The sequence below is a fragment of the Canis lupus genome, chromosome 4, assembly GCF_003254725.2.
Source record: "Canis lupus dingo isolate Sandy chromosome 4, ASM325472v2, whole genome shotgun sequence".
NCBI classification, from domain to species: domain Eukaryota; kingdom Metazoa; phylum Chordata; class Mammalia; order Carnivora; family Canidae; genus Canis; species Canis lupus.
In genome coordinates, this window is record NC_064246.1 from 53,530,049 (window position 1) to 53,602,137 (window position 72,089).

The 72,089-nt window shown below is 40.4% G+C and overlaps 1 protein-coding gene, 1 long non-coding RNA gene and 1 pseudogene across 3 annotated transcripts; 2 read left to right on the plus strand and 1 right to left on the minus strand.

Annotated features, from left to right (window-relative positions):
- The first annotated feature begins 2,276 nt into the window (after positions 1–2,276).
- TIMD4 (T cell immunoglobulin and mucin domain containing 4) lies at positions 2,277–35,619 on the plus strand. 2 transcript variants are annotated; one of them, XM_025434635.3, is made up of 9 exons: positions 2,277–2,427; positions 8,832–9,170; positions 11,492–11,743; positions 12,768–12,851; positions 14,190–14,273; positions 30,551–30,597; positions 31,859–31,952; positions 33,174–33,213; positions 34,330–35,619. In XM_025434635.3, the coding sequence occupies exons 1-9, from the start codon at positions 2,283–2,285 to the stop codon at positions 34,412–34,414; spliced, it is 1,170 nt and encodes a 389-aa protein (XP_025290420.2). In that variant the 5' UTR covers positions 2,277–2,282; the 3' UTR covers positions 34,415–35,619. The 2 variants fall into 2 exon arrangements, with proteins under 2 accessions (XP_025290420.2, XP_025290422.1); XM_025434637.3 differs by lacking the exon at positions 8,832–9,170 and having other exon boundaries at positions 2,341–2,427.
- LOC112652065 (U4 spliceosomal RNA) lies at positions 22,227–22,309 on the minus strand (annotated as a pseudogene).
- A 10,241-nt stretch (positions 35,620–45,860) lies between the features above and the next one.
- LOC125754985 (uncharacterized) lies at positions 45,861–60,006 on the plus strand. The gene is made up of 3 exons (XR_007410286.1): positions 45,861–51,917; positions 52,952–53,034; positions 58,558–60,006. It is a non-coding gene; the product is annotated as an uncharacterized LOC125754985 (long non-coding RNA).
- The last annotated feature ends 12,083 nt before the right edge of the window (positions 60,007–72,089 follow it).

Sequence of the window (72,089 nt, forward strand, 5' to 3'; positions counted from 1 at the left end):
CAGGCTACCCACTCTCTCCTTCTTTCAAATAAATAAATAAATAAAATCTTTTAAAAAATCACCTCAAATGATTCAACCCCTTTCTGTTAAAGATCTGTTGAACCTATTTTCAAAATATCTAAATGCATGAGACAATCTACCAGTTACACTCATCACCACCACTCCAAACCTTATTCCTCTGCCCTTCTGTTCCAGCCTGTTCTGCTGGTTTTTGTAACTAGTCTGCAAGGATGCTTTCCCTTTACCTCCAATGAACTTCCTGGAATTTACACCCTTGTATTGTTTCCTCTACTTGAATAACTTACTTTTTGACCAACAGAATGCAGTGGAAATGATACTGAATCACATGTAGGTTTAGGTCATAACCTTTGCAGAATCTTCCTGAGCCTGTTGAAATGCTCATTTTTGAAAAAGCCAGATATTATGTAAGAAATTCACTTACTTTCAGACTACCATACTGTAAGGAAGCTCAAGATGCCTTGTGGAAAGCCCATGTGGAAAGTCAGGGCTGCTTGTCCAGCTCTTAGGTCTTCTAGTCATCCTGTCAATTTGCTAAACATATGAGGGAAAAAGTCATCTTGGATGTTATCTTTTTCATATTGAAGACTTTCCATACATGTCTTGGATCCTTGGTTGTCTATTCATTTTTAAAGTGACACACTTAAAACTAATTAGGAGTGTTGCATGCATGACTGAGGCTGATGCACTGGTTACTTTATTGAAGGTGAATTGTTCATATTGTTGGGGGACACCTAAATATCAATGTTTGTGTTTTATTGGGGTCATTCAGTTTATCCAGAGATTAAATTCCCCAGTTTCCAAGGAAGGGGATTCCATAGTTCAATGGGAAGGTTTTCTCTAAGTCTCTCTATTTTCATTCCTTCCTTTTGCTTTTCTAGCTTCTCTGAATCCAGAGCCTCATCCAATATTTGTATTTTCACCAAAACTTTTACTCTGTACAATGTTGAATGTCTGAGACTCATTTGACTGGTTACAATCAAATGAGAACTATTTTTTAAATCTAGAGCGTTTGTGCATTCTTAAATTTCCTCTATGGGGCTGGGTGGCACTTGGCCGGTCACGGGTATGGGTAGTCTCATGGCTGTATTACCCTAAGGATCACAGGTCAAAAGAGGGTGTAGTGATTAGGGGCATGGGTTTTGGGATCAGAGAAACTTGGGCTTGAGTCTTTTTTTTTTTTCACACCTTCTTAACTTTCAATGTAATTTATGTAGCTCCCTCAGTTTTCTAATGTGTTAAATGGGAAAAATATTATCTATTTCTTAGGGTTGTGAGAATTAAATAATACATCTGTATCATGTAGCAGAGTGTGTGGTATATAGCTAAGCATTCAGTAACCAATGATGATGATCTAAGTCTATTTAATTAATCAATCAATTAATTAATTTTTAAGTAGGCTCCATGTTCAGCATGGAGTCCAACATGAGGCTTGAACTTAAAACCCTGAGATTAAGACCTGAGCTGAGATCAAGAATTGGATGCCCAATTGACTGAGCCACTCGGGTGCCCCTAAGTCTATTTTAGAAAACACACCTAGTTGATTTGATTCATCCTCTAACTGGTTCTTGGATAGATTATTGAATCTATAGAGTCCAGCCTTGTAACCTGGTTCATGAATTATCTTTTATGCTCTTCCCCATCAGGTGGCCTCACTTAAAAAGTGGTAGAATTGGTTCCTGATCATGGGTTTCCTTGTTACCTGAGCCCATCCTGTCATGGCCACAGTATGCCTCTTCTATTGAGTTCTTCTTTCCTTGTCTAGTAAACTCTAATGATGATTTTGGCCTATGTGATGGTTGATTGCAGTTCTGCTTTTCTTTCTCCATTATCAGGGTAAAGGGAACAAAGGTCTGAGTGATGGAGAACCAAGTGAATCAGGTAAAGGTTGCAGAGCCCAATTGTAGTCTAGCTTTCCTTTGGCCCAATGAGGAGCCTATGTTTGAATAGCTGCCAATGAGGAGAGTTAATTGCATTTTACTATAAGCTGCACAGTAGCCAGGAGGACTGTAGCTCATGCACAGCTCACACATGCTCACATACAGAAGCACATGCATGGATGCTAACACGTAGGTGGGAAACCCCTCAATACACATGGACAAAAGAATATAGGTGCAACCTGACTATCCATGCACACATTTACACATATGCTAGTGGCTAGGAGAAAAGTGCTCAGCACATTTTATCATACATCCCAGATTGAGGGAGACCATTCAGGAGGGGGGAAAAGGAAGATTATGAGGCAAAAAGAGAAATGAAACTAAATGATCCTGCCCCGTCAGCATTCACTGGAGTATAAGAAATGGACTTGGGACAGACAGACAGACTCCTGGGCCCTGCCAACAGTCAAAATGTCCAAAGGGCCTCTTATTCTCTGGCTGCTGATTGAGCTCGGGCGGCTTTTTCTGAGTAAGTGTTCTGAATCCTTCCATGCAGGAGTCTCTGGAGAGCTTGGCATCCCCTGATGGGTTTCCATGGCTGATTGGGCCTTGGTAGAGCAGTTGCCTGCTTCCCTCATGCTTCCCTCCAGGCTTCCTTCTTTGGAGGGTCTCTCCCCTTCCCTGTTACACAGGGTTTTATCCTGACACCAGTTTTGGAGTTTTAGGATGGGATAATCTGTGTTCAAATCAGAAATGACCATTTAAGAAGAAACACAAAATAAGGGGTCAGATGAGATGGGGAAAAGAAATTTCCTCTGCAGATGTTATTAGCACAGTCAGAGCCGGGGGAATTTGTTCTGTAGGAGCTCTTTATGATAATTCTTATTTTTCTCTTTATTTTCAGGAGTTGTAGTTTGTTTTCCGTTTGTTTTACTTTGTTGGGGACGAGGCTTCAAGGTGATGTTTCTTTTCTGCACATTTTTTTTTTCCAGTTTTGAATGATGCAGAGGTCTGCACCCATTTTGGGCCACCTTAGACTTCTATGTCCTGGCAGCATAGGGCAAAATGCTCTGCAATGAGCTGCGGTTGTGTCTCAGTCACTAATCGTTAATGCTGGGAACATGTGGAAATTGCTCTGGCTCTTCTGTGTATGAAATGAGGGACTCAGATAAGACAAGTTTGAACAATCCATGACCCTAGAACTAAACAGTATCTAATGTCCCTAGCACTTTTTTTTTTAGCACTTTTAAAAGTTCATAGTTATTTGCACGTGATCTTTCAAATGTGCTGCGTGAGAAAACACCAACATTCCAAGGAAAACAAATGTGTTCTTTCTACCCTTCAAACCTTTGCCATACTGTTATTTTCTGCCTTTCTTTCCTCTGTAACTGTATGCATTCTCAGGTTTCCACCCAAGTAAGGCTTTTCCTGAGCACCCAGAGCCTCTGGAAGGTTTAGAGTTTAGGTGTTTCTGCTCTGAGTTCCTATCTCCCATGGAGTCACCCATCAGAGATCTTGTCGCCCTGTAGTAACAAACTTGTCACCCTGTAGTAACTGATCATTTAACTGCCTCTCTCTCCCCAGATACTCTGTAGGAGTTAACAGAATGAAGGCAGCCCCTGTCACTTTCTTTATTAGTGTCTTCACTGGTCTTTATCTTGTCCCGAGTAAGTTGAGGTGTGGAGGTTTTATTTTTATTTTTATTTTTTTTAATTTATTTTTTATTGGTGTACAATTTACTAACATACAGAATAACCCCCAGTGCCCGTCACCCATTCACTCCCACCCCCCACCCTTCCTCCCCTTCTACCACCCCTAGTTCGTTTCCCAGAGTTAGCAGTCTTTACGTTCTGTCTCCCTTTCTGATATTTCCCACACATTTCTTCTCCCTCCCCTTATATTCCCTTTCACTATTATTTATATTCCCCAAATGAATGAGAACATATAATGTTTGTCCTTCTCCGACTGGCTTACTTCACTCAGCATAATACCCTCCAGTTCCATCCACGTTGAAGCAAATGGTGGATATTTGTCATTCCTAATAGCTGAGTAATATCCCATTGTATACATAAACCACATCTTCTTTATCCATTCATCTTTCGTTGGACACCGAGGCTCCTTCCACAGTTTGGCTATCGTGGCCATTGCTGCTATAAACATTGGGGTGCAGGTGTCCTGGCGTTTCATTGCATTTGTCTCTTTGGGGTAAATCCCCAACAGTGCAATTGCTGGGTCGTAGGGCAGGTATATTTTTAACTGTTTGAGGAACCTCCACACAGTTTTCCAGAGTGGCTGCACCAGTTCACATTCCCACCAACAGTGCAAGAGGGTTCCCTTTTCTCCACATCCTCTCCAACATTTGTTGTTTCCTGCCTTGTTAATTTTCCCCATTCTCACTGGTGTGAGGTGGTATCTCATTGTGGTTTTGATTTGTATTTCCCTGATGGCAAGTGATGCAGAGCATTTTCTCATGTGCATGTTGGCCATGTCTATGTCTTCCTCTGTGAGATTTCTGTTCATGTCTTTTGCCCATTTCATGATTGGATTGTTTGTTTCTTTGGTGTTGAGTTTAATAAGTTCTTTATAGATCTTGGAAACTAGCCCTTTATCTGATATGTCATTTGCAAATATCTTCTCCCATTCTGTAGGTTGTCTTTGAGTTTTGTTGACTGTATCCTTTGCTGTGCAAAAGCTTCTTATCTTGATGAAGTCCCAATAGTTCATTTTTGCTTTTGTTTCTTTTGCCTTCGTGGATGTATCTTGCAAGAAGTTACTATGGCCGAGTTCAAAAAGGGTGTTGCCTGTGTTCTCCTCTAGGATTTTGATGGAATCTTGTCTCACATTTAGATCTTTCATCCATTTTGAGTTTATCTTTGTGTATGGTGAAAGAGTGGTCTAGTTTCATTCTTTTGGATGTGGATGTCCAATTTTCCCAGCGCCATTTATTGAAGAGACTGTCTTTCTTCCAATGGATAGTCTTTCCTCCTTTATCGAATATTAGTTGACCATAAAGTTCAGGGTCCACTTTTGGATTCTCTATTCTGTTCCATTGATCTATGTGTCTGTTTTTGTGCCAGTACCACACTGTCTTGATGACCACAGCTTTGTAGTACAACCTGAAATCTGGCATTGTGATGCCCTCAGATATGGTTTTCTTTTTTAAAATTCCCCTGGCTATTCGGGGTCTTTTCTGATTGAGGTGTGGAGGTTTTATTATGCTACAGTTTGTTGGAGACTGTGTCCACGTTCCCTGCTACTTGTCAGACACTGATTGTGTGGGCTTCTCCAATCCTGCCTGAAGGAAGCAGCACCTTCAGAGAGAATGGTGTGTTGTTCATTTTTCATTTGTGCCTTTGCTAAAATGACCAATGTAGAAGAGACTGCTCAGAATCACCAAGGAGCAATCAGGGCTGGATGTGCTCTTAAAAGATGTAGAAGGAGGGGCGTCTGGGTAGCTCAGTTGATATAAATGTCTGCCTTCACCTCAGGTCGTGATCCCAGAGTCCTGGGATCAAGCCCGATGTCAGGGTCTCTGCTCAGTGGGAATCTGCTTCTCCCTCTTCCTTTGCCACTCTTCCCCTTGCTTGTGCTCTCTCTCTCTCTCTCTCTCAAATAAATAATAAATAAAAATCTTTTTTAAAAAAAGATGTGGAATGAAACACTTTATAAATAGTGAAACTGAGACCCAGGTTGGTAAAGGGTCTTTCTAGAGGTCACCAGCTGGAGAAGGAAAACAGCTGACACCAGAATCTTGGTTGTACCTACCATCCTGGGCAATTTCTTTTTTTTAATTTAAGATTTTATTTATTTATTCATGAGAGACACACAGAGAGAGGCAGAGACACAGGCAGAGGGAGAAGCAGTTTCCTGCCCAATGTGGGATTTTATCCCAGAACCCCAGGATCATGCCCTGAGCCAAAGGCAGATGCTTAACCACTGAGTCACCCTGATGCCCCTCCTGGGTAATTTCCAAAGATGGGCGTTGATTTGATGCCACTGATCCCTCTGCTCCAAAATGCTTTTGTAATGGCAAGCAACAGCTTCTTGTCCTATTTCTAAATTCTGAAATGCCTGGTTACTTGTACTAATACTTTATTAATTTCATGTGGCATTTGATACTTCATTGCATGTGAACCTCCAAACTATTTCTGAAGCAAGTATTATATATCTCCTTTGTCTTTCGATGATAATGAGGTCAGGATTATTGTGGCTTTCCTCCAAGAACACAAAAGCAGTATCTGGCAGAATGAGGTTTACAATGTAAGCTCAATGAGTGTTTTTCTGCCACACCAAATTGCCCACTTCCTTTTTTTAATATTAATTTTTAATCAGATCAGTAATATAGAAATACCCTTAATGAAAAATATAATAGCCATTATAAAGCTAAAATTCCTTTGACTACTACCTCCAGCCCCACTTCCTTTCCTCTGACCACAGAGGTGACTGGTACAATGAGTTGAGTGTATATCCCACCAGACACTCTTCTTTTCTTTATTTTTTAAAGATTTTATTTATTTTATTCATGACACACATACACACACACACACACACACACACACACACAGGTAGAGGGAGAAGCAGGCTCCATGCAGGGAGCCCTATGTAGGACTCGATCCCAGGTCTCCAGGATCACACCCCGGCTGAAGGTGGGGCTAAACCGATGAGCCACTGGGGCTGCCCTCTTCTTTTCTTTAAATTCAATTTGCCACATATAGTATAACACCCAGTGCTCATCACATCATGTGTCACCAGACACTTTTCTATGCATTTACCTTCATACGTCTGTGCCCACAAAAAAATGCAAATTGTTTTATTTATGTAATCAGATGTTTTTTATATTTTATGTGTTGTTTTGAATTTGCCCTTTTCATGCATTAAAAAGGTTTGGAGTTTTCATGTCAACCGATATAGATCTCTTTACTTCCACTAACCTTGGAATGATTACAGGGAATGAATGATTCATTCACAATTCCTTGGAATGCGTATGCCAGTTTTGCCATTCCCCATGCATACGTTGTTCATTTCCTCCACATATATGTGAAAGCTGTAGCAAACATTTGCAAACAGGTTTCCTTGTGCAGGCGTGTTTTTCCAGGGTGGATAACAAAACACAAAATCGTTAAGGCTTACCTCGGATACGTGCATGTTCAGTATTAACGGAACTGCCAGGCTGCCCCACAGTGTGGCTATACCAATTAACCTACCAATTCATTCCAGTATACTCTAGTAGCCTATGTCATTTCCTAGATCCCTGTCTGGCCAACCTTGATATTATTGGCATTCTAAATTTTTGCTAGTCTTAGAGGGGAAATTTCCTGGCTGCACACATTTTCTCATCTATGCCTATTCTGTCTGCTGTCAATTTTTCTAACTGGTCTTTTCTTACTGAGTAGTAGGATGCCTCCTTCCGTACAGTTATACTGGAAAAATAAACTGTCCAATTTCTAGCAGAAACAATTCCTGAATGTATTTGCTATTAATTTTCCAAATATTCATTGGAACAAGCTCATATTATGGGAGTTGTTAGTGTTGGGAGCATATGTTCTGTGTTGCTAATATAGCTGAAGGTGATGACAATGAATTTCTCATTTATTTTTTTCCTTGTTTCATGGTGAGCAAAAGGCACTTCCAGAGCATTTATGACCATTGAAACATTTCTACTTTAATGAAGTGAAGAAACTGTGGTTTCAGGGAATTCTCCAGGCTGGTCTGAGTTTGGTGACTCTTAGGGTTTGTGCTCATCTTCTTCTAGAGAGGGATATATGAGCATCCCTGACACCTGGGTCAGGGGAAGAACCTGGTACTGCTCGCCATGTCTTATACAACTTAGCCAAATGGATCCACAAAATTAGTGAATGGAGAGTCTCACAGGAAGATTCCTCGGGGAAAACAATAAGCAGGACCTAGGTGCTTCAGAGGGAGCAGGATGGAGTCCTGATGAGCTTCAGCCTGCCTTCCATAGCATTTTTGGGGGGTGAGGGGATTAGAACAATTGCTGATGCTCAGGTAAACCAGTGGACTTAATATTTGCCACAGCGAAAATGTTTCACAGATTCTCAGACATGGAAGCCACGTTAGAAGAGCTTGTCTAGTGGCCCTCAAGCACTGGGCGAGTAGCAAGCTACATCAGAATGACTTGGAGAATTTGGTTATTTATATTTATTTCCATAGGTGTTGGCCTCAGATATTCTGATTCAGGATTGGGCAATAAAATTTGCATTTTTTAGCAAGCTCCCTGGGTCATGCTGGGTCATGCTGATGAGCAGCCAAAGCTGGGAAAGATAACTACTTCATTTTAGAAATAGTGATACCTTTCATCTCACACAGCTAATTTGGTAAGACTAAGCTTCCAGCATTTCTGTATGTCACAGCTGCCATTCTATCTAATTCCTGTGGTCCCTTCCAGTTTTAACATTAAAAAGTTTTCATGCTTCACCTAACTTTATATTCTTTAACAACAAATAAATAGTCCAGAGCAATTAATTTCTGTATCCAGTACCGAAAGAAGAGATGGACAGCAGAATGTAGTTCAACAGCTTATCTTACTGCCACAGCATTCTCCAGGTAGAGGAGGAGGGAGTCCCATTTGTTCAGTAGCACATACTCACTGCTTATTGAGATACAGTGGGTAGAATGCTGGTTTTGGATCTGCTCATATGAGTTAGTGGAATTGGATGAGCTTTTTCATTGTAGAATTTTTTGGTTTATTGAATAGTACTCAAGATCAAAATTTTTAAATCAGGAAAAAGATCTTGTTGTAGAGAGAGTTCAGAGACTCAGCAGCAGCTAAGGGCACATCGGAATTTAGGCTAAAAAATATATACACTACGACTCTTTTCATCTTTCTGGAAGCATCTATCTATACAAACAGCATGTAGCATATTTGAAGGATTTTAGTACCACACAACCTACTTTTCTCATCTTTCCTCACAGCTCCAGCTGCATCAGAGACTGTGAGAGCATTTTTGGGTCAGTCAGTGATTTTGCCCTGTACCTACTCATCCTGGTCTCAAAATAGCAACAGCATGTGCTGGGGCAAGGGTGAGTGTCCCAAATCCAAATGCAATGATGAGCTTCTCCACACCAATGGGAGGAAGGTGCTGTCCAGGAAGTCATCAAAATATGAACTTCGGGGCAGTATCCGGAGAGGTGATGTGTCCTTGACCATCTTCAACACCAATGAAGGTGACAGCGGTGTGTACTGTTGCCGCGTAGAGGTGCCTGGCTGGTTCAACGATGTGAAGAAGAACATTCACCTGCAGCTGAGTAGAGGTGTGTGCACAAAGTGGGTTGTGTTTGTGGGAGGACAGATCCAACAGTTAACGAGGAATGGATTCAGTGGGTGGTGCGGCTGTAGGTGCTTACATGTGAGTGGGCAGATTAAATCTAAGACACGTCACTATGGCTGGAGCAGCCAAGTATGGAGCAAATGCCTATGGCAGCTAAGAAGACCACAGAAATTAATGAGTGGAGAGTCCAGGGGAAGACAGTCAGTGAATTGCAGGGTCAATATGCAGAGGGCATCTGCTTCTTGTCTAGGAGATTGTCACTTCACAGAAATCTGTGTACATGTTCTCAGATCTCCCGGTTTTTATGTGCACAGCATAAAAATATGCATGTTGGCAAAGGTTAAAAAATAACTACCATGTAAACTAAATAAAATGGGTCCATGGGTCAACTTCAGCCCATCAGCCAATAATTTGTGACTTCCAGCAGTGGGAAAAGGGCGTGAGATTTGGAGACAGTCACAACAGTTTTCAGGTGGCCCTTCCTTCTGTTCCTATTATTTGCTTTTGATGAATTTGGAATATGTTGGAACTCTTAAAGATTGGAGCTGCATGGAAGGCAGTCTATGGTTGAATTGTGCTAACGGTAATCACCTTTCCTGCTTGCCTGCAATGGAGCCTCTCAGGGTAAGCTCTGTGTTCAACCTGCATCAAAGATAGAAGGTTCTTGTGCTCTGTTCCTAACTGGGTAGGCATCTTGGAAGGCAGAGTCATACCGTTATAGCCATATACTTAACAAGATTCTCAGGTGACTCCAATGCACTCTAAATTTTGTGAACAACTTATACGGTTGCTTCTCATTAGACGACTTTCATACACATTAGTATATTTTTTTCTAAAGGCGACTTTGTGATACAGAAGTTATTTTTCTGATTTATGAAGTTTTTTTGAAGTTAAATGATGCTAATCCAAGCCTTCTCTTTTCCAGCCTGGTATAACCAGCTATTATTTTATAAAATACTTGTCGAACTCAATATCTATGGGTCATTTCTAAGGTGACTGGAATCTGTTAGAGTTAATTGAAATCTTGCATATTCAAGAGAGGGAAGCATATATAGAATAACTATGGCTGATGAACCGAAATTCAAATGTTAGGGGTGAGTGGTGTTGGCATAAACTTTTCTTTAATATCTGAAAGAGATTACATTCTTACCCCATGCTGCATATTTTGGGCTCACTTTTTTTAGATTTTAATTTTATTTTATTGTGGAAAGAACATCTAAGATAAGTTCTACTAACTTAACCATTTTTCAAGTGTACATTATTGTTAACTGCAAGTACGATGCTGTACAGCAGAACTCTGGTGTTTCTTCATCTTGCTTGACTGAAATTTTATGTTTGGGTTTTTAAAAAAGATTTATTTATTTATTCATGAGACACACACACACACACACACACACAGACATAGGCAGAGGGAGAAGCAGGCTCCCTGCAGGGAGCCTGATGTGGGACTTGATCCCAGATCCCACCACAATCATGCCCTGAGCTGAAGGCAGACACTCAACCGCTGAGCCACCCAGGCATCCCTTGGATTCACTTTTGATGCAATTGTTCATTTGCTCATTGATGCAATGTTTTTGGAACACCTACTATGTACCCAACCCCGTGGTTGGTATTAGATTTGTTGCAGAAAACAAAATAAACCCCAGATTTCCCCTCATGGAGCTTACAAATCCAGTGGGAGAAGCAGGTGTTAAACCACAATCATTAGATAAAATCTGCAGTTATGTAATTCAGCAAATGCTGTGAAGGTAAAGTATGAGAGCACAAAACCCAGAAACCTAATTATGATGGCAGAAAATGGGTGACCTCCCATAGCAGTGTCCTTTTAGCTGTAACAAGAGGGTTCAGTAGGAGCCAGCCTAATGAAGGGAGAGGCTAGGAAGCCATCAGCACAAAGTCCCTCCTGTGTGAGGTCATTGTTCAGAGAGATGAAGAAGGGAGAGTGGGCTGGGGAAAAGCAAGAAGAGTAGAGCAGAGACCTGAGATTGGAAAGAAAGAGCCAGATCACGTGGAGTTTTATGGGCCGCGTTTGGGTTGGGTCCGTTATCTGAAGAGCACAGAGGACCCAGTAAAAAGTTCTAAGCAAGGGATTAACATAATTATTTGTCATTTAAAAAGATTATTTCAACCAATGTGTGAAGAACTGATTAGAAAGTCAAAAGTGGAGGCAAGAAACCCAACTTTCATGGGCATATGGACCAGGGACCAGTGGACCAGATAAGGGCAGCAGGAATGGAGAGAAGTGGACAGATCCCACATGTATTTGTATGGTTTCCCTTTTCTTCCATCTTCTATTGGTTACAGCCCCGACAACCACACACTCAACAACACATCTCCCAAAAGCCACCTCTGCTGTGAGGACAGCTACAACTGCGCTTCCAACAATGGCTATGAATATACCTGAGCTCACAACCAGAACACCACTCCAGACAAGAACCACCACTGCTCTCACAACAGTGGCAACTACATGCCCTCCAACGAGAACCTTACTTCCTGAAGCAACCACAGTTCTTCCAACAGCTGAGTTTTCCACAGAAGGGCCTATCCTCACTGCAGGTACATGGTACATTTGGCCATTGTCTCCCTTCTGCCAGTAAGCTGTATCTTGGGTCCCTTAAAACAGGGTTCTTTTTACTGAATGGGGCAGTTCAGAGACTTGCTCTTGGGTCTGTGTGTGTATATGTGTGTGTATATTGGTTTGCTAGGGCTATCATAACAAACCACAGACTACAGGACTTAATTTATTTTATTTTCTCAGATTTATTTTCTCATAGTACTGGAGACTAGAAGTCTGAGATAACAGAGTCAGTAGGGTTGATTTCTTCTGGGGCCTCTTTCCTTGGCTTCAGATGGCAGCCTTCTCCCTGTGTTTTCACATGGTCTTCCCTCTGTCAGACTCCAGTTTCATTCTTCCAGGGGTTAAGTCTCCGCCTGGGTGTTAGAGAATGGTTGAAGAAAGGCCTCCACATGCCTTAAAATAAACCTTGATGATTAACTAGTTCTACCTTTGTTTCTTCCTTCCATTTTTCTTCCATCCCTCCCTTCCATTTTGATCCTTTTCCCCCTTCTCCCTCCCCTCAGTCCTTTTGGATCCTGCATCTTGGACCCTCATTGATTTACTAGGTCCATTACTTATAGGGCTTATCAAAGTTCCCACCATGTTTCAACCTCTAATTCTGATGTAAGAATATTGGAAAACCATTAAGAGATAGCATGAAGGTTTCTTAGGTATCTCAGCTGCCTCAGCAAGGCCTGGATAATTTAAAAAGCTTTATAATATTGAACTGGCTAATTCTGTTATACTGTGAGTAGTCCCCTAAAGTCCATGAATCATAAACCAGTCAATTTTTGTACATATTTTTTATTCTTTCGGACTTTACAATAATCAAGTTGAAATATAACATTTGTAGTTTTCTCCCCTTGATCCTAAAAATTACTTGCAGTCCTTGAAGGAAACCTGAAATGTATTAAAAAAAAAACACACAAAAACAGCTATAAAAATAGCCCTGAATCCCACCACTCAGCACAAACACTTTTTTTTGTTGTTGTTCTGTTTAATTGAACTTTTTTTCTCTTCCAGCGTCAGAAACTTTCTTTCTCTCTAGTGACTCTGAGAGAAGCACTGAGGTACCTTCTGGAAACATTGCCTTATTTACATCCCAAGGTAGGTGAACACTTGCTTGCTTTTTCTTTTCCTTATTTTTTGCACCGAGGAGAGTCAAATGTTGAATCAGATGATTAGAGATGATTTTTGGGTCCTGAATGCCATGAACCCCACCAAAGGCAAATTAGACAGCATTTGTGGTTCATTCATTCTTGTGGCTTTGAGAGAGAAGGGGGGGGGGCGAGAGAGAGAGAGAGAGAGAGAGAGAGAGAGAGAGATTGGGACAGATCTTGATTTGTTTCAGTAATTCTTCTTGGTAGCATATCTCTGAGGTATTTGCCATTCCATTCTAGGTAAGGTAGCACTTAGCTTTCTCATCCTAATTCCAAGCACCATGATCTTTGTAGATCTCCTTGAGGGATGTTCTCACTTGACTCACTGGCTTTCTGTAGTAGAGGAGGAATTCTTTCATTCCTGACCTTTCATCCATCCATCAAGGTTCTTTATGTATTTACTAGGGCCCAAGGGCAGAGAACACCTTAAAAGTAAGGTATGATTCACATCTCTGGGGGTATAGAACTTCCCAACCTTGGCTCCCTATTCTACCACTTTTTGCCAGGAGTCTCTGGCCTTGATTTATTCCCAGGTTAGTTGGAGAGTTATGTAACTTTATGCATATAATGGCCATAGGCAAGTGGCTGGCGCGTTAGTAAGTGCTCAAGTGGTAGGTATTACTTAATGGGGCTTATAACCAAGTAGAAGAAAGCAGGCATCTATAGAGTAAATAAATAAATCCAATCTTGTGTTAGTACAATATAAAGAGGTAGTATGGTAGGTAGGGTGGTTCTTGTGTGTGCTCTGGCATCAGACTACCTGGGTACTACTTCTGCTTCCCATCTGCTAGGTGACTCTGGGAAAGTTGTTTTATCTCTCTGGGCCTTGGCTTCCTCATTGGTAAAATGAGAATAATAATAATACCTATCCTGTGTCTCTTATTGAGGATTAAATGAGAAGATGCATGGAGATCACTTAGAACAGTGTTGGCGTGTACTAAATTCTTAGTAAACATTAGCTCTTCTTCTTCTTATTATTTTTTTTTTTTAAGATTTTACTTATTTATTCATGAGAGACACACACACACACAGAGGCAGAGATACAGGCAGAGGGAGAAGCAAGCTCTGCACAGGGAGCCTGCCTGACATGGGACTCAATCCTGTGTCTCCAGGATCACACCCTGGGCTGAAGGTGGCGCTAAACCACTGAGCCACCCAAGCTGCCCTCTTTTTTTTTTTTTTTTTAATAACAGAAGTTACTTTAGGGGACAGTGAGGCACTGAAAATAAAAAAGACAGGTGTTTACCTAAGTTTGTTTTCTCTTTTCCTTTTTTATTTTTTCCAGAATCTGAAGATTGGGTTCTCCAGTCAACATCCCAGGTGTCCAAGTGGGAAATGAGTGACTCAGTGACTTTTCCTCAAACAGGAGGTAAGGGGCTGTGCTCCTGAGAGTGGTTTTGTCTGGGGCCATGGGAACAATCTGATCTGTCATTTGCCTGCTTGTCTTGGGATTCGGCTATTTTGGTTCCATTGTGGTTACACCCTACATCATCCCACAAGCTAGGATGAAAGTGAAACCTGCTAACAGCATCCATCCTGGCTTCTTCCCTCCTCTGCCTCATTTCTGAAACTTCTTGTTGGGATTCCCCCTCTTTCTTGGCTGCTTCTATCCTGAAGCTAGAAATGCCAGAAAATCATCCATTTATTTAAAAAAAATATTAGTAAGCAATTTATGGTAGGTTGCACAAATATTGCACTAATGTACTTTTGTTAGAGATGCATAAAAACAATAGATAAAAATTCTCGTTGACTGCCTGTCTTGAATCCTAGCCCTTCCTCTGAGATAATCACTGCTATTAGTTGAAGATGAACATTCTTCAGACCTGTTTCTATTTGCTTATGTGAATGTATAGATAGATATAGGAAAATCCGCTTTTGTTTTGTGTGTGGATTAAAAAAAAATCTGACATCGTGTATGCAGCCTTCTGCATCTTGTTTTAGTCACCTAATGTTATATATTGAGCCATTTTCTTCTCCAGGCCAGGTAGATCTGCATCATTGTGTTAAATTGCTGTACAGTATTTTATACCATGGATACTTGTAGTATCTATCACCCACTAAGGGACATTGAGGTCGTTCTAATATTTCATGACCATAAATAGTTTGCAGGGGACATCCTTGTATGTGGGTGCCTTCTAAGTGTCTATGCTGGTGTTTCCCTCACTAGAGGATTGACCAAGAAGGAAAAATGGTAGGCTGAAAGTGATGTGCACTTAAATATAATAGCCATTACAAAATTGCCTTCTGGAAGGGCTTTGCCAATTTATTTTCCCATCCACAGAGTGTCTGCTTTCCTACATCCTCCCTACCTTTGATAGGACCATCTACTTAAATTTTTTCAATTTCCTGAGGGAAAAAAGTCATCTTATGCTTTTGTTGTTCTGATTAACAAAGAGTTTGAGTGTCTTTTTATATGTGCATTAGCCAGAAAGTGACAGTTCTTCAATTCTGTGAGGGAGGCAATGTAATATCACTCACCAAAGGCTCAGAAGACACAATTGGAGGGGACAGGCAAGAGTGAGTGGAAGGGGGATACGTTTTGAAGGAAGGCTATAAATCAAGATGAAATGCAAGTGTGATCTAAAGTTGAAAAGCTTTGACATGCACTATCTCATCCAGCAGGAAGACAGAAAATCTGAACTAGTAGTTGTTAACTGAAGGGAAGCTAGATGCCCAAGATCCAAACCTATTTCTGTGGCATGGGGTGGGGGTGGGAGGCTATTTTCTGGCTGAAGAGAAGGTAGCAACTAGAAAAATGATGGCAGGTGGGCAAAGAGTTTTCAAAATGTTATCATTCATTCCATTTAAATCTTGGACTATTTTACATTAAATTGCAAGGGAACAAGAGGTCATCTTGAGGTTTTACCCTCTTCTGTAATGTCCCTGGAAATTTCATTTCCCTCTTCCTTGATAAATCACTCTCTGGAGGAGAGGGAATACTTGTAGCAACTAAAGGCTGCACTGCTGAAGAGGACCTTGTTATAAGAAGGTCTCTCTCTGTGTAACCTTTACTTATTACGGAAGAAACCAGGATTTATTGAACATGTATTATGTGCTGGTGCAGAGCCAAGCTGTTCTCATGTTGCTACTTCGTTCAATTCCTCTTTGGCAGATGTTCATATTCCTATTTTGTGCAACTTTCCTGAGGCCATGCTGCTATCAGGTGCCAGAAGCAGGAAGTCTAGCCCTGAGTCCATGCTCTTAGATATTATTTTAATTTGCTTTGCCTTCCATTCTGAAATAAAAGTTTATGTTTATTTCATTTACTGTTCTCACATCCCATTGGTTTTAGAAATGAAACCTTTGTAATAATAATTGTACTTCCCATCTGCCGAGGACTTAATTATGTGTCAGGTGCTGTATTAACAGTGTTTAATGTGCATTTTCTGATTTAAGTCTCACAGTGACCTTCTGATCAGGTCAGATATTAATCCCCATTTTTCAGACAAAGAAATGGAGGGTCAGAGAGTTTAGTAGAGATGCTGACACCTATTGAAGTCTCTCTTTGTTTTTTAACACTGTGCATGTTGAGGGCATTACTTCATTTGACTTTTCACAAAATCCTAGGAGATAGATACCATTATTGCCTCCATTTCAGAGTCTGTGAAGGTTGTCTAACTTATCTAGTAACTGGTGGCCTGGGTTTAATTGTATCTGTTCAACTGTGATGCCACTCTGACACTGTGCTGTGCTGTTTCCCTCCCCACCACATCCCGTCCACCCAGTCTCCTCTCTGGGGCCACTTATAGAGTAAGTCAGAATTAGTCCTACTTCTCTATTCCTGTGAAAATGGTTTCAACTCATTTCAGAGGGCCCATATGCCTCTGTGGGATTTCCCCCCTACCCCGGGTAAATATCCCCAATTCCTTCTTCATTTCTTCATGTAATTTTGCATGGCAAGCCTTCCATTGATGAGAGCTGGTTTAAATCCTTCAAGAAGATCTGATCAAAAATTGTTATTCCCTAAAATTAGAGTGACAACTCTTTACCCTCACTCTGTGGCTCCCTAGACTGCAATTCAGAGATGTGGAGGGACTTGCCCAAGATCACATAGCTGAGCAGAGGGAAAGTTGGGACTAAAACCTAGACCCTAGAGATTTTAAACTCTTTCCTGGGTGGAGTTGTCTGTGGATGGGCTGGAGGGTGGTATGAATCCCCTGAAATTACATATATAATTGTGTATATATATATGTGCACCCACATCTTTTGGAGGGAAAAGTCCAGAAGATTTCTTGAGATTCTCTAAGCATTCTGCAAAACTCTAAATGGTTTAGAACCATAATTCAAACACAAACAAACAACAACAATAAAAACTCTCATAGGTTTCTACCCCTAGCTAACAAGAATCTGTCCAAGGAATACAAACTCTGATCCCTCAAAGTGATTAGATACTCAAATCATTCCATCGAGCCCAAGGATTAATTTCATTTCTTGCTTGGCAGCAGGAATGTGTGAAATGGTCCCAAACTCTCTCCTGGGGAGGGACCCTGCAGCCCTAATCACAGGGTTTGGGATTAAGTCTTCCATTGATTATACCTCTGGTCCTTCTACAGCTTCCATAACATCTCAGATCTTTTCTTTCCAGTCTTTTCTCCTTATCGTCTCCCAAGTAGCATTGAGGGAGGGCTGAAAGAGCTCTACTGTGGGGTCTGAAGGCTCAGGCTTATATTTAAGTTCTGCCATTTTGCGTGTGTGTGTGTGTGTGTGTGTGCGCGCTGTTTTGGGGGTTTTTGCTTTTTGTTTTTTTCCCAGAACCTCGGGTGAGTTACTTGTTTTATTCTTTTCTAAATCTCAGTCTCCTCAAAATGTACAGTGAAGATAATAGTAGTATTTATTTCATAGGACTATTCAGTGAGGAAGTACATGAGACAGATGTCTAGGCCCTAAATAGGGGCTAGTAAATGATAGTCATCATGCTAGATTCTTACTTGCTCTCATCTTTACACCTCTGCTGCTATTCCTACTCACACACTTTCATCTGTAGGCTGCTCCAGCAGGGTGACAAGGGGCTACGTCCACCAGCTCCCAGTTGACTTGCTGTTCCTTATAAGTATACAGACACTTTTTGGTTTTAGAATTTTTATTAACTGCTAATCACATCAGGGAAACAGCCAATGAGTGACAAAATTGCAAACTTGGGGAAGTTACAAAAGCTTTTAAAATCTCACAGTAGTAATTCTCTACTTGCTATCGGAGTAAATCTGAGATTCTGAAAGTTCTTCACTAAATTCATTTTAGATAGCTCTACAGATTTCTCAATTACTGGTTTTATTCCTACTTCTGTACACCTTTATCTCCTGCCTCTTAATTGTTTTTTCCCCCTCACAGTGTTCAGTCTAGGGAGGCTCCACTCTATAATATAGGCTTGGAAATCAAGTCATAGTAGAAAAAGAGCTGTGGTTGAGTGTGTCACAGGAGAGCTTCCAGATTCATGTTATTTCTTTTATAAGACAACTCCAAGTATGTATCTTCTGCTTCAGTGTTCTCTCCACTTTTAAGGCATCTGCTGCAGACATCATTTGAAGAAGTCCTACCCAGGCTGGCAAATCCTTACCTCCACTCTAAGGCTGCCTAGAAATGGAGCTCAGAGATGTGGAGTAACTTTCTCAAGAAGGAAAGCTGAGACTAACACGCAGGTTTCAAGGGGTTTAAACTTGTGTTTATGAACTCGTAGGGAGGGGTGTTCTCTGAAGAAAACTGGGAAACCAAGAAGATGGGAAACTGAGACCCAGAACAGGATTGTGAGTTGAGAGCCCTTGCAGTGACTTGGGAAGCAAACTGAGACCAGAGGCCAGGTCTCCTGATCCCATGTAGAGTTGGCCTTTGTTCTAGGACTGGCAGCCACTGTCTCTCAACATAGCTTCCCTGAGGGAAGATTTCATATTTGCTCCTAAAGTATTAGGATTCACTTTTTCTCAGTTCCCAGATGGATCATTATACTCATCACCAGCATAAAGTCAAAGCTGTAGAACAATTGCAAATTATGCACGAGGACTTTGCCGTCAATCCAGTAATATTAGCAAGAAATGTACATGCTTTGATAATAATATTTCCCTTTTCTTAAGATTTTTACAGTAACTTTTTCTTGGTCCCAGAGTAGGATGGTAAAAGAAAGCGGGGAGGGAACACTTATAGAAAGATCTGCTCCATTACTGTATCTTTCTGTTTTACAAAGTCATCCCAAGCTTCATGGTCCAGAGCAAATTGACCTATCCATGGAGTCAAAGGAACAAAATGGTTGGAGATGGGATTTTCTGCTTTTATCTTGGCATTTGATTTGGATACATGGAAATAGGTAACATGATTTTTGGTAAGAGCCTTTCAAATCTGTCATTCATTAAGCTTGGCTGATTGAGTTGCCTCTCTATACATGGCACAGGAATGAATAAGTTGTGACCTCCACTCTAAAAGGGGTCACAGTTTAGTGGGATGGACAGGCTGTGCATAGCAAACAATCATCCGGTGGGTTTTGTTTTGGGAAAAGAGTAGGGATAGATATCCTCCTTGGATGAGAACATTTAATTGTGTAGGAAAGGGTGAATAGGCAGATAGAATGGCATGAAAAAAGAGAAAGGGACTTGACAAGAGCATGAAATCTTTGGAGACTGTCTAATAGTCTAGTTTAAGCTAATGGAGACAGGAGGCAGAGAATGGTCTAGGTTCTTAGAGGACCTGATTGATGGGCTGAAGAATTTAGATTTTATTCCAGGGTCATAGGGAACAATTCATGTTTTCTGGGTAGGGAATGACATTTCCAATTCAGTTTTAAGAGACCTGCTCTGGTAAGAGTGTGGAAGATGTATGAGAGAGAGCAAGCCTGGGGGCAGAGAGGCTACCTAGGAGGCTCTCACAATAATTCAGGCTGAGGATGAGTGTCTAGACTAGAATGATGGCAGCAGTAACTACAGAGAGGGGACAGAATCAGAGCCACTTTGGAGTTAAGATCTAGAGGACTTGGTAACCGGAGTAAGAATGAAGGATGACAAATTCTATGTATTTTGGGAAATTAGATCATTGTGACAGGTTAACTAGTTGGGAATCCCAAGAGGAAGAATGAAATCTGGAAGAGCTGGAGTTCAAAGGGCCCCTGAGGAATGTCCAATAGGCAGTTGGAAATGTGAGGCTGGTTTAATTTATGGATGCCTGGATGGGAATGGGTGTTTTTGACGATTGGTACCTACCTCTGATCAAGTAATAATTCCTGTGATTCACATTATAATTGCTGAACAGGGAATTGCTACTAAAAGAATACTTTAATACAGATTATCTCATAAGGGAGAGTTCAGGACTGTAGATACAATTGGGGGAATCACTGATAATCCACGCTCATCGAGGAGTCTGCCCCTCACTCTCTCCCTCTGCCCCTCTTCTCCCACTCCCCTCTCAAAAAAATAAATAAATCTTAAAAAAGAAAGAACATAAGAAATTTGCCAGAGTTTGAACTCTGAGTCTCTTGGCTCTTGAAACTGAGCTCTTAAGCACTTTATTATATTGTTTCATCAGCACAGAGGTAATTGAAACTCCTGTGGAATCACCTAAAGATATCATGTGGGACGAAGAGGGAAATGAAGAGGTGTGAGCCCATAAAGGAGCAACTACACTGGGAGAGGAGGCAGAGGGGGAGACAATAAAAGTAGGAAAGAATCCAGGAGTTTAGGAGTACAGAGAGGGCTGGGCTAACAAAAGTTATGGAGGGTGTAGTTAGGTGTTAGGAAATTCAGAACGCTGGTCAAGTAGGATGGGGCCCTTAGGTGTCTGTGAACTGTGACAGGAAGACTGGTGAACCGTGTTAGCTCTGTGGGTGGATGCACTGAAGACCAAGATGAGCAATTGTTAAAAAATGAATGGTAGGTTTCTTTTAAGAAGCTTGAGAATGAGTATTTAGAGAAGGAGATAGTGAATGGAGCAAGGTTGGTCCTGGTGTAGAAGAAGGGAACCCGTCAAAAATCAGGGAGATAGGGTTTGGTCTAGAAATGGAGGTAAGAGCAAAGGGAGTAAAGATAGAATAAATGAAGGTGTGAAACAATCAATCTGATCTCATGTTGACATCCCAGGGAGACAGGAGAACACTGAGGAACGAAGACCTTGAACTTCAAGGTCATCCAGTCTATGTATAGCAAGACCTGGCCATGGGCTGGAAACACAGGGTGCTTAGTAAAAATACAGATTGCTCGAATCTACCCAAGACTTGTAGAATTAGAGTCTCTGGAAGTGCGTCCAAGAAATTGTTGCTTAACAAACTTCCTCAGGAGATGCGTTTGAAGCCAGCCCATCCCTGACACCAAGAAGGCATTTAGGATTTGCTGGTGTAGCGCATGCTCCTTGTTCTACATAGAAGGAGACTGAGGCACAGAGCCTTAAAAAAAGTTCAGAGAGAAGTGGGAACGAGGCCCCAGGTAAGACCCTCCCCTGGCTCTCAAATCAGAGCTCTTTCCCCCACACTGCACTATTCTATTAAAAACAAAATTGAGCCGTGTCAGAACTTGACTTTTCTGGGTCCTCAATTGATCAAGGACATAAAGCAGTTGTAGGGGGAATTATCATTTTCAGTACAAGTTCAGCAGAAGGAACAGAAGAAGGCAGGGGAATGAAGCAAAGCTCATTTACACTCACAAATGCCGTTGTTAGGAGGAAAGAAATTGGATGCAGTTGATTTCAAAGTCAACATTTTTCGTGAGGCCTTAGCCCATTTGTTTTCTCTCTCACGGCCACGCTGTTCACAGGCTCGAATCAGTTGGTAGGCCGGCGGTCTGAGGATAAAGGCCAAGGACAGAAAATGGATTCTCATGATTCTTCTCACAATAGCACTCTATACCAACCGTACAAATGATATTTTTTCATTAATAAAGTCGGGGATTGAATCTGTGTAATTCTAACATCTAACAGCTCACCTTCAGAAAGGTCAACCAAATAAGAACAAAGAGGGCTGCCAAGCTTTAAGAGAGATCCGACCGTGGTAAAGCAAACAGTGAGAAAGAAGTAAGGTACCAGCCACTGAAATGGAACGTGGAGCCAGTCCTAAGATGTATCCTCGTTAACGGATAAGCAAGCGAGCTGGGTGACCGCGCTGCAGACCAAAATGTTCCTCCGACACTGAGCTAGGCACTGGAGAGATCTCTGGTCTCACAGAGGGTAGGATAAATGGCACACCTCAGCAAGTTCTGTGAGAAGATGAGCATCCTTTCTCCCACCTTGAACAAGTCATTGACTAAAGGTAGCTCAACCCTTTGGAAAGAGCCTCCCTGCACTTGTAGTCTGTTGAACCCTGGGATCCTTAGCAGCACAGCAGGGGCAGGGGGCAGACATGGAACATGGAATCAGATGTCATTGGGAAAAGTTTTCAGTCAACAATAATTATGCCTCAGATAAACCTCACTGGTTCTAATACTGCCACTGAGCAAAGCTTTACTGTTTACTAGAGATCATTACTAGCTATGCAGTCTTGGGCAAGATATGGGATCTCTGAGTTTCATTTTCCTCCTTTTTCAATAATTCTGCCCAAGTTTACTTTATTTACCCCAGTAGGTTTATTTTGAAGTTCAAAGGTGATAATGAATGTGGAAGTGTTTTATGCACTTTCAGCTGCTTACATTGTGCTCATCATCATCATCATCATTAATCATAGTTAAGAGTCTCCTTTCTAGAAATCGCACCCATCAGAGCAGCCAAAGGTTAGGGTTCCATTCCAAATGGATCTCTTCGTATTGTGCCATGAAATAGCGAGATCATTCACTCTCCACCACTGATTTTCCCATAGCAAGTGTATGTGAGCCCTTGCCGCATTTTGCAAAGGCTGTAGAGCTCAGAGGAGAAGAGCTTGGGCTCTGCAGGTAGGTAATCCTGGCTCTGAGATTTGCTCTCTCCTCTCCTAGCTATGTGACTCGAGCAAGGCATCTGACCATCTCTAGACCACAGGATTCTCACTGTGCAATGAGAACAATAACAGAATCTACTGCAGAGCATTTTCTGAGATCAAACATGAAAGTATTTGGCATTGTGCCTGGCATGTAGTACAGCTAAGTGCTTGGTATATATAAGTAATAATATATTTATTATTATTGTTCTTGTTGTCTTTGATATTTCTGAGGTTTCTTGGTAAAATGAGGACTTTGCCACCTCTCTGAATCAAGATATATTGATCAGCTGGGTGTAGGAAGAGCAGTGCCAGACATTGCCCTTCAGAGAAGAGTCCAGGTGGGGAAGGATTCGGGATGGGCTCTTATTTCTCCCTCATTGAGACCCTCAGATATTGATTGGCACATGAGAGCAGCAGCTTGAGGTGATAACCCTGGGCTCTCAAAATGATGATGACATTTTTGTTGGTGGGGCATCCTTGGAGGCAGTGAAAGCTTGGGGCAAAGTTTGGAATTCAGTGAGTCTTAAATAATGGTGTTCTGTAGTCCCTGGTTTCCTTCTGTTATCTCATCTGCATGGAATGTAAAGTCATTTTATCATTCCTTCTGCTTTAGGAATGGAACCACAGTGGGTGCCAACACAATTTGTTCTCTGTTCCCTTCCAAGGTAAAAAAAAAAAAAAATGGTCCTCACCCAATTTTGCCCCTGGTGCTAAGGAACACCTGACTCACGTATGTAATGGTTGATGTATTTAAGTATATAGTACTCTTTTTGATCATTGCACATATTACAAACATTCAGTGGTCTCCAAAATTTAAAGGAAGTCTGTGAACTCAATTAACGTGCATTTCTATTTTCAAAAGTCTTTTTGAAATTCCAGATCTGCATGAGTGCTTCCTGGCAAGTTCAGATAAACATGGGTTCTAGTTATTTTGCTTGTTACTTATTGCTGTGAAATCTTGAGTAAGTGAAACTGTCTCTAGATTTTTAGTTTTTCTCTTGATGAAAAAAGGGGGGGGTCAAAGAGGATAATTTCGAATTCTTTTCAGGTCTAAAATACTCGGATTTTGGGATCTATCCTCTTTCCTTTGGATTTTTTAAGACCATACCACCAGTAGTCCAGAAGGGGGCAGCATAAGCCAGATGCTGCCATGAAAGAACCGCTGTCACTTAAAAATTCTATGTGTTAAGATTGTATCATTGAGTTGACTTATATCAGAACTAAATTTGTTTTAAAAGTAGAGACAGATGAATCCTTGTGTCTCTGAATTTAATGATGAGTCAAGATATGTAGTATCAGTTTTAAAATATACCAACTGAGAAGATAAAGTGCTTTTATTTCTAGTTGATTTCTGGCATGAAGCCCACTGGCTAGAGAGTTTATATTTTCAAATAGGATTTTAATATATTCTTTTTCTTTTCTCTCAGAGTGGTTATAGTCAGGATTTTTTGAGTCATTCAGAGTTGGGTTCAAATTTCCTTTTATTATCTTTGTTATCCTGGGTGAGTGATTTAAACATTTTGAACTTCAGTTCAGTCTGTAGAATGGATTGTATAAACATTAAATCAGATCATTTATTTGAAGTGCTTATCACTGTGCCAAATAATTTTGAAGTATATTTATGCCCAGTGGGATGGGAACAGGGGTGATATTCAAAATGGATTTTAAAATATTTTCTTACCTAAAAATTCAGTGCCATTCCAGATCGGCACATAGCATATAGTTTTATTTCAGGGAGTAGGTTTGAGTCCTACTACCTTAGGCATAGCCACCTTGAAGGGGATGTCTCATCATCCTAGGATCTGAAGTTCTAAAGGTTTTAAGATTAAAATTATGCTCTGATAACTACACCAGAAGTCAGTAAACTTTTCTTGTAAAGGGCCAGATGTACCTATTTTAGGCCTTACCAGCCATGTTATTGGTCTCAACTACTCAGCTTGGCTCTTGTAGTGCAAACGCAGCCAGAGGTAACACATGAACAAATGGGTACCACCAGGTTCCAATAAAAGTTTATTGATGGATATGGAGATATGAATTGCCCATAGTTTACATGTGTTATGAGTTACTCTTTTTTTTTTTTTGGTTTTTCTTCAACCATTAAAAAACATAAAAATTATTATTAGCTCTTAGGATGTACAAAAACAGGCAGCAGAGTGGATTTGACCCTGAGGCTGTAGTTTGCCAACCTTTAATCTATATCATTCAGATATAGGACACATTCTTTAGAAAGAGCAGATGTGAGTCTATTTCAACAGGGCTCTTCCAGCATAGGCACTGAATATTGCTTCCTGCTCTACTAGATTGTAAGTCCTTTAGAGGTAAAGGTAGTGTTATTATGTTATCATTTTAATATTTAAACTTTATTCTTTATGTTATAAAATAAATATGTCTTATAAAGGAAAATAGTTAAACAATATAAAGTGAAATTTCCTTGCATTCCAAATATTGTCTCTAACCCTCCACCCCAAATGATCAAGAGGAAGAAATAATTACTGCAACAGTTTGGTCTATATCCTTTCAGATCTTTTTCTTTTTCTTTTTAAAAAATATTTATTTATTTTTAGAGGAAGAGTGAGCGAGCGAGTGAGCAAGCAAGCAAGCAGGGGAGGGGCAGAAAAAGAGGGAGAGAGAGAATCCCAAGCATTCTCCATGCACAGTGTGGAGCCCAACGTGGTGCTCGACACCAGGACCCTGAGAGCTTAACCTGACCTGAAATCAAGAGTCCAATGCTTAACCGACAGAGCCACTCAAGCACCCCAGATCATTTTCTTTTTTTAATGATACAGTAACATCTATCATTATTTTTTTTACGAACATTTAAAAAATTTTACAATCTTTTTAAACCTGCCTTAACATTTATTCAACAATTTTTTTCAACAAATCTTTATTGCAAAGCCAGTGTGTAACATGCATGCATACATTAGATTGAACCATATGAAATGCTGACACTTAAACCACTTTTTAAAAAATTTTTATTTTGAGGCAATTTTAGATTCAACACAAACGTGCAAAAATAGTGTAGAGAAATGTATATATTCCTCCAGCTTCCCTCAAACATTTCACATGATTATAGCACATGGTCAAAGTAGGAAATTGACATTGGCATAATACAATTAACAAGTCTACAAACTCTACTTGATTTTACTGGTTTTTGTATGCACTCATTATTTAAAAACAAGCAAACAAAAAAGCCCATTTCTGATCTACAAAGAAGTGTATATATGTCCTGAACTTCACTGTATGCCAGTACTCATATCTAGGGGTGTGTCTTTCACTAATAGCATCACTCAGCTCTTCTTTAGCTATGACTTCATGGGTTTCTAATAGTGATCTTCAAAGTTTCACCTAGAAGGTCACTGTGGCATTGCTTCAGAGAAATTATATACTCTCTGAGAGTTTGCTCCTGACTCAGGCGTCTTGTGGAGTTTCTAGTGATTAATATGTCATATATATTTTACAATTAAAATTTTCTCATTTGAGAAAATTTAGAAAGTATACAAAGTACTAATAAAATTTTAATTGCCTATAGTATTTCCACTCAAAGTCAGATGTATTTAGTCTTGCAGTATTTTTTAGTTTTCTTTGTGGAGCAAGAGGTATTCCTCCACAAAGGTTTGCGTGCTCTTAAGTATTTACATACTCATTTTCCTATACTTTGCATCCTTTTTTAAAAAAATTATTGTGAAATGATCATTTTCTCGGGTCATTCAAAGTCTTTGTAAATAGGCATCGAGAAATATAAAGGTTAAAAAGGCATTGCTGCAGTTTCAGCATTTTCAGATGAATAAACTGGCTCAGAGAGAGGAAATGTCATGCCCAAGGTCACGCATCCAGGAAATGTGGAATAGATTGTTACTCGATGACAGTGAAGTATGGAGGAGGCCTAGATGCACTGTTGCAGCACTCCAAGGTCTGGGGTTAAGTTTTGCAGGAATTCCATTTCACCAGAGTACTCAAGAACTCAAGAGCCTAAAATTAAGCCAGCAAACCAATTCACTAATTTACAGTGATAACTCTGCCAAGAGGGTCCATATTTAGGTTTTTTAAAAATTTTGTATTTATTTATGATAGTCACACAGAGAGAGAGGGAGAGAGAGGCAGAGACACAGGCAGAGGGAGAAGCAGGCTCCATGCACCGGGAGCCCGATGTGGGATTTGATCCCGGGTCTCCAGGATCGTGCCCTGGGCCAAAAGCAGGCGCTAAACCGCTGTGCCACCCAGGGATCCCCATATTTAGGTATTTTTTTAATGTAAATATATTCTCACTCTGTAGGCAAATCTAGTGTTAATCAGAAGTATTGGTGAGTCCATAGACCTGGGAAAAGTGTAATTAAGTTGAAGATTCTTTTATTACTATTACATGTTAATTAATTTCTCTGAGATAAGTAACATATATATATATGGTGAAGGTACAAAGTGTACAAAAAATTTTTTAAATGAAAGGCAAATCTTCCTTTCATCCCTTGCTCATCACCAGGGCTGCTGTTCTTATGGAAGATCTTAATGACCACTGTGTCTCTGTATTAATTTTCCAGGGATGCTGTAAAAGTTTACCAGAAATGTAGTGGTATGAAACAACAAATTTATTATCTTATAGTTTTGGAAGTCAAAAGTCCTAAAATTGAAGTGTCACCTGGCCATACTCTCTCTAAAGTCTCTAAGAGAAGATCTTTCCTTGCCTCTTCCAGCTTCTGATACCCCCAGGATTCCCTGGCTTGAGGCCACCTCCCTTCAATCTCTGCCCATCTTTACAAGTCTTCATGTATGTCTCTCCGTGTCTTCTTCAATCTTTATAAGGACATCTGCCATTGGATATAGGGCCTATCTTAAATCTAGGATGATTTCATCTTAATATCCTTAAATTAATTACATCTGCAAAGATGCCCTATTTCTAAAAGGTGACAGTCTGAGGTTCTGAGTGAACATACCCTTGAAGAGGACACATTCAACCAATCACAGTTCCCCACTCACAGAATTGCTTTTCTTACAAGTTTGGGGCAGGGGGGGCATCTCCTTTCCCTCCTTTCCCTGAATGTGCTTGTTTTAGAGTTCAGGGTCTTGAGAGTATAAGGGCCAAGATAGCACAGAAGACACAGAAATAAGTAGTCTTCACTTGTCTACCTCCTCCCCTAGCTGTTAGAATTGCTATGTTTCACAAGGAAAAAAAAATCACCATACACCTGTGTTTCTTGTCCCTATTCAGTGTTTAACAGTGTCTAACACTGTGGCTTCAAGGTGCTTCCCATTGGGGCTTTTGGCATTTTCAGAAGAAAGAAGAAAGAAGAAGAAGAAAAGGAGAAGAAAAAAGAAGAAGAAGAAGAAGAAGAAGAAGAAGAAGAAGAAGAAGAAGAAGAAGAAGAAGAAGAAGAAGAAGAAGAAGAAAGAAGAAGAAGAAGAAGAAAGAAGAAGGAGAGAAGGAAGAAGAAAATGAGGAGGAGCAAGAGAAGGAGGAGGAAGAAGAGGAAGAGGAAAAGGAGGATGGAAAGGAGGAAAAGATGGAGGAAAAAGAAGAGCAGAAGGAAGAGGAAGAGACAGAGGGAAAGGAGGAGGAGGAGGAGGAAAAAGAGGAAGAGAAGGAAGAGGAGGAGGAGGAAAAGCAGGAGGAGGAGGAAGCATAGAAGGAGGAGGAGGAGGAGGAGGAGGAAGAGGAAGTAGTGCTTAGTATCACTCAGCAGTGTTTATGTTTGCAAAATGTCTCTCCCATTAGACAATTCCAGTTTAAAATACAGATTAGCTCTGACAAAACTGACCTAGGCTGACTTTGCTCTTTGATGGTTTCAATTTCGGTTTTATCTATCACAAATGATTGTAATACTATAGGATTTTGACAGATCAAGGGTAGGAGTTTTGAATTCTTACCTGCAATTTCCAGCTCTAGGGAATAACAGCAGAGAGAAAAACAACAGTAACTGCGTTGTAGGATATGAAAACATACTGAATTTTCCCCTCAGAGTCTTATGCTCGCAGGCATTCAACAAGTCACTTTCCCTGTTGAACAAATAAGCTCTCTTGTACCAAATTATGAGCCTCCGAAAACCTATGGCATTTTTTTCTTATGCCTCAAGTGCAAGGAAGCTTGGGAGAAACATTGATCAATTTCAGTAATTATTTGCCTTGATTTTTATTATACTCAGGCCTTGTCTATGCTTGGCTTTACGTTCTGTGTCTATCAGCAGGTTTTACTGCATATATGATTTTATGTCCTTTCCAGGTGTTTTCTCCTGCCCTGGGCTCCATGACACTGTTCTCACTTTCTGCTCTCCGCTGTTCGTTTCTTCTGCTTCCTTCTCCTTTGCCTTCTCTGCCCACCTTTTAAGTGCTGGGGTTTTTTAGGATTCCTGTTCTTCTCTTTCTGGACATGTGGCCCTTGTATTTCTTATACTCTCAGAGGATCTTAAGTGCTTCATGGAGACTGATGGCTCCCACATCAGTATCTGCCACTCCAACTTTTCTCTAAGTTTGGTTTAGACTTGAATCCATCAGTTGCTCATGAGGCGAGTGGGGTTTTCGTGTCTCTCTTGGGCGCCTTACCCAAGGACTACAAATTTGAGCTTGGCACATTTCTCCCCCAGACCGATCCTTCTCCTCTGCTTCTGCTGTGCCCAGCCTTGGCCAACGGTTGGGCCGTGGCCCAGAGTCTCAAGAAGGAATCTACAAGTCATCTAAGATTTGTTTCTTTTTCACTACCACGTTCAATGTCCATATCCTCTTGATTTCCCTGCTAAGTATTTCTGGAATCTGCCTCTCCCTTCATTTCTGTTAGCTCTGATTTTCAGACCTGGGATCAAATGATAATTGATCATCTCATCTTGGCTATTTCTTTATCCTTTTCACAGGACTATAGCATATTTAAAATGTTTGTGGTTTCCCACTGTGGACAGAATTAAATGGAGACTTATCAGCATGAAACAAAGGCCTTCCCTGATTGGTTCCTACTCATCTCTATGGTCATCCCCTGCCACTCCCCACCCCTCATTTTCTGCCTTCATGGCTGCCTGTCATTCCACATGGAACCACTACCCTTGGCCGTTGAGGCCAAAATGACCTTCTGATCTTCCTTTAATGTCCTGTGAATTTCAGGACGGTGGGGTCATGCTGTATTCATCTTAATATTCTTGTGCTTAGGACAGTGCTTAGCCCAGTATGTCTCTCATGTTGAATTCAACTATCAATTATAAATAAATGAGTCCATGTCTCAGCTTAAACTCCATATTCTTAGGGACACTCACCCTTGATCCTCCAGAACAGGTCAGCCATCCTCATGATATGTCTCTGTATCTTGTGCTATTTATTCCGAGAGTGCTGAAGAATTATAACATTATTTTTTCAATTATTCACCTTATTTGTTTAAATTTGCCTTCCTGCACTAAGTTGTAAATTTTGGCAACAAGGTAGATGGTACAGTTAGCAGAGTACCTGGCCTATAATAAATGCTCATTTTGTTAACTGATAGACTGACATGTTTTCTTGCTGGATAAAAATCTTGAATGCATTGCTGGCACCTCCAGAAAATTTAGATCAAATTGCCTGCTGGCCTAATGCCCCATTCTACCCATCTAGAAAATGGAGATGTTCCTGTGGGATAATGTTGGATAGCAGATGAGCTTCAGATAAAACCATCTCAAAACAAATGTGTTGTAAATAAATTATACAAATAAAGAAAGATGAGATTAAAAGATTAAACACATCAACTAAAAATTTCAGATGAGCTTTGAAATGCCTATTTCAGGATGTGGTATTTTATTCTCCCACAGAAAATGTAAACATTTCTTCCCCTTTTTCCTTCCCAGCGATGGAGACGGAAATGCCTGTGCAAAACAAGGTTGAATCAGAACAGGTAAAATGTTGGTGAAGTATTTGAAGCGTGAGTTAGATTTTAAAAATCCACAATAGAGGTTTGCAGAAATGAACTGGGGAGGCAGATATATCTGAGCGGCAACTGTGGGGAAATAACTAAGCAATTTGTAGACTCGTGCTTTGTGCTCTTGGCAGAAATAATGTTTATATCGTTACCTCTATATGTGCAGATGCTTTGCAAAACAAAAAGAAAAAAAAGTACAAAAGCGTGGAAAAATCATTATGTGTGCCTTCTGCATGTCCCAGGATTAGTGACGTCCTGCAGGATCAACACTTGGCACCGGCACCCTTCTTATTTGTGGAGTGTACCCTTCATTAACTTTTATTATCACAAAAGTGATTCAAGTTGCTTTAAGTAAAAACTGCAGGCAACATCGACACCTATAAGGGAAAAGCGAAGGTCCCCCATCCCTTCTTTCTTTCTTCTCTTCTCCCTCCTCAGAGGCAGGTGTGCCCTCCTTGTTGCTGTGTTGGAGACAGGGCCAGGAAGGTGAGGAAGTGGAGCCTGGCCTGGGCAGCAGTGGCGGCATAGTCCCCACCAGAACTAGGTGCTGCCTGCAGAGCAGCACTCCTTCAATGATTTGGCATCAGGACCCCTTGATACTCACAAAAATCAAAACAGAAATTAAAAACAATGTTTATTAATTCATTTAAAAGCAAGAATAACAAGCAAACCCATTCCATGTTGACATAAATAACATTTAATGAAATACACCTGTATTTTCCTGGATGAAAAATATTAGTGAGAAAAATGGCATGAGTGGCATTGCTTTATAATGTCTGGCTACCTGGGAGACAGAAAGACATCAGCACATCATTTGTCATACAACCTCGGGGAAACCCCACTGTCCATCTCATGAGAGAATGATGGTGAAACTGGCAAATAATGTCTTGTGAAAATAATTTTGATCTCATGGGTCCCCTGGCTACACTTCGAGAACCAGTGCTACAGAACATTTGAAACTGAGTTCCATTTTCAGGCCCTGAAACCCACAGCCCAAATGCCTGATATCGAAGACAGGAAAATGTGGGGGTCTGGGTAAATGTTTCAAGTTTTCAGAGATTTTTTAAAAATTCTGATTTGTAAGGCTGCTTTGCCTTGATCTTGAGCCAGATTGGGCAAAATGGGGTGAGAAGGAGGGAAGCTGCTGGCGAGTGGAAGGTACGATTAAGACGGGAAAGTTGTGTGGGGGTGATGTTCAGAAACGACTGGCCCAATTGCTTTCCCTGTGTCGCATCAGGTAAAAATGGTCATCAACTCTGACCTGCTAATGATCATCGCTCCCTCCCTGGGATTTGTGCTGTTGGCGTTGCTTGTGGCATTTTTCCTTCGAGGTAAGCAGGGCGGCCAGGTGGGATGGTGGCCTTCAGAGCTGTGGAGGCTCCAGCAGGATCTGGGAATGGACTGATTCTGCTTCCTGCCCCTGTCTCCATCCCCCAGAGTCCCATTTCCATCCTTCATCTATCATCTTCCTGATGAAGTTTATATTTTGGAAAAGAAAAACAAAAACACCATCATTTACTGGACACTTTATCTGTGACAGTCCTGCTGCTCTATTCTTGTGTGTCTAACTCATTTCATCCTCATTACTGCCTTAAGTGAAAAGTGCTATTATTACCATTGTCTCGGAGTGGAGGAAACCCTGGCCCAGCCTCCTCCCCTGGCTAGGACTGCCCTAGGAAGAAAGCCGTGAATGATCTTGGGCTTCTTATCCCCTTAAAGCAAGCTTTCCTTACTGGGCCTCCCCAGATGGAACTCAGGGGAAAGTGAATCCCTTGAACTTCTGTGCAAAAGTTCTTGCATATTCATATCTGCATTTCTCTGGGGCAGGGTCCATAGTTATTATTAGATTCCCCAGCTGGTCTGTGACCTTGCACCTCCCCACCACCACCCCTCATCTTTAAAAAAATAATAATTTTAAAACACTGCAAAAAGGAGTCATGGAACAGAGTTTACAGTTGTCATGCAAAGTATAGGCATGTGACATCTGGTCCTACTGTAAAATGGGGGAAAATTGTTCTGTAGTTATTAACAGAAACTGTTTTGAGGTAGTAAATGAGGAAGTAAGACTGCAAACCATCCTGTTTGAGCAACAGTAGTGAAACTTGCACATTTCAATACCTGTCCCTAGTGAACCCTGATGAAGGAAATTTGGAATTTAGCAGGAGCCTACCATTAGCCTTCATACAAAGTCCTCATAAAGGCAGAAGGCGCTGGTCCTCATACAGTTTTGGAGTTTCTGAGTATGTCTCATAAGGAAGTGTTTTACAACTCAAGTGAGTGCTTCAGTTCTGGGTGGGCAAGTGACTTAAGAATGAAGCAGCTTAACACTATTGTCCACAACGTGGAAACAGCTGTGTAATGATGGGTACTGCCTTGGGGCCCAAAGAAGCAATCACTTGATCTGGGAAAAGGAAGCTTTCCCTGCCAAAACCAGTCCCTAAATTCTCACCTTTGGTCCAACTCTGCTTTTGGTAAGACAGCTTTAGGTTTTCCCCATGTTTCACATGTTCTAGCACAGCTACTCTGCTTATACCATGGCCTTGTCTTTTCAGGGAAAGTCATGAAATCCAGTTGGTTCCCGAAACACACACGGTAATTCATCTTGCATGACTGATTGTTGTAATGATTGTACAAGCTGTTACAAATGATTAGATACTACTCAGTAGTTTAATGATTTGTGCTCGTGTTCTGATTAAATGCAGGGTTGGAGAAGTGTGGCATTAGAGGTGAAAAAGACGTAGGATTTAGCTCACAGTAAGCTTTGTATTTGTTAACAATGTGTTGTTTGTCCAAAATATAAGTACAAAGGTAGGTTGCATTAATAGAAGCATGGCATGCAAAAGAAAGAAGGTGATATGTCTCTGTCGTTTTGCTCAGAATTCTTTGTTCAACTTTGGGCAATTCATTTTAAAAGGACATTGCTGGGCAGCCTGGGTGACTCAGCAGTTTAGCGCGGCCTTCAGCCCCAAGGTGTGATCCTGAGGACCCGGGATCGAGTCCCATGTCAGGCTCCCTGTATGGAGCCTGCTTCTCCCTCTGCCTGTGTCTCTGCCTCTCTCTCTCTCTCTGTGTGTGTGTCTCATGAATAAACAAATAAAACCTTAAAATAAAAGGACATTGTTAAAAAGAAGTTCACAGAGAAGAGAGTTGGCAGTATGGGGAATAAAAAAGATGTAGAATATCATTCCTGGGATTTGGTTTCTCTGCCCAATATTAGACCATCGGAGCAGGGGTTTTTTCTTTTGTTTTGTTTCAAATAGTTTGAAGAGTCTCTGCAAAGAGATTTTGGTTATCTGTCCTGTTCTATAGCTTTTTGGGAAAGAAATGAAAAGATTTGGTAAACTGTGAGGAATACTGTGCCTTCACTTAATTGTATCGATACCAAAATATCTATTAACAAATAAACATTAACAAGTAGGGAAACTGAGACTCAGCAAGGTAACTTTCCAAGGTCATAAACACGTTTCAATCTTGATTTTGTAATTTGTTAATATAGAAACATTTAGTTCCCTTATTAGGCTAGATTGGCAAAAGCCCTTTATCTTCTGCAGCGTCAGTTTTCTATCTGTGAATGGAAAGGCTTGGACCCGATGGAGTCTGAGCCCTTTTCACTCTAATAGCCGCTGTTAGTTGCCTTGTGATTTAGTCATATCTGGTTCTTTCTGGTCCTGGTGCTTCCCATTCTCAGACTCTATTTTCTTGTTACAGGCTGGACAATGTTGAAGGATATAAAAACAACTTCGATGACATGCAGCATGGAAGAGAAGACGAAGATGGTCTTTTCACACTCTAATGTGCCACTTTTTCTCAGGATTGAGGATGGGGGCATGATGCGGGAATTGTCAAAATAAGTCTTAGAATGTATTGGTTTTTTTTTTTTTTAAAGCCCCATCTATTATTCCATTGGTGTCATTGATCCAGTCTTGTTTTAATTTCACAAGTGAAAGGTACTTTAGAGACCCTTAGCACCTTTGCTGCCAGGCGCTTTAATCTCCTGGGTAGCATCCTGGTCAGTGATCTTCCAGAATGTGCTTGAATAATCTTGGTGATGGTGAACTCACCAGCACATCTAAAGGAGATCATTCAATCTCAGGGCAGTTCTGAGACTTCGAAATATTTAAAATGAAGTCTGTCTCCATATAGCATCTGCTTATACATCCTAGTTGAATTCATTGTGTTTACACAGAACATGTGTAATCTCTCTTCTCTCTGGCAGCGCTCCAGATACTGCAAGGAGAGCCTTGTCTGTCCAAATTGCCTTGCTTCTGAGATGCGTATTCTGGTCCCTTTTCTACCTAGTTGCCTTTGCCTCGTATGTATTTGTGTCTCTCTGTTTATGCCCAACTTTCAGAGGTTAGTGCCCCACTCCAGGTAAGGTAGGAGCAGCCCTGGGTCTGAACCTCATCAATAATGCAGGAAGCGATATAGAGAAGTATCCTGATTTTGGCTCACATTTCCTTTTTTGAGAAAAGAATCTCCCTTAACTAGGGCTCTGTGGGGGCAGGTGTATTGGCACAGAATCAGGAGTTTCCTGCGGCAGGAGGCAAAGGTCCAGGTGGAGGTGGTTGTCAGAGATTGCATTTAAGGAGGCATTTGCCTGGACTCCCATCGCAGCTTCTAAGCTGCACACCTCGTCTGCAGTCCTTCCCTTCTCCGATCTGTTCTCCATGCTGTGGCAGAGATCCTTTTCTAAATGCAGATCAGAAGGTCCTGTCTACCCATGGTGTTGGTGTTGAAGAAGCGCTTAGGCTCTGCCTGAGGCCGGGTGGCTGCCACAGATGAGTGAGGCATGGGGAAGTGCAGGGGCTATTCAAAGTGGAATGTTTGTGTCCACTTGAAGGCCTTAACATTCCAGCTTCGTTAGAATAATGCCCTGGGCAAGCAACACAGGACCATGGGCTGGAACAAGGTAATCGGTCTAAGACTCCAAAGTCCAGGAGGTATGATATGGGTTTTACCAAATGATGAGTTAATAAATATATAATTCTTAGGATGAGACTCCCTGGTCAGAGAAGATTGTTGGTCTAGTTATTCCTCTCTTTCCCTCTCTGTGCAATCAGGATGAATTGGTAGCCACCTACAAATAACTTCCTAATATCTAGGGCCCAGGAAAGGGGATCACTTTCCTTAGAGAGCTTAAAAATCTAAATGAGACAAAACATGCATGGGAAATGCAACAGAATAGAATCAGTGTTGACTTTCCATTTGCACAAGCAAGGACTTTGATGGAGATGTGGTTCTTACAGCTGATGTTTACATGGTGGTTCCACAATCAAACTTTGAGGATTTAGAACAACCTAATTCTTCAACCTTGACCCTGACCTTTCTAGGCTCAATCAGAGCTAATATCCAATCCTGAAAAAGCATTTGATATGGTCTAGGTACTCTACTAAATGTTTCAAACAAGTATATTACTGTTGCTTTTGGAGTTGAGCAAACAGAAACAGAGGCCAAGGAACATGCCCAAGGTCACATGGACCAACCCCCTGTGACAGAGCAGGGCCTTGAACCAGGCTGGAAGGACTCCACACACTTAACCACTACCCTATACCTCAGAGCAAGGGCCTTAATTTAACATTTCATACATACAGAACTGCAGTATTGGCCTGCATTGGTCCCAGATGGATTTTAGTTTGTTCAAATCCTGGGCGACCTGAGTGCTTTGATGGTTCTCCAATCCCAACCCCTTTATAGCTCAATCTTCCCTTGTCCCCATATTATTTACCCAGAATCTTATTTGCATTTGCAGAGGAAGCTGCAAGTGGAGAACCTGGCAGGAACCTTAATGAAGCCAGGTGGGACACATTTAAATGGGAATGTGTTGAACTAACTCATGAAGAGCTGGAGCCAGCTGTCAGCAGGCTTAATGAAAGGTTAACAGGAAGCCGGCAATGGGTGGCTGGGGAGACTCTTTGTCTCTCTAAAGAAAACAAAAAGTTGAGAAGTGAGCTCCCTGGGTGAAGGCAAGATCAGAAGGAGGAAGCCACTTATAACAAAAAGGCTGGGTCTCAAAATAGAATCATTTGGGTTTGTAAACATGGTATAGTCATTACAAAAAAAAAAAAAAAAAGAGAGAGACACTGAGTTCTCAGCTCTCTGAACAACAAAAGACAGTGAAGAGAAGTGTGTTGAAGTAAGATGAATGCTGATGTTGTTATCAGGGTCTTGGGCGTGCTGGAGATAGCTCATGAAATGGAAGATGGGTTTACTCTCCATCTGAGCTGGGAGAGTGCTGTTCTTTGATTGTATACTTTATCCGCGCTGCATATGGAGTGGGGGTGTGGAGGGTGTGTGCAGGAAGGATCCTGATACAACAAGCAGTTCAACTTCCGTGTTTTATCTGATGAAACTGAGGCCCAGACAGGGGGACTGAGTGATCCCAGGCTACACAGTAAACCAGTGCCAGAGCACAGGCCTAAACCATGTCTCCTGGACTTCTCTGTGGCCATGTCATAAACCTGTTCCTGGATTTTTCTAGGTCCACCTGGATCTGCTTGATTATTTACCATTTGGAGGTCACATTAAGTTCCTGATGTGAGCAACTCAGTATTTCTTTCCCTTGAACCATCTTACCCTGCACACCCTTGACCTTGTGCTGGATGGCTGTTCCCACAAAGAGGAATGAGAATGTAGAAGTGCAAAGCTAGGTTGTTCTGTTGCTTTTTGAAGAACACCACCATTACTAGGGTGACCAATTCATTCTGTTTTGAAACTCAAAGTCTCGCATTGCTGGGACCTCCTTCAGGATGACTATAATGACTATAACATATTTGCAAGTCCAGGCAAACTGGGATGATTGGTCCACCTAAGTCCATAACTAAACTAGAGATGGAAACAACTTCCTTCTGAGTTCTTGACTCTCTTGATCATTTTTTTCATTGCAAGTACCCAAGTGGAATTTAATTTGTTTAGATCAGTCTTTTTTTTTTTTTAAAGATTTTATTCATTCATTCATGATAGTCACACAGAGAGAGACAGAGAGGCAGAGACACAGGCAGAGGGAGAAGCAGGCTCCATGCAGGGAGCCCGACGTGGGATTCAATCCCGGGTCTCCAGGATCGCGCCCCGGGCCAAAGGCAGGCGCCAAACCGCTGTGCCACCCAGGGATCCCTAGATCCAGTCTTAAAATAGACCACTAGATTTAGGTTCTAGACCTTTGTTAACCAAAATGTAGGGCTCAGACCATGCGTGGTCATCACCTGGGAGCTTGTTAGCAGTGCAGAATGTCGGTCCCCATCCTAGAGCATGGGATCAGAACCTGCATTTTAACAAGGGTTTCCATGTTATCCATATGCACGTTAAAGATTGAGAAGTACTGGCCTAAAGTATTGATTTGCAACGTTGGCTGCATGTGGAAATCATATGGGGATTTCAATAATAAAAAATACTGATGTTTGACTTCCCTCTGAGATCCTGACTTTAATGGGCATGGGGAAGACCTGGCTTTCAGAAGTTTTTAGGCCACCTTGGATAACGCTAATGTGCAGCAATGACTGTAAGCCACTATTCTAAAGGGAGGGCAGCTCTGTGCCAGAAGGAAATGTTGCTAATTAATCAGGACAACTTTTGGCCTAAGTTATGAGTTTATGTGGGTCTAGTACCCCCACATGATTTTGCTCCAAGAAATGATCAATAAAATTGTTCAAGAAGATCTGAGGAGACACGATAATGACCTAAATGTCCCAATTACTATGGATGAGGCCCATTAAAGTAATTAAAAATCAAGATATAATATTTGGTCTGTGGAAAGTGATAATGAGAAAACAGAAAAGACAAATGGAGAAGGAATGTCTGGGGGTCAAGGTGGTGCTATTAATCTTTCAGAGACATCAGAGGGATAATGAGATGATGCTAAGATTATAAGAGAAACATGGGAGATTGGTTAAGTGGAAACCTTTGTTGCAGAATAAAGAATTTAGTAAAAAGGCAACTATTTGCCCTCTTGTCCCTAAAAATAATGGGAGACCCTCCTCAGGGCAAAGTCATACATTGTCTTAATAAGACTGTATTCAGCTGCAAGTAAGAGAATACTAAAAAGCAGTGACTTAAAGACTTTTAATTATTTCACATAACTAGAAATTTGGATGTAGGCTGTTTGAGAGTTGGTTCAGCAGCTTCACTGAAATGAGATATTAGAGTCTCTGAGTTCTTTTGGCTTGTCCTCATGGTTGCAAGATGGCTGCCATGGCTCTAATGTGCCTTCGCACAAAAGGATCTCAAGCAGGAAGGAAGGATGTGGAAGGGAATGAGACTTTGCCCTAATATGATCCTTATCCTTGATCAAAAAGGGAAATCTGCCATAGAGGTTACCAGGAGAACCTCCCATATATTTCATTGTCCATATACTTCACTTGATCACATGCCCATCCTTTGGCAAAGGGGAATGAAATATCCAGGACTAATTTACACCAATCATTACTCAGCCCCCAGGATGTACACATGGCCATTTAACCAAAACTTATAGTCAATCAGCACGGGAGAAACTGGGAATGGGTGTTGGGTCAACAACTTTGATTCCTGACACACTCACTCATCCATTGAAAGTGTCTTGGGTGTCTCCTATGTGCCAAAGGGCTCTGTTGGGTGCTGGGGTATAGTAATGAACTGAACAGACCTACTCCCTCTTCCCAGACAGCTTATAATCTACAGAGCCACTTTCATCTGTATTATGCATTTCATGATTCCAAATATTTGGATCGTCTTTAATGTACCTGAGAGGCAAAAAGAATCAAGGGATTTCAAAAAGATAAAAGTTTAGAAATTCTGTATACATACCTTCTTGAAGCTGGGGAACTGAATCTTTCATGCAGGTGTCAGGAGTCAATAGAGGAATGAGGCAGAAACTTTCAGCCCTAGTAGGTGACAGCAAATTACAACAAAAATTCTTAGCTACAGTGAAATTTTGTAAGTATGGCAGAGAGTAGACAGCTTGGGGTAAAACTCCAATGGTAGAATAAAGGAAATAACCTCTTCTGTATTTCTATGCTATTTCCTACTTTTCTAAGAATTTCCAAACCCATAGTACTCTGGGTCAGAGAAAGAGCATATCTTCTTTTGATAGGGGAGAAGAATGGAAGCACAGAGAGGTAAAGTCACCTCCTGTGTTCCCACCATAGTGAGCGAGACAGGACTAGAATCAAATGTTCTGATTCCTCTCAATCCAATGGATAAATATTTTTATAAGGTGCCTACTAGGTGCTTGAACCTAATAGCAGCACTAGAAGTCATCACTAATATTACTTCTGTATGTCAGGCACTATCCTAAGCACGTTGCATGCATTATTTTATATGATTGTAACAATCTCTCTCTGAGGGGGTTGCCAGTTTTATCCCTGTTTGACAGGTGAGGAAATGGAAGTTCAGCTTCATAAAGAAGGTAGTCTGCAGTTGAGCTGGTATTCAAACTCTGGAGCAGCTTCAGAGCCCATGTCCTCAACCCCTGCACTCTGGCCCTTCCAGGCATACAAAGTGCCTTAGTGATCTCTTCATGACTGTGACTCCCATGTAAAGTGGACAGGATTGCACTGGGGGGTTTTAGGTCTCTAAGTCTGTCTGATTGGACCAACCTGGAAATGGATAGGGGAGGGTGAAGGGCACAAAGCCAGAGGGTCTCACATTCTGGAAGAGACAGTTTAGCTTTACCTTCAAATGGGACTATCTATTCAGGCTCAGAGATTGAATAATCAGAATTTGGCACTTAACATATTCTATGACTTTGGCTCCCTCTCCCTTTAAGAATATACCCTGAGAAAGGAGACAACAAAGGGCCTGGGTCCTACTCTCCTGCAGAGCCCCTGGTCCTATCTTCCTCTTCCCTGCCTCGCCCTCATGCTGCCTCTTATCTCTTCTCTCTACCCTGTTTATCTCCGTTCCCTCCTCAGCTTCTTCCTTCCCTTCTGGTCCCTCAGCGATGCGTCTTATCTTCCTTCAGCAGCTCCATCAACAAAGTCCTATCAGTTTTTCTCCTGCTTCAGGATGCCTCAGCATCATTTTAATCTGTTCCTCTGAGCTTTGCTTTTCAATCTCTTCCCAAACTTAATCTCAGACCCTTCTTCACTTAGATGAAGAAAAGGCTGGAGCAAGATTACATTACCTGACAATACCTTCTGGCTCAGGGATCAAGATGATTAGAAAAGACAGCAGAGTCTTATTTCACCACTATGCCCTGGGTATGCTACGGTGAGACAAGTTTTTTAATTAACCTAAGACTCCCCATCAATTAATGCTATGACCTCCGCCACCAGCCCCCTGCTCCCCTGCCTTTAGAAAACAAAACAAAACAAAAACTGTTGAAAAATGTTGCAGCATGCTGGTGTATGGAAAGAACACAGGTCTCAGAGTCAAACTGGCCTAGAACCTGAAGTTGCTCTTAGTTAGCTGGGTGGCCCAGGACAAGTTGCTTGGCTTCTCTTAGTCTCAGCTTTATCGTTTGTAAATATGGAATAGTACTGGGACCCTCATAAGTAAGCACTAAATGGAGTAATACCAGTAAAGCATCAAATAGAGCAATACCAGTTGGCACAGGGTTTGGCACAGGATCGGTGCTCTACAACTAGTAGGCACTGTCCTTAGTTTACGCCGCAGCCCTAGTGCCTTGGCACAGGGTAGGTGCTCTACAACTAGTAGGCATTGTCCTTAGTTTACGCCGCAGCCCTAGTGCCTTGGCACAGGGTAGGTGCTCTACAACTAGTAGGCACTGTCCTTAGTTCACTCTGCAGCCCCAGTTTTAAGTCTCTGTTAATTGGAAGTTGCTGGCAGGACTTGCAAAGTCCCTCACTGAGGATACATACAGTGTGCTTGCAGAACTGGAATGTTGAGCCTGTGGGATTTTGGTCTATCTCAGGAGCTGCACATATGTCCCCTGATCTGGAGGTCTCATACATTAGCCTAAGAATCATCTGAGGGCATGTTAAGATGCAAACACCTGGGTCCACCCCCTAGAGATACTGATTCAGTGAGTTGGAATTGGGCCCTACCACCTGAATTTTTTATGATCTCAGTGGAGTTCTGAAAGCAGAGATCTATGGAGCCTCTGAGAGTGTGTCTCAGAGTCTCACATTCAAACAGTACTCATGGTAGCTAGCCTGATTCCTAACTGCTCTGCCCTGCCACAATTTCCTGGATTCTGACCCTGATTTTCCTTCGTGTGTCTTTGGACCCTGTGCTCAGCTCTGGTTTTGCTCTTTCTTCATTCACCATGATCAACCCCAGAACATTCTTACCCTCTGCCTCTATCCTCAGCTTCCCCTACCTGCCCAAGGGTTGCTTTGGCTTAATCTTGTCTATAGGTCATCTTTCAATTTCTTGATAATGCCCTTTGCACCAAGGTTTTTAATTTTAATCAAGTCCATTTTGTATAATTTTCTTTAGTTGCTTGTTATCTTAGTGTGACATCTAAGAGTCTATTTCTAAATCCAAAGTCATGAAAATATAGTTCTGTTTTCTTCTAAGCGTGTCTTGGTTTGATCTTATATTTTGGTCATTGGTTCACTTTGATTTGTATATAGAGTAAGGGAGGGAGTCCAACTTTATTTTTTTGAACGTGGATCCAGTTGTGCCAGCATCATCTATTAAAGGGATGCAACTTTTCTACATTGAATGGACTTGGAACTCAAATTTAATTTTATGTGTTTGAGAATACTAAGCATGCTTGTCTGATGATTCCACTCTTTGGGGTACGTTGGGCTCTGTTTCTGCTGTCCTTTGTCTCCTCATATTCTTATCATGGCATCTTATTTTTCTGTGTGCCTGGCCATCTTGATTGTATAAAGATTATTGCATTTGAAAATTGTGTGTAGGAATAATTTGAGTTCCAGGATACTGTGATCTTCTCCAGAAAGAACTTGCATTTGCTTCTGTCAGGCACTTTTGTGTGTCATCAGTCTTGGTCCACCATAACTCAGATTTACTGCTTAAAGTTCCATGGATTACTTAGATGACTTGAAGCCAGGTTGTAAGTTCATAAGAGACCAGAGTGACTGCTGGTTCATCCTTATCCTGAGGGAATAGCCCTTTTTGACCTAGCTAATACTGAGTATGGTTTATCAAAGTCCTTAACTTTGAGGAGTTCTGCACCTTGACATTTTTCATCTAACCACAGGCAGCCAAAACTACAAGTCAATTTTGCAGATATTTCTTCCAGATTAGAAAGCACTTCCAAAACAAAGGCAGCTTTGAGTTCTAGACTTTACATTCTGATTTAGCATATACATTGGTTTTAGGCCTAGTGATTTTTCATTATATTGTTAGCTCTTCGATATTTTAAAGGACATTGAAAAGTATTTTGTTCAGGCTTTTGTATCTTTGATGGTTACTCTAAATTACCTAGTGAACATCCTCAGAACTCATTGTTCTTAAAAATGTGTATTTCCCCAATAGCCTTGCCAATGCTAATCATTATCAAATTTATTAATAAAATCATTTTCTTTGAAACAAGAATGAACAGAACAAAACCATATTTAGTTCCACAATAAGATTCTAGTGTCTACTTAATAGTATGCATTGATTTATTTCCAATCCCAGAAGTCTACTTCCTGGTATGTTGGTACATGTAGCCTGGAGGAGAATAGACCAAGGGAGATTTGATGTCTGTTTACAAACAGTTGAAGAACTGCCACTGGAAAGAGGAAGTAGTCTTGTTCTATGTAACCACAAGGCAAAAATATTCCAGAAGGCAAATTTAGAACTGAGAATTTTAAATTCCAAAATTCAATTTCTATCTAGCCAAAGGAATGCTTTACCAGAATAACTTCGAATACTATGTTGAGTAGGCTTTTAGTTATTTAGCATTCGTTTGTTCTTCTTTTCCATCTGGACTGATTTCTTTGAAACTTCTCTTCTGCCCTTTCATTATTTGTAGTTCCCTTGCACCTGACTTATCCTCTATCCAACCACAACACGTAAGCTGAACCTGGGGAATCAGAGCACTGTATAACCCTACCCTACTCTCTGCACTAATGAGTGGGTCAGGGATGGACACAAGACCCAAGCTAGGCCAATTAGAGCCCCAAAGACCCAATTCTAAGCCTTTTGTTTCAGTTACACAGGATGTTGATCTTTTCCCACTGACTGTGAAGGAAAGAATGGGAGGCTGCCACTGTCACTGTGCCATCACAATGGGAGACTGTTTAAGAGGAAGTGGAAGTCAGATAGGGGAATAAGAAACAAACCCTGATGACATTGGTTGAGCCTAGGTCATGCCAAGACCGAAAGTACAATTTTAGGCTGTTCATGCTATAGGATAAGAGGAAATAAATCGCCATTTTGCTTAAGCTAGTCTGAGTTCGGTTTTCTGCTATTTTAAATGTAAGGAGTTTTAACTAAAATGGCTGGTAAACTCCCCATTCACAGTAGTATTCACATAGAAGGGGATGACCAGCGTTCAGAGTAGTTATGGGGGGGACACCCAGACTATGTGAAAGGTTGACTTTGAGGACTTCAACTCTAAATTCTCAGCTTCTCCATAACTCTCCTTTACTTGGCTTTTGTTCTGCCTGGCAGACCTGGGAGCTTCAAAGAGGCTCCAAGAACACTGGGTTGGCCATCCTTCTGGGCCAAGCAGTACAGAAGTTAATACTTGTCCAGGCCTGGGATGCATATATAATGGAGAAATCCATAATGTTTAATCCCAGAATGAATGATTTAGACTTGGATTATTCACTTTGCACTAAATTAAGTTGTCTTATTTAGCCAAAACAAGGCTTCTTGACAGGATTTTCGTCATCGCCTTGGCTGAGTAATGAGTTTCTTTGGCAGGATGAATTATTGATTAGACCTTTGTATCATCCGCCTGGCAGATGAAGGAAAACTTTAATTTTAAAGATGTTCGTATTCAGATGTATATGCAGAAAAGAAGCTTTGAATACTGTACTTTAACACTCTGTCACTTAATCTTCCTATGATTATTTATGGAACAGGATCCAAGTTATATGGCAGTTTTGTGTTATTTTTAGGCCCAAATAAGTAATATTCTCCATCTGTGGATGTAAATGTTTTCTCTCCTTTTGTTGTTATAATTCTGTATGTTTAGATCCAGATGTTTAATTTATTTTAAGAAACGGGGAAATTTCTTTTCAAGTCAACTGAAATACCAAGTACTTAATAATGATGACTTACATTTTTATGATGTGTTTAATTTTGTCAAATGTTTTCATGTCAACTTCCTCAATGTATAATAGTTAATTAGCACTTAGAATGTATTATCCCCATCTTATAGATAAAGAAACTGAAATGTTGGCAGGGTAACAGACTCACACAGAACCAGGGTTTAAACCCAGATGTTCTGGCTCTAGAGCTCAAGGTTTTAAACCATAGCCTAAGCAATATATCCACTGCTTATTGAAAATTTAATATGACCAGGTGCATGGGATGCCACCTCTCTTAAGCACCATACTGGCAAAGGTCTCTACTACCTTGAGGATTACCTCCACCCCTTTTTCACTCTTGGAGCATCTCTTCTTTTTTTCTTTTGCTTCAACCATTCTGCTTCAAGGGTTATCCCATCTCTCTGCTCTTCCTGCCACCCCACAAGTCTGTCAAGGAGTATAAGATCCTGGAAAACAAGAGTCAAGAATATTCTGAGAGCAACTTCTGCTCTTAATTTTGCAAAGCAAACCTCCCCAAAAGTATGGGAACACAAAGGTCCTGTGACCGGGTCAAAGTAAGGAGAACAGAACATAAACTGTACCTCAATAAATCACCCTGCACCATCATGCCTTCCTTTCACTTCCTTTCTGAAAAAGAGAGCCAGCAAAACAGCCACAGAACAGAGAAGTTCTGCTCTCTTCCATGTCCAGAATACAGAATTCAAGTCCAGGTGCTGCTCCTTAAAGACCACATGAACCTACCGAAGAGATTTGGAATAATGTCTTAGGAGGAGTTGGGATGTTTAATTAGAGAACAGTAGCTGGAAGGCTGTCCCGAGGAAGAGGAGCTGAATGGGCTTATGAGGAACAAATGCTCCAACAGTCAGAGTGACCAGAAGTCAGATCTACAACTCAGAACCTTCATTGCATTCTTTCTATTCCTTCCACCCCTTGGCACAGGGTGAAGTAGGGATGCCATGCTTCTCTGCAGGAGTATCTTTCCAAAGCATCAGTGCCATGCCAAAATTTGAGAAAATAATACATTTTGAATATTTTGCAAGTCTAGGCTGAAAAGGGAGGGCTTCCCCCTACCCCCCCCCATCCCCCCGCCCCCCCACCTCTGGCTGCTTTGTATTCAATGCAGCAAGTATTTCTCATGACTGCTACTTAACTTTAGTGCAACTCAAATTGTATATGAATAACCTGGGGATCTTGTTAAAATGCAGATTCTGAAGGTATGGGGTAGGGCCCATGATTCTGCATTTTTGACAAGCTCTCAGGGGCTGCTATGGCTTTTACTTGGCTTACTGGTGTAGTAAGTAATCAGAGCCCCGACTCAGCCTTCAGCCACTCCTAGGACTGGCTGTACTACCTTCTATCTCTCAATGACTTGCAACTGGTGGACTCACCTGAGGGCCTCACAGATTCTGCTGCCCCTGCCCACCTTCCGTGAACTCAATATAAGGGATAATGAGGCAGGGCAGGCATTTCCAGACTGATTCTCTTTCCGTGTAGGGAAAGCTGCTGAGGTCAGAGTTTGGCGACACATCCTATTTTGGTGGAAATTCGAAACAGGCTCTTCCGAAGGTAATTCAATAGCAGGCACCATTGCAATTGGTTCCTATTGCATTTAATTCTAAAATCTCCCAGACACTGTGGCTTCATGTTTGTTGAGTGGAATTAGAGTAAATTCTCAGAGGCTCTGGGCCTTTTTTACTGTTCTCCAAAATCAAATTGAGTACATCAGACCTTCACACTATTAATACTTGCCTTTCCTCTCTTTGCCCCCTTCCACCCTCCCAAGAAAACCTATTTGGAGCTTACAGAAGTTCATTCTGAGAATTTCATTACCATTGTGCCATTCGTAATTCATTATTTAACCTCCGTGAATGGCAGGAAGTGCGATTTTGAATAGTCCCGCTGGAATAAAATCACAGGGTTAATAATCTCTGCTCTTTGTGAGTAATTGGAAAAATGGTATCCTGGTAACAAGACATTAACAGAAAACTTGTTTTTACCAATTTCCATAGGATAGAAGTCAAGTAGTGACTAGAATCTTTCATTTCCTTGTAAGTTTTGTTTTCCTCCAACTCACCCACTACTGGGACAAACTTATGGGACATACCTACTGGGTATGTCCCAAACCTACTGGGACAAACCTCAGACTATGTTCTGAGATTGACTGCTTGTAACTAAAAAAGAGTGTTCTCCCAGAGTTATTTGATACAAGTACACAGAGCCCCTTTCCTGGCTCACATGGTGGTAAAGCACATTATTTGCTTTTTTCTTCATTTAACTGAGAATGGGGGGGGGGGATTGTTCCATATTTGCATAAGCAGGTAAGCTTTGTTGGAATTTCAAGTGTCGAATGGTGCTTGACTGCATGGAGGATCCATAATTTATTAACCAATCACAATGTTGCTGGGCACTTAGGATGGTTTCATTATTTTTAACTTGAAGTTTTACTAAGTAGAGAATAGGACAAAGGGAAGAAAGCTCATGGTTGCCTAAACCAGATGAGTGAGTGAAATGAAATAGGCCTGAGGGTTGTAGTCTGAGTCTTTTAGAAATCTTGACTGAGAGGAAGACCTTTCTTCCAGCTTGGGAGCTGTGAAGATGGGGGAGAAGATAGGGGAGGGGCTATTATCAAGGCAGAGGAATGACCGACCAGGAGATGGGCTGAAGGGAAGCAGCAGAATACAACCTTCTCAGGGTCAGGGCAAGCTGACCCTTGGGCCCAGCTGCAGCATTTATGAGCTAACAGTACCCTCACCCGGGAAAGAGGTGCTAGGTTATTGGATTAACCTAGCCACCAGCCAGACACTGCCACTGAGGAACCCAAGTACATGGGGCAAGAGTTTTCCAAGTGAGGGAGACCTACATGAAGCCATTTCTAGGCTTGGCTGACTGAGTAGGGCTGCTCCTAAGATCTGTTTGGGATTTTTGGTTCTTGCAACGGGTGGCATATGTTTAATTGTATTGATGAATTTTCTGTTTCAATACTTCATATATAGTTAAAGGGACCTGGTGCCTGGCAGGAGCTCAGTGAATCTTGGCTGGGTCTGATTCTCTGGTTCTTTATTTCCAATAACTTGTTACTCATTTTCACTGTCACACCCCGTTGTTCAAAGAGTTCTGGTCCAAATGCCATTCATGGAAGACTGTGTTCCAAACCAAGACTCTTGTCTTGCTTCTCCTTCTAGGGCTTTCTGGGATCCATCCTCTCACCTGCCTGCTGCTTTTCTGGTTCAGGCCCCGACTTCCTGCTATCTGCACTATCCCAGTAGCCTCCAAACTGTGTTCTCTGTCTATTATGTTTTTCCTCTGTCAATTCATCAAAGACCAGCTCTTCCAGAGAGCTTTCTAAATCCCAACCCCAATCAAGACCTTCCCTTTCTTCAAAGTCTTTGGCTTACCTTGCCCAGTAGATGGTCCATTCTGCCCCTCACCCTCCTTTCCCAGTATAGCTCCTACCATTTCCTGTGAGTGCCCTGTGTTCTGCCAAAATGGTAGGAATAGAGGCTAGAATCCAAATGCTCATCACTGCCTTTCTAGTTGATGTCACTGCTTTTTATCCTATAAGACAATTTCAAGCTCCACATCTTTAATAAACCAGAATGCATGGGGATTGGCATTTTCTGGGTTGAATTGCATTTCCTACATCATTAAAAATTTCCTTTTTCCTTGACTCATTTTCAAATCACAGATAACTCCCCTGGATTTTGTTGTTAAAACTATTTCCAAATGTTTATTTCTACTCTTAGTAGCTGCTAAGATGATGAAGAGAAAGATTTATTAGGGTAACATTCTGAACCTCACTGATGAGTGAAAAATTAGTGGAATTTTTTCTAGGTTGGAAAAAAATTTGAAGCAACTAGGCTCAAAGTGACCTGACCACCTTGACAGTTTCTTTTAGATCAGTTACTTGGGATAGTATTTCCCTCCCCCAGTTTGCTTCCCTCTCTGAATAAAGAAGAGCCACTTTTAAGACTTGGAGCATAGGAACCATAGGAAACCCTGAATTTATGTAGCCATCACCCCCTTCTGTGGAAGAGACAGAGTTAGGATTTTTGAGCTAATATTTGAAAACAAAAAGAAAAGGCACACTTACATTCATGCCTCTTTTGAACATTAAAGGTCATTTGATGCAAACAAACAAAAAAAAAAACCCAAAAAGAACAAAAAAAGAGAAGGTGCTCACATACATGCAATCCACTGCAGAGATGCCTTTCTATGGAAGCTTTTTAAAATTGTTGCACTTCTGTTTTTTTTTTTTTTTTTTGTCAAGACAAACCAGAGCTAAACAGTAGTGAAAGTAATAAAAACAGATTTACTCAGGAACTACGGCAATAGGGGACCACAGACCTCAGTACAGAACTGTCAATTCCAAATAGAACACAAACCAGTGGGGATTCAGAGCAAAGGAGCAGGGATGGGGGGGGAGGGGCGTGGTGTGGTCAGTGGATGGGACATTAACTATTAGGAAATTCCTGGCTAAGTCAATGTCACAGAAGTCTTGCTGAAGGTGGGCCAGAGTGACCAGGTATCACCTGGGGATAAGGAGGAATGAGGAATTTGATCAGATGATCAGCTCCCCTACAAGGTAAGGGATTCTTGAACTTGAAAACAAGGCCCAAGGATGAGGCCTAATGAAAAAGGGCTTTAAGAAGTCTGACATTTGGTTAGGGAGAGAATCTTTGTTAGGTCTTGCCTTTTTCATCTGCAACATTTCGGATGACCACTCTTCCAAAACATCTTCTACTCTGCCCTTGAGATTTATTGAACAATCATTCCACTTGTGTGTGTATATATGTATGCATGTGTTGTATATTTATATTTATATAGAAAAATTTGGTCCTCAGGCACAAGGTATGCTTTGCCTGGGCATCTCTACTCACAAACATTTGTCTCCTGGGAATACAAAAAGGGTTTTCTATTGCTTGAGGAATTTTGACTATCTAGGGTCAGAGGACTTTTTCTTTATTGGCCAAAAATATTGGCACCAAAATGATAGAGTTGATTCATTTTACTTGGAAATCTTGACAAAATGTGGACAGAGTTTTCAAAAATAACATCTTCTTTACCATCTGTAGTTTGTGACAAGGCAACACCCTTCTCTCTGAATATTTTCAGATTGGGACCTCTTGAGATAAAGATGGGGTCCTGGGAGGAGAAGAATGAAAGAGTGGCAAGGAGCAATGTGCAATGTTATGTTTAAGCAGACCAAATCTATGCCAGTAGAGTATTTACCAATACCGTGTCCTTAGAGCTCCTCATCCCCGGAGGACAAATAATTGAGTTGAAGATCAGTCTTAGTGGTTGTTGTCTGATTCTGTTATTTTGATTTGCTTCCAAGTTATTTACCCCCGCCCCCCATCACAAAGTTTTACTTTGCAATTTTACTCCTGCTTCATAGGTAAGAGTTGAAGGTAAGTTGGGAGAATGTGTGTGTGTGTGTGTGTGTGTGGGGGGGGGGATAGTTAGGCATTTCTGTACTGCATAACTTTACCAACTATAATGTCAGATTTATAATTCCATTGTTTCTAGGCATTTCATTTTGGGTTTCACATTTTCCTATTGGGGTAACTAATATTCATATACAAAGTAATTTAAAATAGTTATGGCTAGCTGTAAGGCATGCCAGATAATTGCATTTTTAGGGTCTTTCCCCCCGCCTCACAAATGTGGGGTTACTTTCTTGCTCAAAGTATTTCTGTATGCCTTTTCTTTGTTTGCAACAAATATTTGTTGAAGAATGGATTTGGCTAAATACTTTGGATAACTCTCAGTTTTACAAAGGGAGGGGAGATTAAGAGGGCATCCTTGTGCTTAGCCACCAGCATTTTTATAGGACTCGGCTAGTTTCTCTGGTTTCCCTGGAAGATAATTGTCAAAAATAAAAAAGGGACTTCTGGAACTTGTATTTCAAAATTGACCCTCTTTTGGTGGTGGCAGTGGCGGGATGGGAGGAGCAAAATTTTAGTTTTAAATAGCCTATGTGATATGCAGGAACATTTGGACAGTAAAACCATAATTGTAGAGAAATTAAATGGTAATTGACTCCTAATGAGTTTCTAATAACACTGCTAAGAACGAAAAAGAAAACTCTCTGCCACTACTACATTTTTTTTTTTGAGGTTTGCGTGCACATACACACACATTTATTTTTCATTTCCCCTCAGTGGTTATTAGCTATAAATTGGCATTCCTATGACATTATATTTACTGCTTTAAATGCTTTTGGGTAAAAAGTATACAAACTTGGGACCTTAGCATTGTTCTTGAGTTAAACTTTGGAGTCAATCTATTTTTTGTTTTCAAATTTCTTCTGTAGAAAAAAAAGGACTCTGGATTGTAAGAGAGATGCTATTAAAATGCAACTCCAGACCTGTTGGTCTACCGAACTCTGAAGAAGTGACCGGGCATCGCTCGATCATTGATCATATGAGCTTGTCTGAAGCACATCTTGGAGGAGGCAAATGCATTAAAAGAGGCTCATGAATTGCTCTGAAAATACCATGAGAACATAGAGTCCTGAGGCGCTGTCCTTTTTCACCTTCCTATAATATTGATGGATCTGGCGTGCATGAGCATGAGTGAGGAGGCATCTAAGACCAATGATATCAAGCAGGGTTTTCCATCCTTGTTGGCAGCAACTGTATTGTAACAAGACAGTGCAGTGAAAACACCAGTTACTGTAAAAATGTAACATCTTTCTTACCTGTTTAACTCCTCTGGCACTTAGTAAGAGGGTGGGATTTGGGGATGTATAATGGACAGAGGAAGAGCAGATTTCACCCTAATACCTGATTACTGCTAGAAACTTAGACTCATCTCCCTCTATTTATTCTAGACCATTTATGGAATCACTCAGTAGGAGCAACTCAGGAGAAGACCTTAGCATTGACCAAATGGTGCTCCAAATGTCAGAAATACTAGAATTTCATGGACAAAGTAGCTTCTTCAGTTCCTGAATCTTTTGATCACTGCCTTCTGGGTGAATGCCCAAGAGTTCCTCTCTCTGCTCCTTGGGGGCCAGCCAATGAGCAATAATTAGAAGGCTGCTTTTGGATTCTGATAGGCTATTTCTTGTCTACTAACAAATGCAAGTATGATGAGCTACATATGGTAATGAAGACCCTCATGAATATGATAAAACTTGCTGAACTATAGTATAGAATGTATCAATTGCAATCAAAGTATAATTGGAAGGTAATGATTGGTGTTGGTATTAATATTAATAGCTTGATTGTAAGTTTTATAATAGCATCAGCTATAAATTGAAACCCACAGCTATCTGAGATGGGTTTAGATAGTATAAAGATCATTGGGACTGGATATCAAAATATGTGACTTCAGATTCTTCTTTCAGTCCTATCTCACATGTATGATCTTGGAAAATCCTGTCACATCTTTGGTCCCCAGTTGATTTGTTTGTAAAATAAGAGCTTGATAGGAGGTAGCACCTGACCCCTTCAGGTTATTAGGAATGAATAAGTCTTTTCAGACTGTGTGTCACGATGATAGGGGACTGTACTACTGGCATTTAGCTGGGAGAGTAAAAGTCTTGCCACGCAGGAGACCTTGAAGCACAAAGAAAAATTCCATTTAAAATGTTAATGGTGCCCTAGTTCAGAAACGCTGTGATGATCTTGACCTATATTACAGGTAGGCTAGTCCATGACTAACAGAGCTCATGAGAAATGTGGTTAAGGACAAAAATAAGAAACCATTGCCAGAGATCATCTTGATCTTTTTTTTTTTTTTGATAAGGTACCCCTAAAAAAAATAAGGTGCCCCTATAGGAAAAAACAAGAAAACAACATTTTCAGCCAGCATTTGAATTCATCATAGGTCATGCTGGCCTCTAAAATATTTGTAAATCTTTTCATACTTTTTGATACATTTTTCAAGAAGCTATTAAGGTATTTCATGAGACACATAATGTAACTACAGTAAAAAACAAAGTGTTCCCATTTCCTTTAGCCTGTCCCTGCCTGGTGTGTGGAGGCTGCCCAATCTGGGTGGAACAAGAAGTCCAATGTAAATAGCAGACTCCTGCTTCTACATGTGGCTCGGAGATTAAATTTTGAAGAACAAAATCAAATAATGCTCCGTGAAAAGTCACCTTTGTCCCAAAGTGATGGGATAGAAATGCACATTTTCCTGGAGGAATCAGACAGACTTGAACTCAAGAGTCAGCCTGGAGATGGTTGTTCAGGAAGGCCATTTTCTTTATTTTATAGGTGGAAAAATTTGAGGATATCAAGAACTTACCTAAGATCCCATAGCAAGTTCATAGCCAAGCCAGCGCCAGAGGTAATGAAAGGTAGAGTATCCTGGTTTTGTATTAGAACTTCCCTAGATTTACTCTTAGCAAAGTCTAATTGTAGGTGAAGCCTTCACAGCCAGGATCAAAGTGTAAAAGGCCTATGTGCCCACCAACCAGCCAGCTTTTAGTGTACTAGCAATTTGCATTTCTCTGGTACCAGGAGGAGGGTTCTAGAATGGCCAAATGGCCCTGACTTGATCATCTTTTGGCAGAGTTGATGAAGGCAGAAATAGCCTTCGGTATTTCTGTCATTTATGCAGAAACTCAATCAACTTAAACAGTAAGTATTTATTGGCTTGTGTCATTAGTAAGGATGAGAGGTGCTGTGAGATGCAGGGCTCAGGGGAAATCATCAGACTCCCATCTGCTTCTCTCACCATTACCTCTCCCCTTATTGAAGGTGGGCAAAGTGTGTGTTACCCGAATGTGCACTTTGGCAGGGGTGTTGGCAATCCTAGGCTTAGAGACTCTCAGTACCATCACTGAAAAGAAAAGAGATGATAATTTTCACTAATTCTGGCAGATGCCCCTGGAGGAAAGGTTCTGTTAGGGTCATGTTCTATCCCTGAACCAACTGCTGTCCCCTTGAAACTAGAGTTTTCTCAATGGAGGAGAGGCTTGAGTGGTACCTCAGAGGTTAGGGGACCACGTGTGGATATTTCGTGTTTTCAAAACCATGGGGAAGATGTTTTGGTCATCTAAAACCATCAGTATATACAGCATAATCAGGGGCTAAGTATATAACATAGGAGATACTTATGGCTGCAGTTTGAAAATATGGAGTATGGTTTAAGTCAGGGAAAGCTTTATGGACAGTCTAGGACTTGAACCAAACTTGGAGCTTCAGAAAGGAATGGTGTCGGCTTATGGAAGGGTAAGTGAGGGGATGGATCTGATGAGATGAACAGTTCTCAAAGAAGACATCTGGTCTTGCACAGTATTTGTTTCCAGGGTCCTGTCTTTCCCCTCAGCACACAGGAGATGTTCAATAATTCTTGCTGGAAAAAGCTGATTGGCCATTATCATATAGTTTTGGGGCTAGTGCCACAAATTTCAAACTCAGGGGAAAACATATCTTTCCTGTAAAGGGCCAGATAGTCAATATTTTGGGGTTTGTGGGCCATAGAGCCTCTGTCTCAGCCCTTGAACTCTGCTGTTGTAGTGCAAGAGCAGCCATAGACTACACAGAAACAAATGAGAGTGTAGCGTTGCAATAAAACTTTATGTACAAAAAAGGCAGTGCCATCCACCATATTTGGCTGCAATTAGATTATTCCCATTCTCCTTCATTTTCCTGCCTCCACTCTTACCAATCTCCAAGTCAATAATTTCACATTAGTAGCCAGAGAGATCTTTTTCAAGGTATATTCAGAACATGCTAGTCCTTTGTGACTAAGATGTGTAGTGGCTGCTGTTTTGGAAAAAAGGCCAGATCCTTCCCTCGTATCCAGAACAATGCGTCTGACTATTTCTTGAACCACATCTCTGTTCCTCACCCTCCCAAAGGATGCACGCCAGCCACTGTGGTCTTCTGGCCCTGGGACTTAAACAACAAATCCTGCTTCAGGGCATATATATATCTGGTGACCTCACTATGGATTGTTCTCTTGTTCTTTTTCCTTTGATTCATAGCTAAATAGAACTTCCTCATAGAGGTCATCTGTAATCACCTTGTCTAAGATGGGCAAAGCCCCCCACCCCCATCATTGTCTAACTCAACACTATATACTTACTTGTCATAACAAGTTATACACTTCTCACAGTCTATAACTATTCACTCATTTGTTTACTCCTTGACTGGCCTTCCCCTAGACTAGAAGCTCAGAGTTCGGGACCGCATCTATTCTGTTCAACCTTATGTCCCCAATGCCAAGAAAAGTCCTAAGTATACAGTAGAGCTCTATAAATGTCTTTGGATGATTTAATTGTCAGCCTCCTGATTGTTCAGAGTTTTGTTCCTTACCTTAATCTCACTCGACTTCAGATTCAAATTATGAGCTGTTTATATCCCCAAAGCCAGGCTGTCCAGAGCTTCTAATTCTCATGCCAGCTGGTCTCCTCTCTCAGCAATTTGAGTTTATTTTCAAAAGTCTGATATATTTCAAATGCACAGAAAAAGAGCCATGTGCCTACCACACAGATGCTAATAATTTCCATGTTTATTTCAGATTCTTCCTGTATTATCAACATTTTAAGTTAATTTAAACATTTTTAAACACTTTTAAATTAAATACAACATTTTTAAAAAACAACTTTTTTTTCTCAGACTTTGTTTCCTGGAGTGGGGATTGTTTCTGAGAAAATCCAGGGTGAGCAAGGACCCCATCTTTTTAGCACATTTCCTGGGCCAATGTGTACTCTCTTCTATCTTAGCATAATAATTTATTACTTTCTGCCCACTTCCCCAAAAAGAATATAAAGCCAGGTCATAACCAGGCATAGTTACCTCATTTTTGATAGTTTTGGATTTTATTGTCAGGGGAAAGCTGCTTGCCAAAATTCTAAGTTAAGGAAATAGATTGAAATCAAACATAAAATTTAACTGAGTCTTCTTATAGGCAAGGGAGAAAAAAAACCGGGCTGTCTTTCAATGGTCTCATGACAACACCACAACTCTTCAGAAGACAAACTGTTACCTTCCTTAGTGTAAAAGACAACATCAATTTGTCTCCCATGTTTACCCAGCGTTCTCTTTATCCTCTGCACCCCCAGCCCTCTGTCTCCCCATTTCTCTCCTTCTTCTCTTCTTGAGCCTGACCTCCGTGGTGACTGTCTGGGGCAAGCCCTCAGATCAGCTTCTGCTCCTTCATCAGCTCTGGGTGAGAGAAAGCAAAAAAGCCTGATGTTGCAGGAGGGTTACTATAAGGTGCTCGAGGTTACTGCAAGAGGTACTTTTCAGACATTAAATCCTTAAAACTTACAAAGCCTGCCTAATCCACGAGAGGTCAATACTTAATATTCTCCTCATTGTAACAGATGGCAGAGTAAACTGCAGTGCAGCAGTGACTCCCACTTCTTCAGAGTTGCCATCAGAGATTTTGATAAACCTCAGGCTGTCAGTCTTGAGGTGGCTGCCCGTGAATAAACCCTCTTTTGCATGGGGGGGAGAAAACCCTACCAACCCTGGAAGTCTTACAGAGGACCTGTAGCGATGAGCTCTGTTCGAATCCCACCACTGCCAGTTACTTGCTGTGTGACTCTGGGCAAATTACTTAACCTCTCTGGGCTTTAGTTTCCTCTCCTACATAATAGGAACATTAAGAGCATCCGCATTGGAGTTGCTATAAGAACTAAGCAGATGGAAATGCTCAGCACATTGCCTGATGTATATAATAGTCCTTGGTAAATAGAAGCTGTAACTTGACACCCATAGAAGAGAAGCTGCAGGGCTAGGAGCCTTGCCTGCTATTACTCCCCACTTGTATCCCTGAGATATTGTCACAGAATGCCTAGGACTTTGCAGAGCACATTGTGAACACATTGGACTGGCTAGTTTTCCCCTGGAGTTTTTCGATTTCTTGGTCTGCTGCAGACTAACAGGCTTGTCCTTCTACAGTAAAATTTAAGATGAAATTAATGAAGCAGCTGCCCCACGGTTCTCAGGAGTTACTAGCTGTTGCTCCAGAACAAAGCCAAGCCTCCCTAGTGGCCCTTGAGTACAGCCCTTCCTGGGTGAATGGGGAGGGACTGGCCCACAACTCTACCTTGTCTTCTGTTCAGGTCCTAGAGAGACAGCTCTTGTCTTCTAGAGCACTGCCTTGGAGTCTCCAGGGTTTGCTAGATGGTAGGGGCCCTGAGCTGGTTCGACCTGGGTTATAGATGAGGTCCCAGCAGAGAGCCTCCTTTCCTGGGAGGTGATAAGGAGGTGATAAGAGTTCTTTTTGCAAACTCATCATTGTTAGGACATCAGATTGCCCAGATCTTCTCACAGGTGTCCTTGGAGGCTATTTAAAAAACTCATCCACCACCTCACCCCCTTTGTTTCTCCTCACTCTTCATGCAGGTCCATACTCCTTGCCGCATATCCCCTGGCATGTTGACAGCACCATCTAACTTCTTGCTTCTCTCTCCTGGTTTGCTGTCTGTTTTTGACAATGTGGCTTCAATCACAGGCAGCCTCAGAGGGGCCTATCCATCACACTTGTACCACTGGCCTGGTGATTCGTGGCAGCACAGGGCTATTCAGTTTCTACCTTACCTGCCAGGTTGACCTTTTTATCAAAGTTTTTCCCCTGCCACCCTGCTGCTCTGCCCTTCATCATCTGATGCCCTGTCCCCTTGGTTTGTTGACATTCCTCATGCATGCACCCTTTAAGGAAGCTAAGGTATCCCAAGGTTTATGAAAGTCGATTTTCATGAGCAGGCACAATGAGGATGCCAAACTGTAGGTTAATAGTCCTAATAACTATACAAATATAGAGCTCTGCTTCCAGTTCCTAGCATAGCGCTCCCTAAACTCCTGTAAGTGGGGGCACTAGGAGAATCTTATGTACTAATATTTAGTTTCTGACCCCAGTTCCTATAGTCTTGCTGAAACCCTTACAATTTCCGAAATGAGAAGAGCACTAGAGTATCATTTGTTCTAATGGTTGATCTTCGATCCTGGTTTCCAACCTAGGGCTCCTAATTCTTTGGAACTTCCTGGTTGGTAGTAGAGTCTTCTAATGAGGTGACTGTGTTCCCAAATGGGGCTGGGGTGGGGGGCGGTTTACCAGAAAGATCAAGCCATAATTAGAAGCTTGGAATTTTTCAGCCTTGCTCCCCACTCTTCAGAGAGAAGAGAGGGGTTTAGAATGGAGCTGATAATTTGATCATACCTCCATGTGAAAGCCTTAATAAAAAAAATCCCAACGGTTTTGGCTCAGGGAACTTCTAGTTTGATAAACACATTTATATGCTGGAGGGCAGCACACCCCACCCCACAGGGACTGGGACTCTTCTGGACCTTGCCCTAGGTAGTTCTTCATCTTGGTGCTCATCTTAACCTTTATCATATCCTTTACTATTTAATAAACTGGTAGATGTAGGTAAGTTTTTCCTGAGTTTTGTGATTTGTTCTAGCGAATAATGGAATCCACAGTGGGGGAGTAGTCATGGGAACCTCTGATTTGTATCCAAGTTAGACAAAAGTTGTGGGCAATCTTGAGCGTTTTACTTGGGATTGGCATCTGAAGTGGGAGGCAGCGTCTCTCAGGACTGAGCCCTTGACCTTGGAGTTTTGTGTTAACTCCAGTTGGTGTAAGAATTGAATCAAATTATTGGACACCCAGCTGGTGTCATAGAGAATTGCAGAATGTGTGAAATGCCCACCCATATGGTGTTAGAAGTATTGTGAATATGTAGTAGTGGGATAGTAAGGGAGACAAACAGGAGTGTTTGCCTTACATAGACTTTCTGTATTTCTGAAATTCTTTCAGCCTGATTTGACAGATGGAGTTATTTCTTCTGAATCTAACACATTATCTGATAGTAGAGAGTAGGTCTTAAGAATTCTGAAATTTATATCCCTTATTCTTATAGTTCATGGAGAAGAAAACCTTACTCTTGGGAGATACTTGACAACTCCTCTTGGTACATGAGTCTGTATCTCAACTTATAATATGTCCCCAGGCTGGGTTGAAGAATAAGGCCCTCATTCAAAGGTCAGTGTATAGTTTCAGATCTACTATTTACTCAACAGGTTACTCCATGCAAATCTTGGTCTTTTTCCTTCCCTAGGCCTCATTTCATCCTTGGAAAGAGAATTACTGAAACTAATAGAGAGTTGTGAGGATTGAATATGATGGTGTACTCAGCACAGTATCTGGTATTTAGTAGAAACTCAACAAACATTAGTTTTTCAACTGTATGCATTTAAAGAGAGGATTGAATATGATTGTTTTTAGGTAAGACATCTGAGTTTCATTTAGTGATGGATTAATTCAGCATTAGTTTTGGAGGTGAAAAAGTTTAAAGAATAACATCAAAAACTCTTTTCTCATCAAACAGAATGAACATAATTGTTTTGATGGTTGACATCTCAACATCCATTCTACCTGAAATTCTACCTGTCTTATTGTCTAAGACAATAATGCTGACCTCAAAACCGTTGCCAATATTTGATTCAGGAATGAGTATATCTGACTTGGGAATTGAGTGAGTGATGCAACTGGGACCATGAAGACACGAGAGTAAATGTTTTAGGGGATTTTTAGAAAGGTTTTCTAACAGGGGAAGAAAAAAAATAACATAGGAAGACATTACTGAATCTTGCCATGTTGCCTGGAGCTGTGACAGCCATCTGTGGCTATACGGGATACTAGCCCAAGGGGTAAAGCCACCACACTGAGGATAACAGAACAGAAAGACAGAACAAACCGGGTTTTTTTTTTGTTTGTTTGTTTGTTTGTTTTATGATGCTGTCAAACCATAAAGTTAACCAACCCTAAAAGTAACTCTGCTTTTGGATTTCCTATTAAATCGCTTCAGCCATTTGAGTCACTGTTTCCCCCATTATTTGCAGCCCCAAACATCTATTTGTTACAGTAATTACTGACGTTTGCTCTATCTATCCCTGCACCAAACTATACATTTTGTTAATTAATATGGCTTAATTGTAAGTCCCAATACCTGGTAGGGCTAGTCCTTTTATTCTTTTGGTTATACTTGGTTCATTGCTCCTTCACATAAATTTAAGATTCAGCTTGTCCATTTATATGTGCACACACACACACACACACATTTTTAAAAATCAACAATAAAAACTAGACTATTAACAACCCTGTCTGGACAATTTGGAGGAGGACTGATATCTTTATAATATAACATGTTTATAGTATTTGTATAAATGAATATATGTATACATATCAAAATATATGTAATAGGTATACATGTATATATATAATATACATATAATGTGTATATTAAATGTAGATCTTTAATGTTCTATAGCTTACTTTTTTTTTTTTAATTCATAAATAAACAATACCTGTCCTGTGAATGTTTTTGGTTATTCTTACTCAGCAGTCTTTATACTATATAGAGTATATAGAGGATACATGCCTAGAAACATATAACCTACAAAGATTGAAGCATGAGGAAATAGAAAATCTTAGTAGACCAATAAATTAGTAAGGAGATTAAATGATAAATCAAGGGATGACTGGGTAGCTCAGTGGTTGAGCATCTGCCTTCAGCTCAGGTCATGATCCTGGGGTGCTGGGATTGAATCCCACATTGGGCTCCCTGTGGGGAGCCTGCTTCTCCCTCTGCCTGTCTCTGCCTCTCTCTCTGTGTCTCTCATGAATAAATAAATAAAATCTCATTTAAAAAAATTTTTTTTAAATCAAAAACCTCTCAAAACAAAACAAAACAAACAAACAAACAAACAAACAAAAAAAACCCAGGGCCACATGGCTTCATGGGTGAATTCTACCAAATGTTTAAAGAAGAATTAATGCCTGTTCTTCCAAAACTCTTCCAAAAATTTGGAGAGCTCTCAAATTCATTTTAGGAGGCCAGCATTATCCTGATTCCAACGCAATTTAAAACATTACAAAAAAAAGTAAAGTCCAATATCCCTGATGAATATAGATGCAAAAATTCTTAACAAAATACTAGGAAACAAAATTCAACAGCCCATTAAAAGAATTCTACACAGTGATCAAATGGTATTTATTCTGGGATGCAAGGATGGTTCAACATATGCAAATCAATAAATGCGATATATTAATAGAATGAAAGATAAAAATCCTATGACGGTTTCAATAGATGAAGAAAAAGCATTTAACTAAATTCAACATCCCTTCATGATAAAAACTCTTGACAAATTGGATATGGAAGGAATGTACCTCAACCTATTTCAGTCCACATATGAAAAACCCACAGGTAGCATCATATTCGATGGTGAAAGCTTGAAAGCATTTCACCTAACATCAGAAATAAGGCAAGGATGCCCCTCACTATTCCTGTTCAACATAATACTGGAAGTCCTAGCCAGAGCAAGTAGGCAAGAAAAAAATTCAAAAGACATCCAAATCAAAAAGGAAGAAGTAGCACTAGCTCTGTTTGCTGATAACATGATCTTGTAGATATAAAATTCCTAGAGACTTCACTGAAACCTGCTAGAACTAATAAGTGAATTCAGTAAAGTTCCAGGATACAAAATAAATATACAAAAATTCGGTGCACTTTTATATGCTAATAATGAACTATTTGAAAAACTGAAAAATTCCATTTACAGTAGTATCAAAAACAATAAACCATTTAGAAATAAATTTAACCAAGGAAGCGAAAGGTCTACAGACTAAGACATCAGTGAAAGGAATGGATGACACAGTTAAATGGAAAGATATCCCATGTTCATGGATCAGAAGAGTTAATATTAAATGTTCATGCTGTCTATGATCTGTAGAGTCAATGTAGTTCCTGTCAACATTCCAATGGCATTTTTATAGAATTAGAAAAAAACACTAAAATTCTTATGAAACAACAAAGACACCAAAAGCCAAAGCAACCTTGTGAAAGAACAAAACTGGAGCATTAGGCTCCCTGATTTCAAATCTCACTACAAAGCTATAGTGACCAAATGATATGGTGTTGGCATAAAACAGACTGATGGGACAGAATGGCTATCCCAGAAAGAAACCCACACATATATAGTCAACTAATTTCCCACAAAGGAGGTAAGAATTTACAATGGGGAAAGGACAATCTCTTCAATAAATGGTTGTGGGGGAAACTGGATATTCACATGAAAGAGAATAAAATTGAACCCCTATGTTACATCATTAACAAAAGTTAAAACAGATTAAAGACTGGGTCACCTGGGTGGCTCAGTGGTTGAGGATCTGCCTTTGGCTCAGGTTGTGATCCTAGGCTCCTGGGATCCAGTTTCGCATCAGGCTCCCCAGAAGGAGCCTGCTTCTCCCTTTGCCTATATCTCTGCCTCTCATGAATGAATAAATAAAACCTTTAAAAAAAAAACCCAACGGATTAAAGACTTGAACAGAAGACCTGAAACCATAAGAATCCTGAAGAAAATAGGAAAAGACTCCTTGACCTCATCTTGACAACACTTTTCAGATAAAATATCAAAAGCACAATTGACAAAGATGAAAATCAAACAAGATGGTCTCAACTTAAAAACTTGTACATAGCAAAAAAAAAAAAAAAAAAAAAAGAAAAAGAAAAAGGAGGAAGGAAGGATCAACAAAAGTGAAAAGGAAACCTAGGAAATGGGAGAAAATATTTGCAAACCACATATTTAATAAAGAGTTAATATTCAAAATATATAAGGAATTCATATAGCAAAAAATGAATAATCTAATTTGAAAATGGGTAAAGCACTTGAATAGACATTTTTCCAAAGACCCACAGATGACCAAGTACATGAAAAGTTGCTCAACATCAGTAATCCTCATTTGCAGGAAAATGCAAATCAAAACTACAATAGACTATCACCCCACACTGTTAAAATGACTATCATCAAAAAGTTGAGGTAAATGCTGGTAAGGATGTGGAGAAAAACAAATCCTTGTGCACTGTTGGTGGCAATGTAAACTGGTTTCTCAAAAAATTAAAAATAGAACTATCATGTGATTCAGCAATCTCACTTCTGGATATGTATCTAAAGGAAATGAAATCGCTATCTAAAGGAGCTATATGCAAAGCTCTAATAAGATATCACCTCACACCTGTCAGAATGGCTAAAATCAACAACATACGAAACAACAGATGCTGGCAAGGATGTGGAGAAAGAGGAATTCTCCTACACTATTGGTGGAAATGCAAAATGGTGCAGCCACTGTGGAAAACAGTATGAGGTTCCTCAAAAAGTTAAAATAGAGCTACCCTACAATCCAACAATGGCACTTTTTGGTACTTACCCAAAGGATACAAAAATGCTAACTCAAAGGGATACAAGTACTCTAATGTTTATAGCAACATTGTCTACAATAGCCAAATTATGGAAACCACTCAAGTGTCCATCAGCTGATAAAGAAGAAGTATCCATAAAGATACCAAAGGAATATTGGTGTGTATGTATCCATATGTACACACACAATAGAATATTCAGTCATAAAAAAGAAGGAAAGCTTGCCATTTATGACAAGATGGATCTTTTTTGTATAAATATTTTATTTATTTATTCATGAGACACACACACACACACAGAGAGAGAGAGAGAGAGAGAGAGAGGCAGAGACACAGGCAGAGGAAGAAGCAGGCCCTCTGCAAGGAGCCCAATATAGGACTCGATCCTGATCCCAGCATCATGCCCTGAGCCAAAGGCAGACGCTCAACTGCTGAGCTTCCCAGGTGTCCCTGATAAGATGGATCTTGAAAGTGTTGTGCTCAGTTAAATAAGCTAGACAGAAAAGGATAGCATGCTATTACTTCTATGTGGAGTCTAAAACCATTGAATTCCATAGAAGTAGATTGGTTTTTAGCCAGGGGAGGGAGGGTATGTTTGATGTTAGTCAAAGTGTACAAACTTACAGGTGAATTCCAGGGAATCTACTGTATAACATGACTAAGTTACCAATACTGTATCATATATTTGAAAATTGCTATGAGTTAGCCTTAAACCTTCTCACTATAACAACAAAAAGATGCCCAACAGACACATGAAAAAAATGCTCAACATCAGTCAGCATCAAGGAAATACAAATAAAAAAAAAAACACAATGAGATACCTCCTCACCCCACTCAGAATGGCTAAAATTAACAAGTCAGGAAACAACAACTGTTGGTGAGGATACACAGAAAGGGGAACTTTCTTAAACTCCTGATGGGAATGCAAGCTTGTATAGCACTCTGGAAAACAGTATGGAGGTTTCTCAAGAAGTTAACAATAGAGCTATCCTATGTCCCAGCAATTGCACTACTAGGTATTTACTCAAAGGATACAAACATTGTGATCTGAAGGGGCACCTGCAACCCAATGTTTACACCAGCAATAGCTAAACTATGGAAAGAGTCCCCATGTCCATTGACAGATGAATGGATAAAGAATATTATATATATATATATATATACACACACACACACACCTATGGAATAGGTAATATAATAATGGTAATGGAATATTACTCAGCCATCAAAAGGATGACATCTTACCATTTACATCAGTGTGGATGGAACTGGAGGATATTATGCTGAGCAAAATAAGTCAGAGGAAGACAATTATTATATGGTTTCACTGATTTGTAGAATTTAAGAAACAAAACAGAGAGGGGTGCCTGTGTGGCTCAGTTGGTTAAGCATCTGCTTTCGGCTCAGGTCATGATCGAGCCCCATGTCAGGGGTCCCTTCTCTGTGGGCAGCACACTTCTCCCTCTCCTTCTGCTACTCCCCCTGCTCATGTTCTCTCTCTTTCATAAATAAATAAATAAATAAATAAATAAATAAATAAATAAATCTTTTTAAAAATGTATGCCATTTTCTGAGAGATAAGAGAGTGTTGATTATTCATTGGATGATTCCTGAGTATAAGTTAATGAGTCGGGATCAGGGCTGGCCAGTCCACAAATACCAATCATGTGATTAGATGGGGCTTTTGAGTCAGGTAACAGCCTGACTTCTGGGGAGGGGAAGGAGGCTGGAGATTGAATCTTTGGCCACATGATTGACCTCAATCAATCCTATCTATGTACTTAAGTCCCAATAAAGTCTCTGGCTCAGGAGAAACCTCCCTGATTGTAATTATAAATTCATACTAGCACGGTGACATGTTCTAAGGACATGGAACTTCACATTTGATGCACTCTCAGGCCTCTTCCTATGCATCTCTTCATTTGGCTGGTCCTAATTTGCATCCTTTATGATAAAATTGCAGTTATAAGTATGGAGTTTTCCTGAGTTCTGTTGAGTTGTTTTGGTAAATTATCAAACCTGAAGGGATAGTGAGAATTTCTGAATTTACAGGCAGTTGTGCAGAAGTGTAGATGGCCTGGGACCTGAGAGTTTATGGATGCTATCTGAACTGAGGGCAGTCTTGTGGAGGACTGTGCTGTTAATTCTGGGTAGTTAATATCAGAATTACAGTTCAATATTTGTTACTCAGATTCATCTATTGTTAATATCTTACCCTATTTACTTTATCATTTGTGTGCTCCTGCCATTCTTCCTAAATACTTCAGTGATATTTCTGAAGAAAACATATATTATCTTACCTGACTATAATATAATATCAACATCCATGAATTTAACATTGGTACCATACTTTAAAACTCTTATTCCAATTTTTGTCAGTTAACCCAATATCTTTTAGAGCAAATTTTATACTATCAGTGCACGATATGGTATAGGGTCAGGTATTACATTTAGTTGTTTATTCTCCTTAGCTTTTTGTTTTTGTTTTTTAAAAACTGAAACCTAGGGATGCCTGGGTGGCTCAGTGGTTGAGCATCTGCCTTTAGCTCAGGTTGATTGAGATCCTGGGGTAACGGGATTGAGTCCCACACCAGGAGACTCAAAAAATTTTTCTGGTTTTTAAAAAGATTTTATTTATTTATTTATTTATGAGACACACACACACACACACACACACACACACACACACACACACAGAGGCAGAGACACAGGCAGAGGGAGAAGCAGGCTCCATGAAGGGAGCCTGATGTGGGACTCGATCCCAGGTCTCCAGGATCACACCCTGGGCCTATGCAGGCGCTAAACTGCTGAGCCACCCAGGGATCCCCGAATAAATAAATAAAATCTTTTAAAAAACCTAAAATTTCCCCTAATGTTAATATCTCCCATAACTATGGTACATTTGTCAAAACTGAAAAATTAACATTGGTATGATACTATTACAGATTTTATTCAGATTCACCAGTTTTTCCACTCCTAGTTTTTTTTTCTAAATTTCAATCCAGGATACCACATTGCATTTTGTTTCTTTTCCCCTGGTGCCCGCCTCCCCCCCCCCCCCCCCCCCCGCCTATTTTCTACCCACTCATACATTTTTAAGAGCATATTTCTCAGTGTGCCTTGCCTAATGTTTCCGTGTGATTGCATTTGGGTTACACACCCTTGGCCAGAACACTTCATAAGTGATGTATCTTTCTGAAGCTATGAAATCTGGCAATGTCTAATACTCATCTACCCTTCCTTGGTGATGTTAATTTTGATGACTCAATTAAGGTGCTGATTTATCCATAATACTATTAGTTATGTTTTTCTCTTGCAACTAATAATAAAGACCATGTAAATATTCTGTTCCTCACCAGAATTCCCCTATGGATTTAAGATTTATTGATACTTCTTGCCTGATCCAATCTTTATTAGGATAGTTGCAAATGCTAATTTTCTAACTCCAGCATGTCTTCCATATTCACCAGTCAGCTCCTTTATATTTTACTGTAATAATTCTAGTTTATTTATCTATGTACTTTTTATAGGAATGAACTCATGAATCCTTATATTTTCTCTCAGTGGTTTATAATTCATGACTGCCTAAATATTTTTGATGTCTAAAGCTGGCTCCTGTGTCCTTATAACTTGCCCTCATCATTTTTTTTTAAGATTTTATTTATTTGAGAGAGAGGAAGCACACAAGCAAAAGGAGCAGAGGGGGAGAGAGAAGAGGAATTCCTGCTGAGCAGGGAGCCAGACACAGGGCTTCACCCCAGAACCCTAAGATTGAGCCAAAGATAAATGCTTAAAGTAACTGAGCCACCCAGGCACACCCCCCACTCCCCCGCCGTCACTTTTAGTGTGAATCGTAACTATCTGGAATATTCCAGGATATCCCAAGCTCATCTTGTCACAAAATGGGCTAAACTTTGGATTCTTGAAATCTGTTACTTCTCTTAGGAACCTGGGTTTATTTCAATGGAGAATAGCATTTAGAGACCAATATCTGTTAGGTATGCCCATTGCTAGTGAGAGGTCTTTGCTTCATGATCCTGTCAATAGATCAAATAGACCTTTGATTTTAATTTTTGTCTTGCTTTTCCAGCTACAATTTCCAGCTTAATTTAAAAAATAGAAGCAATGATGAATTTTACACTTTAAAGCAAATGTCCTATCCTTTCTGTGCTGCATTCTGAGTGATTTCTTTATATCTATCTTCCCAACAAATTTTCTCATTAGGGACTCTTATTCTCTATTGATATTATCTCCATCAATAATAATATGTAGTAAATATATACTATTTATATAATATGTATTATAATAAATACTTTTATTTCTAGGAGTTATTTGGTTCATTTTGAAAACTACCAATTCATTTTTGGCAGTCTTCTCATTCCACTTCTTATTTTTGAAATAATTTTGTAAGCTGATATTTTTAATTCTTAATTTGATTCTAGTATCTCTAGTCCATGGGGAAAGAAGAGTCTAAATCTGTTGATTCATTTCTGCTATCTCTTATGGTGGTTCATTTCCTTGTATGTCAGGTAATCTTTGGTTAAAAGAACATATGAGGCTAATTTTCATTTGAAGATAATCTCATCCAGAGATGACCTGCAATTATTTTGCTTCTGCTATGAAATGGAGCACTACCAGTAAGGGGACCACTTTAGTTCACTTCCGACTCCTTAGCTTATTTTATGAAATTCAGATTTATCCTCCACCCCAAATTGCTATTAAGTGTAATCTTACAAATAAAACACTTCACCCTTAGCATAACCATTTTGTTCCTTTGTGCTTCCTGCTAATGCCTCTAGTTCAAGCTCAGTTTTTTTTGGGGGGGGGGGTTTACACATGTGTGTTATCTTCTCTTTGTGAATTAATCTCTCCTCTGTGTATTCAGCGATGAAATGAAACATATGTTTTATGTAGAATCTAGTTATTTTGAGAGGATGAGCCTTTCAGAATCTATCCATAACACTACTGGAAACTGAAGATTGTAATTCTTCTTAAATCTGTTTTGCTGACTTACCAAAAAAATTCCTCTCCATCTGAGGTTGTCAGTGATGAAAGGAGTATTGGGATAATTTTAGTTATTATTCCCATTTTGACTGGAAAAGAATGGGAGTTACACAGCTATCACTGGTTTGGAGGAATTCCAAAGCCCCCTGGCCTCACCTGCACTTATTGTTGGATGTTCCTTGATGAGGCTTCCATTCTGTTCCTTGGTAATATTTCTCTCGTAAATTATCCTTCCTGGCTTCTGGCTCTGCTCTTTGGGATAATCTCCTATTTTCCTTACTCTTCTTGGCCAGCAAATATTGTGGGCATAGATGGCATATACCTTATATGCGAGCTGGCTCAGCTTTCTTGACAAGTGATGTTTGGGGGCCAAACATCACTTGGGGGCCAAGTGATGTTTGTGGTTTTAAGTCTTAAATAGTCATTTATTTTTAGTCCAGGATCTTGACAATACAATGCTCTTAAAAACTTAGTAGTCTTAGCTACTGGATTCCACTCAGTTCCATGGGCCAGTAGTCACTCTCAACTTTTTAATGTCCTTCATAAGAACATTATTATCTAATACTTGGGTAAAGAGATTTTAGAGGTTGGGCTCTAAAGCCAGACCGATTTAGGCCAGTATCTCTTCTCTGCCACTTACTTGCTTTGTTATCCTGAAGACATTATTTAATTTTTTGTTGTTTCAAAATGGTGATAGTAATAACAATAGCTTATTTTTTTGTGGCTCATAGTGAGGAGTTAGTAGGAAAATGGACATAAAACAACTGGTGTGTGGTAAGCACTCAGTAATTGACAACCATCACTGTTAGTAAGCATTTCAATGATCATACCTGATGAGTTCTTTAATTCCTTAAACACATCTATAAGCCCTTGTTCATGCTCTGTACCCTGGCCTATAGATCTCTGCCCATCAAAATTCTGTTTAGTTTTCAAAGCTCAGCTGAGTTACCATGTCTGCTATTAAATGTTTCCTCTTCTCTTAGTCTACTGTTGGTTTTCACCTGTTTCCACAGCAATTGCTTATACTTCCATTATTTAGCTTAGGCTTTTATTAGGGTGGATCATGGGACTGTGTGTTTTACCCACAAGAGGGCTAACCTGTACTTATTTGTCATTATTTTCTTTCCTGCCTTAATTTGTGCTAGAAGATCCTCTCCTAGTACTTGCATTGAATTGAACTCATATAGGAGATTTCACAAAAGGACAGGTGTATGTCCCTTGGGATTGTGTTTGGCTATTTGTTTCAGAAACCCACCCAAACTACTAAACTGAGGGTTTATTTTCCTCACATAAGAAGTCATGAGGTAGAGCTGGTATTGCTGTTTGAGGATGTCTTTAGGAATACAGTCTCTCTCTATTCCAGTCCTGCCATCCACAGTGTGTGGCTCCCACCCTCGGGATGGTGGGTCTTATTGCTCAGCATTACATCTGCTTTCTAGCCGAGAAAGTGAGCACAAAGAATGAAAGATAAGTCACCAGCATGTCATCACTTTTGAGGAGGTTCTCAGTAGGTTTCACCAGTGATTTCCACTGGTTTCACTGGCCAATACTGGGTCACATGACTACTTGGAGCTGCAATGAAGGATGAAAGATAGAGTATTTAAGTGGATATATTGTTATGCCAAACAAAATCAGGATTATGTTAGTAAAGGAAATGGGAAATTGATGTTGGGCAGGCAACAAGTAGAGGCATGTTGTTCCTGTTGTTTTGTTCTTGAAAACAATGGGGATTGACTCTGGGCAGCCTGCGGAAAAAGGACAGTGACCTGGCTCAAAGAATGGAAGAAATACGACTCAAGCCTGAAGAAGGATGGATGCCAGGGGAGCTCTGGGAACCTCAGCCACAGGAATCATGAACTTTTCTGGTGTGCTGCTACTCATCTGACTCAGTAATAAAGCAGGCTCTTGGTCACTTCATTCTAAACTACAGATACTTGAGACAGAAAATGTGATTGGCCAGCTGAGACTTCTGGTCTCCCTGGACTCACTGTGCTACATTGGGGTGACAGGACTATGGAGCATAGAGATAGCCTTTGGGCTCTGGCCTAACCCTGGGTATTAGAATTTGTTACCCACCAAAAAGGCAATTCTTGAGGCTAGACAGCACTTATGATTGGTCTTGGCATAGAAAAATTAACACAAGGGCTGGAATGAAGTTTTGCCAGATTCTAGCACTGCAGATTTCAGAACTCATCTGGGAATCTTTACTTCTTCCCAATGAGTAGGCAGTGTTAGAAGGCTGTTTATGTATCTGGCTGTAGATACGTAGGTTTATTTGACACTCAGTGCTGTCAAACAAACTGGGGATTTATTTACCTTTTTTAAAAAACTGGGTGGAATTTAGTTGAGGCCAGTAAAGAAAACACCAACTCTCAAGAGTCGCCAGAAGGTAAGAATTCTAGCCTAATGGGTTTTGTGCCTAAAACTCCTATAAGTGACAAAATGTTCTCAATGTTGATGAATTCTAGTGTCCTTTTCGATTATCCTGGGGAGGGGAAGACAAAGCTAAATATTCTTCTACCATACCAGCCTTTTCCCTTCAAGGACTTAAAGATGAATATGCTGTTCTTTTGTAAAATTCCATTATTTCCTCTGTTTATTTTTACACCTGGTTGTTTGGGAAGTGGAAAGTAGGAAATGTTTTGCCATTTGTTTTCTTGCTACTTTTCTCCTTTAAGCATCATCAAATGGCATATAGCATCATGATGAACAGCATGAGCTTTGAAGTCTGACAGGTCTGAGTTTGAGTTCTGGCTTTGGTATTCGCTGGCCGTATAATCATGGGCTAATATAACAAAGCCAATGAACTTTGGCCACACAGGATATGATAGATATTTTCCAGGGTCAGTCTTTACTAGCACATTTTTCTAATGTGTGTGGGTATGTACATATAATAACTGTAATACCTTTGTTCCTCACCATTATATCTTGAAAGTCCTTTCTTATCAGCCCAAGTAAGTTGGCTTCAATCTTTTTAATGGGGACACAGAATTACAATATGATTGTGCTGTCCTTTGTTTAGCTCATTCCTCAGCAGAAAATGTTTAGATTTCCAAATTTTTTACTTTACAAATTGTCCTGCAGCCTTAGATATTCCTTTTTTACACATATATGAGAACATATTTATTAGGATAAATTTCTTGAAGTATAATTGCAAAGTCAAAGGGCATGTGTGTTTTAAATCATTACGAATGTTGGCAAGTCATCCTCCAAAGAAATTATACGAGTTTCCACTTCCACCAAATTGCATAGCAAAGGCTATTTCTTACAGCCTCCCCAACACTTTTGCTTTCAAACACTTTAGTATTTAATAGAATAAAATGTTATTTAATGGTTTTAAATTTAATTTTGATTGTGCATTTACATGTACATTTAAGAGCCATTTGCATTTTTCTTCCTGCCAAGTGCCTACCCACATTATTTATACTTGTAGGGGAGTAGGAGATAGCTTTTAATATTGATTTGTTAAAACTTTATATGGATGGAGGAATTTACCTGTTGCATTATGTTGCATTTTCCTAGCATATCTGTCTTTTTGCCGTTTTATGATTTTCAAATTTTAATGTAATAATACTTATGAATCTTTCCTTTTGAGGCTTTGGGTTATATATCTTGCTTTAGCTTTCTCCACTTGAATATTATTTTTTAAAATTGCGATGTTTTCTTTGACAACTCTTACAATATTATTTTTTTACCTTTTGATATACTAGAATGTATTTTGGTGTAAATAGTGATGATAAATCTGTATGCTCACCTTGCCCCCTGCCCCCCACGACCCGTTGTTTGGCCAGTTGTCTCATCATCATTAATTGAACAATCTACATTGTCCCATTGCTTATAAATACTACCTTTTATCTTGTAAGAAATTCTTTGTGTATGTGAGGAGGGGGGGATGTTGGTGTACCTTGGGCTTTAACTTCTTTTCCTGCGAAAGCCACAGTTTGAAAGTTACATGTACTGGCTAATAATCTTGATCCCATACTTGCACTTTAATTTTGTTGATAGTCTGAATCTAATAAAAGATATTAAGGTTGCTTATTATTTTTTGTTAGCCTCTGGTTGTTTTGTATCAAATCAGTAAGTAATGGGCTTATGTGACTGATTTAATGTTTGACCTGGCAGATGACATAGAGTGGATAAAAGGGGAAAAAATAATAATTTTACTTCCAAGTAACCATTAACTGTTGTATACT

What these genes read in the sequence shown, in the direction of transcription:
- TIMD4 (XM_025434635.3), top strand. Translation starts at nt 2,283, where the DNA reads ATGATCCTGCCCCGTCAGCATTCACTGGAGTATAAGAAATGGACTTGG. An exon ending in GACTTTTCCTCAAACAGGAG is followed by an intron (nt 14,274 to 30,550) that starts GTAAGGGGCTGT and finishes TTTCCTTCCCAG; the next exon opens with CGATGGAGACGGAAATGCCT. An exon ending in TGGTTCCCGAAACACACACG is followed by an intron (nt 33,214 to 34,329) that starts GTAATTCATCTT and finishes TTCTTGTTACAG; the next exon opens with GCTGGACAATGTTGAAGGAT.